Below are 72089 nucleotides of genomic sequence, written 5' to 3' on the forward strand. Positions count from 1 at the left end.
TTTGTAATTTACAACTAACTTTTTATAGACTTACGTGTAATATTGTTATCTTGTCAGACGTATTATGTTGCTAATTATAACATCAATTATGTCATATTGATTTAAAGTTTGATAACAAAATTTGTTTTGCAAAATAGTTACTATATGTCATGTCATGCTGTTTAATAAAACGTTGCTATACGTTTTCTAATTTACAACTAACTTTTTATACACTTACGTGTAATATTGTTATCTTGTCAGACGTATTATGTTGCTAATTATAACATCAATTAATTATGTCGTATTGGTTTAAAGTTTGATAACAAAATTTGTTTTGCAAAATAGTTACCATATCATGTCATGCTGTTTAATAAACGTTTTCTATATTTTACACACACACACCACTATTTACATCTAGGGAATAAGAAAATAAATTTGTATTGAACTCGACTCGTCATTTATGAGATTCGAACATAAATCTTTTCACTTATTAATAAAAAAGAATGCTATTAAGCCTTAATTCTAAGTGACTTTTCTCGCCGATGTTCGAAAAATGTATCCAATTTATAAATGGCCGTGGATCGCTTGTGGTTGAGTGGTGGTTATGGTTGGAAGATTTTTTAGTCATTTTTCATGGTGGCCATAGAGTTTGTAAGTGTCATAACCCCACCCTTTGAAACCCCACATATATAAGCACAGATTTTTCTGTCGGATGCTGTCTGATTTCATAAGACGTCCATGACATGTCATGTTGAAATTATGGACCATTCTAGCTAATATATATATACTGACGTACATCATACAGTTTTTCTACTTAACGCCAACCCAATTTAGGGTTTAGTTTTAGGTTACAATAAGCAATCACCATGATCTTCTTACCTAGGCTTGATTAGGTTACGCTTGATCAGATAAAATTGTGTTTGCCTGTGTATATACTTCGTATATTTTAATATGAGAGTGTGCTCATGGAAATATATGAATTGTTATTGTTGGTTTCAGATTCGCGGAATCCACAACATGCCTCAACAGAAACAGAACCTGGAGTTGTTACTTCAGAATGCACTCCAGATGCCTAAAAGGACTCGTTGATAAATACATGATCTGATGAAAAACATTCAATTGTATAAACTTTATGATTAAAATTTATTATGTTCCTTATCACTCGAATTACGTTCTGCTGTCAGTCATTCGTAAGATTCTTTTTGGGTTGAAATCTGTAACATTAGGTGACTACTGCTTCAAGATTTCTTGTGCTCAGCACAGATATTACAAGAAAGAGATGATCAACTAATCATTCACATTTTACTATCAACTATTTGCATTTACTTTGTTCATTTCAAGTGTACTGTTTCTCTAATAAATATATGAGGCAGCTCGGCAACCACAAGTTAGTGATTCTCCACTCTTCTTGTTGGTCATTCTCTACTCCTCTTGTGTAAAAAGATAAAATAAAATTTAATGAGAAGAGTACTAAAGCTCATTGGAGGATGTCAATAACAACTCCCAAAAAGTAAATAACAATATACAAAATGCATAACAATAAGCAAGACCTCGAATAAATATAGTGATGACAACAAACAAAGAAGGACCTACTATGAGCCTACAAAGGAAAATCAGGTTGGAACTAGTTAGAACTCTCAAGTTTAGTGTCTCCCAAATTATTTACTAGTTAGAACTCTCTCAAGTTCAATGAGATCAAAATCAAATAACCCTCATGTTGGAAAAAGTTATGAAAAATTGCTATATATTTTATTATAAATTATTAAATAATACACAATAAAATCAAATGCAAGAAGAACAAGGAATAGAAGAACCTTAAGAGATCGAGGCTAGAATTTGATTCTATAGCCTTAAGACAAGATTGCCCCTCAGTGGTGCCTTAAGGTTTGCGTTGGCAAATGTCTCCCAAGATACAACGATCTTTCTCTTTGCGGAAGTAGCACTTCAATCCACAAAGAACAGCGAACCAAAAGTTTTTAAAGCTCTCTCTTTGTTGAACACTAAACTACTCTAATTTCTATATGATTTCTGAATGCAAAGTATATAAAATGTTTGACTTGGTGGTCTATTTATAGGCTTTGACATGCCTTCTTCCAAAGAAGGCGTCTGTTTTCAAAAGGACAAAAGATGCATCCCTTTGTTCAAACAGTGATAGCCCAACTGTATGAAATGGCTGGGGAAAACCATTCGTGTATTCAAGTGGTTCAAACCAAAAGGGACCGAATGATACATCACATGTATCAGACTTTTAGTCTAACTGGTGTGTCATTTCAGATATACTGTTATACTCTTATTTTAAATTCAAACAAGAGTAGTCAGTCTAATCCATCCCATAGCAACTTTCATGACAACACAAAATCAAATCGAACAGTTGCCTAGGCTACCCTACGTAGCAATTAAGACTTGCTCAGTTTTTCCACTTTAATTTTCATACATTTAAAATATTTAATATTTAAATATTAATAATAACTAATATTCTAATATTAAATTTTTTTAACAATCCCCACATGAATGAAAATTAATAAAATTTAATGCAAATGCAGATGCAGACAATTAGAGAGAGTTTAATTGGACAAATACCGTATGGGGAGAGGTAGCTTTTGGCTTTGAACCTTCCTTAGTGAAATATTATCGGATTTACTAGCTAATTAGTGAACGCGATGTCTTGAACTGTTCAACCGTTGATATAAACCAAGACAATAATATTCACACAGTATTCCTCCAAACACATATCGTTCTACGGTTGTGTTCATTTTGGCCCTGAACAATTCCCGGTAATCCTAAGTGCTTTAGAGAATTCAGCCTTATAATTCTCATAGAAATGGCCACTTTTCACACTCATGTAGGTGATATCCCATTAAGAGTATCCTGCACAATACCCCACTTGTTATTTCCAAGTATAGGAATCATTAAAAGCAAAGTTTATCCTAAACACGCTGCAGATAGCACTGTTTCATCATAGGACATGGGTAGGAGATTATCTTCGCAGTGCTCCCACTGAATCATCCACAATTCGGTTGTCCCTTTGAACCTAGATCTTGGGATCTCCAGTCAGCTAGGTTGGGTTGCCATTATGGCGATTCTTAGGATATAGGCTTTAAACCCATTCCCCTCGATGATTTATAAACTTGCTCTCCAGTCAAACCTTTAGTAAACAGATCTGCTATATTTTTTTTTGACCTTATGTTATCAATGGTAATTATACCACTTGAGAGAAGTTGCCTAACGGTATTATGTCTACGACGTATGTGTCGAGACTTACCGTTGTACATATGATTTTATGCCCTTCCAATCGCTGTTTGGCTATCACAATGTATACATATGGCGGGCACCGGCTTCAGCCAATTGGGAATATCCTCTAAGAAATTACGAAGCCATTCAGTTTCTTCCCCTACTTTGTCTAAAGCAATGAACTCAGATTCCATAGTGGATCTAGCTATACACCTTTGTTTAGAGGATTTCCATGAGATGGCTCCGCCACCTAGAGTAAACACATATCCACTCGTGGACTTCGAGTCTTGTGTATCAGATATCCAGTTAGCATCACAATAGCCTTCAAGTACTGCTGGATATCTTGTGAAGTGCAATCCATAGTTCTGCATAAATTTCAAATAACCAAGAACCCTTGCAATTGCCTTCCAATGATCCTTTCCAGGATTACTCGTATATCTACTCAATCTGTTAACTGAATATGCAATGTCTGGACTTGTACAATTTGTAATGTACATCAGACTACCAATTATTTGTGCATATTTACTTTGAGATATACATTGACCAACATTCTTTGATAAATGCAAATTGACATCATATGGTGTTTTTGCAGGACTACTTACATAATTACTAAATTTTGTAAGTATTTTCTCAATATAATGTGATTGAGATAAAATTAGTCCTTCAGGCGTTCTAGAAATCTTGATTTCTAGTATAACATCTGCAACTCCCATATCTTTCATATCAAACTTACTAGCCAACATTCTTTTGGTAGATTTAATAATCTCATAATTACTACCAATAATTAGCATATCATCGACATATAGACACACAATGACATATCCCTCTTGTGTGCTTTTAGTGTAAACACATTTGTCACACTCATTTATTTTAAATCCATTTGACAACATTGCAGTGTCAAACTTATGGTGCCATTGCTTAGGTGCTTGTTTTAAACCATAAAGTGATTTAACAAGTCTACATACCTTTCTCTCTTGGCCATGCACTATGAAACCTTTAGGTTGTTCCATATAAATTTCCTTGTCCAAGTCACCATTTAGAAAAGTAGTCTTGACATCCATTTGATGAATCTCAAGATTATGAATTGCTGCAATAGCAATCAACATACGGATGGATGTTATCCTTGTGACTGGCGAATATGTATCAAAATAGTCTAAGCCTTCTCTTTGCTTATAACCTTTGGCAACAAGTCTTGCCTTGTACTTGTCAATAGATCCATCTGCTTTCATCTTCATTTTGAAAATCCATTTATAACCTAAAGGTTTATTTCTAGGAGGAAGATCCACCAATTCCCATGTATGATTTTGCATGATGGATTCAATTTCAGCATTAATAGCCTCTTTCCAAAATGGAGTTTCTGGAGAGGTTATAGCTTCCTTATACGTTTGAGGCTCGTTTTCTAATAAGTAAGTAAGAAAATCAGGTCCAAAAGACGTTGATATCTTAGCCCTCTTACTACGTCTTGGTTCAATATCTTGTACATGTTCTCAGTCTATAGAATTATCATTACTTTCTTTATGACTGCTATTAAAGTCATCATAAATTCTTTTCAAAGAACTTTGTTCTTGTGCAATTTTCCATGGAAATACGTTTTCAAAGAATGTAGCATTCCTTGATTCAAATATTGTATTAACATGTACTTCGGGATTATCCGATTTATGTACAAGAAATAGATATGCACCACTATTTATGGTATAACCAATGAAAACACAATCAATGATTTTAGGTCCTATTTTAATCTTTTTAGGATCAGGGACCATTGCCTTAGCAAGACACCCCCAAACTTTGAGAAATTTATAAGAAGGCTTTCTGCCTTTCCATAATTCATAAGGTGTTTTATCTAACTTCTTGTGAAGTAATTTGTTGAGAATGTGGTTTGCAGAAAGAAATGCTTCTCCCCACAAATTCTGAGCTGCCCCAGAACTTATCAACATAGTATTCATCATTTCTTTCAATGTACGATTTTTGCGTTCAGTAACTCCATTTTGTTAAGGTGAATAAGGAGCAGTAGTTTGGTGAATAATCTCATGCTGAATACAAAATTCAGAAAATGGTGCAACATATTCACCTCCCTTATCGCTTCTTATAACCTTTATCTTTTTGCTAAGTTGATTCTCAACTTCATTCTTATAATTTGTGAACGCTTCTAAGGCTTCATCTTTGCTTCTTAGCAAATACACATAGCAGTAACTTGTGCAATCATCTATGAAAGTAATAAAATATTTCTTGCCTCCTCTAGTTTGCACAAACTTTAGATCACATATATTACTATGAATTAATTCTAGAGGTTCCGTACTCCTTTCAACGGAGTGAAATGGTGCTTTAGTTGATTTTGCTTCCACACAAGTTTCACATTTATGACTTATATCAATATGAAGCTTAGGTAATAGGTCCATGTTAATTAGCCTACGTATAGTATCATAATTCACATGCCCTAACCTCCCATGCCATATATTGGTGATTCCACAATATAAGCATAAGAATTAACTTTATTGATAATTTTGGGTACAACAGTCATTACATTCAATTTGAAAAGACCATCACTGAGATATCCTTTCCCAACATACATTCCACTCTTTGTTAATACAAACTTATCAGACTCAAAAACCAAACGGAAACCATTTTTGCTTAACAATGGTCCGGAGACTAAGTTCTTTCTGATATCAGGCACATGAAGCACATCGTTAAGAGTAAGTTCCTTTCCAGAAGTCATCTTTAGAATTATCTTTCCTAGGCCTTGAACCTTGGATGTAGAAGAATTCCCCATGAACATTTGCTCTCCATGAGTAACTTATTGATAGGTGGTAAACATTTTTCTATCAGAGCAAATGTGGCGAGTAGCCCTAGTGTCAACCCACCATTCCTTAGTGTTTCCCACCATGTTGACTTCAGATATTTCTTGGGACAACCTCTCTTCCTCGGTTATGTGTACCTCATTATTCTTCCTTTCCGAATTGTCTTGTCCTTTGCGGTTTTGACATTCGTTAGCACGGTGTCCTATCTTGTTGCAAACAAAACACTTGCCCTTGAACTTCTTAGAATTCCCTTGGCTTGAACTTTCACCAGAATGCTTCCTCTTTTTGTTATTCTTTGACCTACCCTTCACAATGTGTGCCTTGGCATGCATAAGTTGACTGTTAGACTTCTTTTCAGAGCAACAATTATCCTCCTCAATCCTTAATCTTATGATTAAATCTTCAAGTCCCATCTCTTTGCGCTTATGCTTGAGATAATTTTTGAAATCTTTCCAAGCAGGAGGTAAATTTTCAATTACTGCAGCAACTTAAAAGGTCTCACTTAGCAACATCCCTTCAGCATGTATTTCATGAAGAATAAGTTGTAGCTCTTGGACTTGATTGATAACCTTCTTAGAGTCTATTATCTTGTAGTCAAGAAATCGACCGACCACGAATTTCTTCATGCCAGCATCTTCAGTTTTATATTTCTTGTCAAGAGAGTTCCATAAGGCTTTTGCATTTTTAATTGGAATATATACATTGTATAGTGCATTATCTAATGCATTGAGGATGTAATTCTTGCAAAGAAAATCAAAATGGTTCCATGCATCTACTGCAGCCACTTCTTCTACAGTAGTTCTAGACACGGACGCATCTTCAGTCAGAAACTTTGCCAAGTTCAGAGTAGTGAGGTAAAATAACATTTTCTGTTGCCACCTCTTGAAGTCTGTCCCATTGAACTTCTCAGGCTTCTCACCATGATTGGTGGAAGTTGGGATCACCATGGGCACAACACTCGTAATTGATGTGCTGCCCAATTTACTAGAAAAATTACTAGTATCATCCATTTTCCCTTAAGAGAGAAAGATCACACCAAATTAATATATTGTAATTAAAGCAACAAAGTATTATGAAACAAACAGACTTTAGTTTCTTAACACCGTAACCCACAAGATTATTTAATTATACTTGGCTAATAAAATATAACAATTTAACAAAACCGGAAGATATTGTTTGAAAAATTAAGGTTTATTTGCTATATCTAAAATTGGTTTGTCAAGTAATTAATTTAAGAGCATGCATCGAAATTACTATCATAATCATGAATCATGCTTCATATATAAAATGTAAATACCAATCAGTACTATAATGCCAATGACGCAAGAAAGAACATACAAAATTCAATCTTGTTTTAAGTTGTAGGAAAAAGTTATGAAAAATTGCTATATATTTTATTATAAATTATTAAATAATACACAATAAAATCAAAGGCAAGAAGAACAAGGAATAGAAGAACCTTAAGAGATCGAGGCTAGAATTTGATTCTATAGCCTTAAGACAAGATTGCCCCTCAGTGGTGCCTCAAGGTTTGCGTTGGCAAATGTCTCCCAAGATATAACGATCTTTCTCTTTGCGGAAGTAGCACTCCAATCCACAAAGAACAGCGAACCAAAAGTTTTTAAAACTCTCTCTTTGTTGAACACTAAACTACTCTAATTTCTATATGATTTCTGAATGCAAAGTATATAAAATGCTTGACTTGGTGGTCTATTTATAGGCTTTGACATGCCTTCTTCCAAAGAAGGCGTCTGTTTTCAAAAGGACAAAAGATGCATCCCTTTGTTCAAACAATCATAGCCCAATCGTATGAAATAGCTGGGGAAAACCATTCGTGTATTCAAGTGGTTCAAACCAAAAGGGACCGAATGATACATCACATGTATCAGACTTTTAGTCTAACTGGTGTGTCATTTCAGATATACTGTTATACTCTTATTTTAAATTCAAACAAGAGTAGTTGGTCTAATCCATCCCATAGCAACTTTCATGACAACACAAAATCAAATCGAACAGTTGCCTAGGCTACCCTACGTAGCAATTATGACTTGCTCAGTTTTTCCACTTTAATTTTCATACATTTAAAATATTTAATATTTAAATATTAATAATAACTAATATTCTAATATTAAATTTTTTTAACACCTCATGATCAAATGAATTCATCTTCGAGTATACTTTTGGAAGTAAGTAGTCATCTCTCTAAATTACTTTAGCCCTTATGTTTAATAAATAATTCATTAATTGTAATTATTCTTTTATTTGAATAATAAATTGTTATGATTCTCTTATTTTAGATGGACATTGTTGGTGAATCAACTCTGCCTCAAAACTCAATGGTGGCACCTCGACAAACTCCTAGTTCTCTTGGTTGATCTGGAAATCCCTCCGATGCAACTCCAATAGAAGGTGACTCAAGTGACCAAGTAAGTAAAGAAGAAGCTTTCTTGGAATCATTAAAAAGTCATGAAAGGTCTACGGTTTGGGAGCACTTTGAAAGAAAAATTGAGGGTGGTAGAGTTAAGAGGTTGTCCAAGTATTGCACCCAATCATATATGGCCGACCCGGATAAATATGGTACAACTAATTTAAGAAATCATTTAGCAAGATGTAGAAGCTACAGTCCTACTAAGGAAATATTTGCCACAAATAGGCAAAAGATCTTAACTTTGGCCGCCAAGAAAGATAAGTTGGAAGCTATAGGCTTTTCTTAAGAGGAACTAAGGCTAGTGTTGAGATGATAATTATAGACAAGTTGCTTTTTACTTTTGTCGAGGGAGAAGGTTTTTGCCATTTTTGCATGCAAGCATGTCCTATGTGGAGAGTGGCTAGTCGTAAGACAATTGCTAAGGATGTACTTAGCTTGTTTTATTCGAAAAAAGGATAAATTGAAAAGTCAATTGAAGTCATTTAGGGTGTGTCTAACAATATATACAAGGACTTCTATTCAACAAACAAATTACATGGTTCTTACCACACATGTTATTGATGATGATTGGATGTTACATAAAAAGATTTTGAACTTTTGTGTCATTCCAAATCATAAAGGAGAATCCATTGCTCAACTTTTGAAGGAATGTTTGGTTGAGTGAGGTATAGAAAAGGTGTTAACTATTATGGTTGCCAATGTTTTCGCAAATGATTTCGGTTTAAGGGACTTGGTGCACCGAATAAGTGGGTGGGGGCTTCCTAATGCACTTTTGCATGATGGAAAATATTTGCACATGAGGTGTGTTGCTCACATCCTCAATTTGGTTGTGAGTGATTGGATAAAGTTGTTGAATAAGGCCATACAAAACATTCGTAATGCTGTTAGGTATGTAAGATCTTCCCCTCACTGGTTGGAGAGTTTTAAAAGGTGCGTTGAGAAAGTGAGAATAGATAGCAAGGAGCTTGTGAATTTGGATGTCCCTACTAGGTGGAATTCCACATTTTTAATGTTGGAATTTGCTTTAAAGTTCAAGATGACTTATGATAGATTGAAAGTAGATGATGGTCACTACCTTCCGTACTTGTTATAGACAATCATGGTAATATGAGGGAGGGGCCACCTTCGATGGATGATTAGAGTGAGGCGGGGGTATTTGCAATCTTTTTGAGACCTTTTTATGAAGTGACTTTAAAAGTATGTTGTTCTAATACTCCAACAATCCATACTATTTTTGGTGATTTGTTTAAGATCAAAAGTCTCTTGCATGAAAACAAAGATAATGATTTTTTGTCTATAATCTCCAAGTTGATGCAGAAAAACATGACAAGTATTGGGGTTCAATTGAGGATATGAATCAATATATTTGTGTTGCACTTGTGCTTGATCCCCGCCATAAATTTGAGAAAGTTATTGATTATTTTTGTTGATGCACAAAATCAGTGGGGACTTTGGTACAACAGAAAATGTTAAGTTTGTGACATTCGCTAGATTGCTCTGGTCACTAGTGTGGATAAGTATGTAAATGGATAGAGACATGGAAGCAAACACAAGATATACGTGGTTCACCCAGATTGGCTATGTCCACGGAGTAGAAGAGTTCACATTAATTGTGAAGGGTTTACACAAGTACATAGGTTCAAGCTCTCCTTTAGTGAGTACAAGTGAATGATTTAGTACAAATGACATTAGGAAATATTGTGAGAGAATTATCTCTATTTATAGAAGAGAGTTTCTAGTTTCATTCTGACATTGACACGTGTCGTGTTGTGATTGGCTTTTGATGTTGACACGTGTCGTGCTATGATTGGCTTCTGATGTCGACATGTGTCGCGCTGTGATTTGCCTCATGGTTGGAGGGAAACTCTTATGGGTCCTTGATGATATAATGTTGACTGGTGCTCAGTAGTTTTAGGATTGGTCAAGTATGGTACAAACAGTGCTCCCCTAAGTTCCCGAGTGAGGGAAGCTCCTCAGTTGGGGACTTGCAAGATCCAAGCCATTGAGTAATCACGAAACTTCTAAGTACCGAAGTGTGGTATCATTTTCACTTGCCTTATTTATCTCATATGTAGATGTGGCATCTTCTCTAGAAGTACTTTTCCTCCATCCAGGGGTGGTATCTTTAACCAATGAAGATACACAAGATAATGTATCAATTTCACTTGAAGCTTACTTGTAGTTTCGGGCTTGGTCAAGTACGATACAAACCCTATAGTAGGAGTCCCCCAAGTCACCGAGCTAGGAGATTTGCCGAAGGAGGTAATAGACAAGGTAAGCAATCAGACTTCCAAGCTAGCAACCTAGATCGGAGGTTCGACTTCGGCTTCCAGTTGATTGTTCTCCTTCTCCTTGTGTCGTAAATAGCAACAAGGATAAGGAGAAATAAATGGAGAAGAGATGATATGAGATACTTTTACTTTTGAAGAAGTAACTTTCCGCTTATTCTTGAACTGGGCTGGAGGGTTTTCTAGTTTCCTCCAGAGTATAAGGCTGACTCAAGAATTTGAGGGTTAAAACAAGTCCATCAAATCTAGAGTACGTTCGACCCTAATGATATAGGATACTTTTGCTATTGACAAAGTAGTGGATGTATCGGCATGTGTTCTGTTATGCTTAACTCCACATGCTTCCTTATATCCTTCTCACTTGCCCTATCTGTTCCTCAGGCAGATGTGGTATCTTCTTTGGAAGTATAAGATGTTGAAGATGAGTACTCGAGAGCAATGCCAGGTAAGTAATCAGGCAAGGGGTTCTAGGTAGTTAGTTCCTGACTGGAAGTTTGATTCCAAGTGCTGACTGATTGCTCTATTTCTCCTTGTCTTTCAGGTAAGAACAAGGCCAAAGGAAAAGACAGGGAAAAAGCATGATATGGGATACTCTTGCTTTTAACCCTGATGATATTAGATACTCTTGCTCTGGTGTGGCTTGTTTGCAGAGGTATTATAGGAAGGAAAATAAGTTGAGTATTTCGAGAGACTCTGCTGAGAGTGCCCTCTCGGATGTGAAGAAAAGTTGAGCATTTTTTTTATATTTACAGGTCTGCCTGGCTGTGGAGGATGAAGGTCAACATATATAAGAGTTTCACTAATAACAAGCAGTAGTGCTATTCTTTTACCCTTCTTGGTCATAGCAATGTAGTGGAAGCTGCAAGCTTCACATGTTTTAACTTTGTCAGAGCACTTTGAAAAAATGGTCTGTGGTATCTAGAAAGCTGATGTTGCGTGTGAAGATTGCAGACAAGCTTTATCCAAGGAAATCTGGCTCTCGAAGTTCAGAGAGTGGTGCCTCTTTGATTTTCGAACAAGCAATCTTGTTAGGGATCTGGCTCTCGAGATTCAGAGAATGGTGCCTCTTTGATTTTTGAGAAAGCAATCTTGTTGGGAGTCTGACTCTTGAGATTCAGAGAGCAGTGTCTCTTCGATTTTTGAGAAAGTAATCCTGTTGGGAGTTTGGCTTTCGAGATTCGGAGAGCGGTGCCTCTTCGATTTTTGAGCACGTAATCCTGTTGGAAGTCTGGCTTTCGAGATTCAAAGAGCGGTGCCTCTTGGATTTTTGAGAAAGCAATCCTGTTGGGAGTCTGACTCTTGAGATTTCGAAAACAGTGTCTTTTAGATTTTTGAGAAAGTAATCTTGTTGGGAGTCTGGCTTTTGAGATTCGGAGAGCAGTGCCTCTTCGATTTTTGAGCAAGCAATCTTGTTGGGAGTGTTTTCTCGAATGTGAGTAAAGGTTGGGCATTTTTGCCAGTTTGCCTTGCCACAGAGCACGAAGGTTGACACATATTGGGACTTTCTAGTTATGAAGCAGTGATGCTGTTCCTTTACCATTGTGGGTAATAGTAGGGTAGCTGGACCTTTAAAATTTATGTGTTTAAACTTTGTCAGAGATCTTTGGAAAAGTTATCCGTGGTACTCGAGGAGCTGATGTTGCGTGTGGAAAGTGGTGCCTCTTCGGAATCCGGAGAGTGGTGCCTCTTCGATTTTTGAACCAACGGCCCTGTTGCCCTTTCTTTTATAAGGGAGCCAATTGTGTGCAAGAAGTACATTCAGAGAGTTATTGCTTGTAGGAATTTCCCCCTTACTTTAGAGATTTATTGCACCTCATTTCTCCTTCATCATTTCTGAGAATGTCTGGCCCATCTGACCGTCGTTTTGACTTGAACTTTGGTGAAGAGGCAGCCATGCCTTCTCAAGACAACATATGACGTCTATCCTTTTTATCCCCTACTGGTCCTCTTACTGTTGGGGACTATGTGATGAAGAATGATATGACCGCTGCGGTGGTGGCCAGGAACCTTCTTACTCTTAAAGATAACAGACTACTTTCCAAACGGTTTGATGAGTTGGCTGTTAAGGATTCTTTGGCTCTTGTGTTCAGTGTGCAGGTTCTGTGTCTAATATGGCCCAACGCCTATTTGCTCGAACCCGCTAAGTTGAATCATTGGCGGCTGAAGTGATAAGTCTCAAACAAGAGATCAGATGGATCAAGTATGAGAATAAATAGTTGCACAGGCTCGTAAATGACTATGCTACAAACATGAAGAGGAAACTCGACTAGCTGCAAGAATCTGATGGTTAGATTTTACTTGATCATCAGAGGTTTGTGGGTTTGTTCTAAAGGCATTTATTGCCTTCGTCTTCTAGGGCTGTACAGCGTAATGAAGCTCCAAATGATCAACCTTCGATGCCTCCTTCTTCTGGGTTCTGCCTAGTATTGAGGCTCCGAATAATCACCCTCTGGTGCCTCCTCTTTCTGGGGCTCTACCGACTGCTGAGACTTCTCCTGAGTAACCTTTGTGAAGGCTCCCTCTTGTTTGTTTATTTTGATTCATGTATATGTACATATTTGTAACTTATCGGAGATATTAATAAACAAGCTTTGCTTCATTTCAACGTATTGTGTTAAATACGCCAAGGCCTTCTTTACTAAGTTCTTTGAATTTTTCATTTTGTTGAATCTTGTATGTTGAAGCTTTGTGAGTGAAGCATGTAGGTTGAGATAGTGCTCCCTTAATTTCCCGAGTGAGGAAAACTTCTCGGTTGGAGACTTGAAAAAATCCAAATCACTGAGTAGTCATGAGACTTCTGAGTATCAAGGTGCAGTAGCATATGGTAGGAGTCCCCCAAATCTCTGGTCAAGGGAGTTGACGAAGGAGGTGTCTTGCTAGTAGCCAAGTTTCCAAAGTAACAAAACTTCACCATTTTCCTTTCTAAGTGGTAGTCCAAAACTCCTCCTTCATATATGTTTGGTATAAAAGTTGTTAGGCCCAAAGAAGAGGAGGCTAGGCAATTTTTTTTTTTGAATTTTCAAATTTTGGAATTTTCAAATTTCAGAATATATATATATATATATATATATATATATATATATATATATATATTCTAAGCTTTATAGGTGAAGCTTTGGTGTTGAAGCTTTGTAGGTGAAGCTTTGAGGTTGAAGCTTTGTTGGGTACTATGAATTGATTTTGCTTCACACTATCTTGATCAAGAGTGTGTGAAGCTTTTGTGTTGAAGCTTTGTAGGTGAAGCTTTTGTGGGTGAAGCTTTTGTGGGTCAAGTTTTTATGGGTCAAGCTTTTGTGGGTGAAGTTTTTGTAGGTGCAACTTTTGTGGGTCAAGCTTTTGTAGGTGAAGCTTTTGTGGGTAAAGCTTTTGGGTTAAGCTTTTATGGGTGAAGCTTTTGTGAGTAATGCTTTTGTGTTGAAGCTTTGTAGGTGAAGCTTTGAAGTTGAAGCTTTGTAGGTGAAGCTTTGGAGTTGAAGCTTTGTAAGTGAAGCTTTGGAGTTGAAGCTTTGTAGGTGAAGCTTTGGAGTTGAAGCTTTTGTTGGATACCATGAATTGATTTTGCTTCACATTATCTTGATCAAGATAGTGTGAAGCTTTTGAGAATTTGTAGTTTTCCTCCATTGATGAAGCTTTTGTTGGTGAAGCTTTTGTGGTGAACCTTTGTTGGGTATCATGAATTGATTTTGCTTCACACTATCTTGATTAAGATAGTGTGAAGCTTTTGAGAATTTGTAGTTGTCCTCCATTAATGAAGCTTTTGTGTTGAAGCTTTGTAGGTGAAGCTTTGAAGTTGAAGCTTTGTAGGTGAATCTTTGGAGTTGAAGCTTTGTAGGTGAAGCTTTGAAGTTGAAGCTTTGTAGGTGAAGCTTTGGAGTTGAAGCTTTTGTGGTGAAGCTTTGTTGGGTACCATGAATTGATTTTGCTTCACACTATCTTGATCAAGATAGTGTGAAGCTTTTGAGAATTTGTAGTTGTCCTACATTGATAAAGCTTTGTAGAATTTCCCAATTTTTTGTTTTTTTTTTTTTGGGAAACTAGAAATTTGAAAATGTGGGAGAGACAACATATACAAATTTTGCTTCCATACTGTTGAGCAAGAGATTGTGATGCAAGCCACACCTTGTAGTAGTCGAAGGTTTGGATGAACCATATAAATTGAATTTGCTTCGAACAGTCTTGATTAAGAGTGTGTGAAGCTTTTTACGAGTTGTAGTTGCCCTTCATTGATGAAGTCTTTGTTGGCACCATAAATTGGTTTTGCTTCACACTGTCTTGATCAAGAGCGTGTGAAGCTTTTGAGAATTGTGGTTGCCCTTCATTGATGAAGCTCTTGTTGGCACCATAAATTGGTTTTGCTTCACACTGTCTTGATCAAGAGTGTGTGAAGCTTTTGAGAATTGTGGTTGCCTTCCATTGATGAAACTCTTGTTGGCACCATAAATTGGTTTTACTTCACACTGTCTTGATCAAGAGTGTGTGAAGCTTTCTACGAGTTGTAATGTTTGCATTGTTACAAAGGAGAACTATCTGAAGCAAATGCAAGAGGGCTGAATAGCTTGATCTTCGTATGCCATGCACTGAAGTTGTTGTTGGCTTGCAATAAGACTTTGTTGGTGACTATAACTCTTGTTGGGCATAAGTGCTCCCCTAGTTGATTTGTAAAACTTGAGGGTTTTTGATTGTTTGTGAATGCTAGGAGTTCACATGTACAAGTTGTACCACTCTTTTTCTGGTTGGTGGAATGAATGGTGAGTTGCTTTCATCACTTAGTTGGTGGTACGAATGTGAGTTCCTTCATCATCTTTCATCATATTTCATCACCTAGTTGGTGGCACGAAGATGAGTTCCTTTTTCACCTAGTTGGTGGCATGAGTGGTAAGTTGCCGAATGATATTAGAGTACGGGTTGTACATTTCATCACCTGGTTGGTGGCACGAAGATGAGTTCATTCTTCACCTGGTTGGTGGCATGAGTAGTAAGTTGCCAAATGATATTAGAGTACGGGTTGTACATTTCATCATCTGGTTGGTGGCATGAAGGAAAGTACGAGTTGTACATTTCATCACCTGGTTGGTGGCATGAAGATGAGTTCCTTCTTCACCTGGTTGGTGGCATGAGTGGCAAGTTGCCAAATGATATTAGAGTACGGGTTGTACATTTCATCACCTGGTTGGTGGCATGAAGGAGAGTACAGGTTGTACATTTCATCACCTAGTTAGTGGCATAAAGATGAGTTCCTTCTTCACATTTCATCACCTGGTTGGTGAGAATAAGGGCAAGGTGTCGAGGCACATTATAGCAAGTGTCGAAGACACAAAGTATGTTGAACCCTTTCGAAGCACAGTTGGCTTATGTATGGATGTGTTGGAATGTATGATGTTTATGTATGAATGTGTTGGAATGTATGATGTTTATGTTGATTGGTATGAGTGATGCTTATGAATGTTTTGCTATGCATGAAGGGATCCATGCTTTTGATATATGAACCATGTTGGTTGTAACACTTAGTATCACATACTTTGTGTCAAAGTAGGCATGTTGAAGCTCTGAGTTGGAGTATAAGGATAGGTCAGCATAGACCAAGTGTTCCAGTGCTAGGAACGCAAAAGACTTAGAAGAAGTTGTCTGAATTCCCTCTTCTTTAAATATTTGTCGAATGGCTTGTGTGACAAAAGATCTCAACCGGTTGAGAGTCAAAACATTTGTAATGTGTATGCCTTCTTATAATAACATTTTCTTCAGTACCTAGTCCTCCACTTTGAAAGAGTGAGGCTTGGCCCCATAGTTATAATAGTCGAAGGTACGTTCACCCCTTGTTGTCTTGATACGAACTTTTATCCCTCTTGTTGTAATAGGCTTGCTGAGAGTAAAAATTCTTCCTCTTACCAAGAGACAGATACATTTGGTGACTTAGCGAGTAACTAAATGAGGCAGGAGATGATGCAATGGGTGTTTGAATGGCCAATATCTCCTCACTTAGTAGAACTTGACTTCCACTTCCCACTTGTTGATAGGGGTTAACCATATGGGGGTTCCTTTGGTATGTCCTTGCTTCGGCGGAGGCGTGGTTGTAAGCCTGTGCCATCACCTCAGAGTAAGTCTTCCAAGTGTTGGCATTGATCATGTACTTGAAGAAATAATCACGTAGGCCTTCCGTGAAGGCCTTGAAGGTGATCTTGTCATCTGCCTCAGTGCAGCGAAAGTACTCATGGCTGAAGTGATCGGCATACTCTTGTAGTGACTCGTCCCGCTTCTGGCGAATAATGTACAAGTCATCTGTAGAATGCAAGTGATCGGTCTGGAAGATGTGTTGAGAGACAAACAGTTTCCTCAGTTCCTTAAATGAGTCTACTGTTGGAAATGTGCCCTAAAGCCAATCATGTGATGATACTTTACGGACATTTCACATGTTAAACTAATCTAGTTTTACATATAAAGGGCATACATTATTGTTTGAGCCGTCTCATATAAATGTTATATGCTTAAACAATAAAGTCCAAGGAATTTGTGATTGGGAGAATGTAATCTAATGAAGTTAGATTCTTGGTCTAATGAAGTTAGATTCTTGAGACCATTCTTTCGTAGACACATCCTAAACGTTCCTGATCATAGGATTGCCAATTGGGCATTGACAGTCCGTCAAGATCGGTACGTACTATGTCTTCTCTCAGGGAGAGTGATTAGTCTCGAATCATTGGTGTGTGTGACATCAAGACAAGTGCGGTAGGTGCTCAATAGAGAATGAGTTCACTGAACGCGATCAACGAAGAGTTCTCATATTCCATGTCACATGAGAACTCATGGTTGGGATAATGCAAAGTAGTCCTTTGACCTGAGGCATCATAGTTGTCTTGTGGTTAAGACCTTGATCTTTGATTATGTCAAAGTCATCCCACCAGAAGGGTGTCCACGGCATCGTTGGGGTCAAGCCGCTTAGCTATGGAGACAAGTGAATGCGCAACAAGGGATCTCTAACCTTCAAACTGTTTGAGGGAGAATACTCTCTGATATGATTTGAATCTCTGGCCAGAGTATGAATGAGATTTGGGAATGTGTTCCTAATCACATTCAAGGTAATCATATAAGCACAAGACACACATTGGATAGTAGACATGAGAAAATAAACTATCAAACCAAACAATGTGGTCAAGAGTATTAGATTAGAGAAAGACCGTATTGCATTTGTAATCCCAGACTGAATAGGTTCTCCACCTCTTCTGATTAGCTTGGGTAACCATGACATACGGCTAGGTGTCACTCATGGTTTGTGGAAGCCCTAAACGTGTGTAATCACTAAAGGGAGAATTGAAAATAGTTTCAATTCACAATCGATGTAAAATGGTTTTAATCGCCCACTACCTCGCTAAAAGGAACCTAATGGATCGTACACCGTGTAAGGTAGAGATGGACGAAATAAATGAAATGAGTAAGATTAATTGAATGGTTTAATTATTTATGGCAAGGATTAATTAATATGTTAATTAATCAAACAAATAAGTTCGTTAAAGACCACGGGATAGTTTTGGACCTTAAGGCCCAATGGGCTTCGAACGTCAAGCCCATTAACTTAAGTTGTATGACAATTTAATGAATAAAGATTCATTAAAGCCCAAAAGCCCAAAAATCCCTAAATGGCCGGCCATAAGGAATGAATTAGGGTTTTGGTTATTTAGGTCACTTAAAGAAGTGACTATATAAATGACTTTATAGCCAAATATTCATTAAGTGAAATAAGGGTTTATTTTTGGGGAAAATGGGTGAGAATTGTCTCTCCATTTTCTCTCTAAAGAGGCCAACACCTTGGAGGTGATTAGCTAGTCATCTAATCCTCCAAGGTCACTCATTCATCATCCAATCTCTCCTTGGTGTAGAGACTTAGAGGTTCTCAATTTTGGGAACTTGGAGAACCTATTCTTCCATCCAAATCCATGGATCTAAGAAGCAAGGAATGAAGGCCCTATCTCTTTGGGTGATTAGCCTTTGCTTATGCAAAGAGGAATCTACAAAGGTATTAATTTCAACTCACTTATTTTTGAGTTGATTATTGGTTCACCAATCTACTAGGCTTTGAATTTCATGGTCATGTTTTGTTTTTGAGTACATACAAGCATGATTCCGCCTTTTAATTGTTAATTGCATGCTATATGATGTTGCTCAAATGAACATGTTTTTCAAAATAATTCCTTCAAGTGGTATCAGAGCCTAGGTCTAGTAGTTGGTGAATCCTTTTGGGTTTTGTAGTTCATAGTATGTGATCTAAAAGTTGTAATTGTTACAAGCTTTATTCTTGCTTCTTTGAAAGTAAATTTTGTTGGAAAATTTGCTATCTCAAATGTTGTAGATGTTGTTCATATGAGCATGAATATTGGAGCTAAAATTTGGTGCCATGCTTTTGGGAAAATTCGGCCAAAATCAAAGGGTGAATTTTTGGGTTCTTGTTTGACTTGTTAAAAGTGTTTTAATGTGTTCTTTGGAACCCCTAAGTACCCTAGTTTGGTTAGATGTTATTTCCCTTAAGTAAGAATGGTTTTGGAATGTTTTTGGGTGGAAAAAGTTCATGGAAAAATTTGGGTTTTTCATGGATGTTCTTCATTGTTCTTGATGTTCTTGTCAAGAACAAAAAGGTTTGGTGTTTTGATTCAAAGTTTTGAATTATTTCATAAAGTATATGTGATATGTTTTTAAATGATTTATTATGTATTTAAAGTGTTAAATATTTGTATAAATGATGATTGAAATAATTGTGTTTGAATTATTTCAAAAACATATCTTATCTTACATACACTTGCATGTTTTTGACAAAACTCACAAATCAACACACACACCAACCTTATCCCTCCCTAAAACCAGCCACTCCCTCAAAGGGAGTACTTTTGGGGCTTTTATGCAATTACATAAAGTTTTGATACTTTTGTGTATTTGCACTTTGGCCCAAAAGTTTACGTTTTTACGTTTAGGTCCAAAAACGCTAAAGGACAAATTGTTTTGTTCCTTTAATGATGTTTTTGCATTATTAAAAGTTTGGGTTCTAGTTGTATTTACATGAAGTTGTGACTTTTGTGTATTATACAAAGTGACCCCAAAAGTTTTTGTATTTGCAATATGGCCCAAAAGTTGAGGTTAATTGCAAGATGGCCCAAATAGGATGAGAACAAAATTGTTTTGTCTCTTTAAATGAGAATTGGATTTTCATTTTGTTTAGCTCCATTTAAATCAATTTTATGGATACAAAAACCAAATGAAAATGTTGCATTCAATTAATTAGTTAAAGTGTTAATTAATTAAAGGGTGATTATGAACCTAAGCCTAATATAATTGAGCTATGTGAAAGGCGTTTCAAATTTGTTTGAACCATGGGAATGTGTAGATTAAATTTTGGTTGTAATTTGATTTGATCAAATGTTGTAAAAGGGCTTAAGCTCTTCTTTACTTTAAAGTAATTTGTTATATGCAAATGTTGTAATGAGCATAAGCTCACCTTTACTTTGAAGTACTTCTTTCTTGCTTTATACGATATGCATGAAAATGAAGTAGTTGGGTCCAACGCCCATAAGACAACACGCCTTAATGTGATTAAACGCGTAACTAAAATCAATCTTCATTCCTAGACTGAGGTTCAACACAAGGCTCGTGTTGAATCTAAACAAAGGTTCATAATCATCCTTAGGCCCTAAGGCAACTATGTAGTCCATCAAATGAATGCAAAGTTTATGTTAGTAGTATCATATACTCTTGCTTTAAAAATCGTTTTAAAAGCATAGTGGGAGTATTATGTACAACTAAAACAATGAGATGGACCAATAGTTGTTATAGGACCAAAATAGTTTTAATAGAGATTAAAATGTATGTTTATATGTGATGAGACCTAAAACCCTCAACCAAACCAATATTAAGTTGATAAGCGAGAGATGTTTAGAATATCTCTTCGTGGCCTTCCACCGTGGTGGGATCCAATCGTTTATGACTTGTACACCGGCTTCACCCTATCATGGGGGAGTACACAGTGCATGCTTATACTCAGGAGGAATCCATATACATATGATGAGGTGAGTGTAGGCAACGAGGATAGCTATATATCGTATCATCGTGAGGCTATTCTTGAACCCCTTCACACACTAAGCATGGTGGGAAGAACTTAACTAAGTGCAATGGAACCAATATCATATCATTGTGAGGTTACATTCTCTAGAGGCCAAATAAGATGGGTACTTGCATGAGTTGCAAATGAGTAAGCGTACTCTCTCATTATTATTGTTGCTAGCCATATATCGTATCATCGTGAGGTGGGCTTGGTAATAGTGAGCCTCCCATAACCTACTAGGAGTTTCATCCAAAACTCTCGAATTCCTATGAGGGATATGGAATTTGCCAAAAATAGTGGGTGGTGCTATTTTGATTTAAAGACCCGAATCAAATGGCTTAAAATCAATCAATTTATATTCGTTATGTATTTGTTTACCAATATATTTGCAAACGCTATCCAACACTTGACAAAACCGAATGTTTTAGTTTCCGGACTTAGGTACCACAATCCCAAAGAATGTCTTAAAAGGATTGCATATGTATCTAAGTAGTCTCATCCTCACAATCTTCCTATTGATAATGTATCATTAGAAGAATATGTTAGAAAATGTCTATCATAAAGAGGACAACACTTTTAATGTCATAATTCTTCAATTACAATTTGTTGTATGAAGAAATAGGAGTTGCTTTGAACAACTCTTAGTCAATGCAAACACTTAGTGCTTGTTTCTTTGTTAAATGAACAAAGAACTTGAGAAGAAAGCACAAAGGCATGAACACTTAAATGTGCCATGATTCTTCATTTACAAATTGTTGTATGAAGAAATGAGAGTTGCCTTGTACAACTCTTGAAGGTTTGTAATTATGTTTAGAACATAATGGTTGGTTGACAAAAATAGTCCATTAACATGGACTTATGATGATTTTGAATCATTGAATGTTGAAGTGATAAACCACTTAAACGAGACGGAAACTAGGCAAGGACTTCACCTTTGTTTCCCTATCCTAATCGTTCACTAAGTTTATTGTAAACTATATAGTGAACAATAACCACATACTCTCCAAAATGTTTGATGTGTATAACACAATTGAAAAAGGTTTCAAGAGAGATAGTGGGAGTTTAGGGACCATGACTAATGTAGTCAAAGGTGAAAGTCAAATAAAGAAGATAAATAACTCCAAGGGAACAAACTTTCTTTATGAAAGGATGGATATTGGAAGGGGTATTTGCAAGAAATGTCTTGCAAGTGTCAAGGACACACCTTTCGAAGGTGTTGTAAATTGTTCTTGAATAGTTCAAAACAGTTGGTTCTTCTACTTGAATGCATGATTCTGTATTAGTGACTATGTTTTACAATCGTTGTAAAAGTGTGGCTAATAAGAAGTAGAAGATAAATGAGAGAAGAGAAAGTACTTCACATTCGAAACGTGAATCAAATGTAGATCTCTGCGAAAGCAGATGGTACTTACTTCCTCATATGAACTACCAAAGAAATTGGAAAAACATAGATTGTCTTTGTATTCCAATTTTAAGGAACTAAATTCAGTCACTATGTGAAATGGATAAATGTTTTGTTTGACAAAACAATGTTCTTTATTAATCAATGATTGGATTATGGTAATCTAATTAATTATCTCTATAGTAGAGATAATATGGTGGTGTTAACTGTTTAGAAAATAATGATGCTTAAAACCCAAAAGGTTGCAAGGTAGTGACTAATCCCAACTAAAGTTGTGATACCTCTAAAAACATAAGTTATGAGTTGGTGAAAGATGGATGCTTTGGATCGTTAGATCCGGATCCAATACCTTCTTGTTAAAATTGTATAGAGGCAAAATGTTTGAATCTTTATTCTTTTGGAAAGAAGAAAGAATCACAAAGTTGTTGAGATTAATTCACTTAAATGTTAGTGGCACTTGTCCACAAACATAATATTACTCATGTTGAATTACATTCACCGAAGATCACTCTCGGTTGGACTATAGTTTATTTTGAATAAACACAAGTCCGAATACTTTGCAAAATGTTTCAAAGAATTCAAGTAATGTAAGTTGATGAGTAAGACGTCTAAAGTATTTACCTCCTTAGATTTGATCCAAGGAAAGGTAACACTTTAGATGAGTTTCCTTGAAAGATATCAAGGAAAATAGCATCATAAGATAATGTATTTCTCCATTAGGAGAAGAACGAACTTGAATAAGATTTAGTTCGTTAGATGTTATCTATTACCCATATATAGGATATATACTTCTAAAAACAATATGATTGTCAATGAGAAGATCTTCCAATATTTTCATGACTCCATAAGATGTAGTTGGAAAAGAAAGACAAATCTTAAGCATGTTAAAGATTTGGGGTTGTGTGCTAACAAGCAATATTTGTTTGATAATAATCTTGTAGGATATCCTTAAAATAACTTTTGGATATCGCTTCTATAAACCAACTAACAAATGTTGTTTTGTTGGATAGTTCATTGTAATTCTACAATGTGATTTGCCTAAAAGCAAATGAACGAGAGATAGAACTCAAAGAATGGGTTCTTTGAGAGACAAGAAAGTAATCAACAAATATAACAACCTAGTTCCTATACCACAAGCTCCAAGGTAGTCGATAAGGATTTAAAAACCGTCTCAGTTGAATGGTTTTGAACTTTATGACTATGTCATAGAGTTGCACCTCTTAATTCGAAAGAAATAAGAATGAAAATCCTTATGACTACATTGAGTGCATATACGATATATACTCAAGGAAATGGTAAAGTACCATTTGACTCGAAATAATGAAACCTTCATAGCTAATTGGTAGCTTAAGGTGACTACAATCAAAGAGAATGGTTAACTTTAAAGGAACCATTTTTGACGTAGTCTTAGTTTCAATTAATTCGAAGATTGTTAGCTACAACTAAATGGTGATTCAATGTTTTGACATAATATGGGTTTCCGAAACCATTATTAAGATAGTCTTGATAATATATGTCTAAAACTATGAATCACAAGACATGAAAGTTGTAGAGATCCATCCATCATGGATCTTAGCAAGTTAGTGGGAGCTATTTGCATTTTATGAGAAAAATGATCAAATCGTTTGATTTCTCATAAAGATGTAAATGAATCTTTTGTTTACTAGTTTTACAAAAGATTAGTGGGAGTTAATCATGTTCCTAAAAATTTAAATATATATGATATATTAATTTTGGAAATGAAAAGAATACTTCTTCGTTAAAGTTATGACTTTAATACATTATATGAAGATAGAATGTATATGGGAGATATAGTCTATATACATGGGATGGAAATCTATAATGATATATTTCATGATATAATTGGATTATATCAATCCCTAATAATAGACAATGGATGCTAGGAAGTTTCTCATATGATGATAAACTTCAATTAGAAGGATGACTCTAGTAAGACTAGCAAGTTGCCCTTCTCAAAGGGAACGTGCCCCTTTGACTCCCAAAGAAATAATGCGTAAATAGAATCCTTTATGCATACGCAGAAATGTGATTTATGTATTTCATATTGTATGAAAAACATTGATATGAGTTGTACCTAGAACGGTACAAGATGATATCAGTGCAAGCCCAGGATCAGAACCATGGCAACTGTCAAGTGAGTCCTTAAGTATTTAAGAAATACTAAAGGATAAATTCCTCAAAGATCGAGGAAGAATCAAAGTAACGTAATGGAAGCGTAAATGTATTAGATTATGAATCTAATCCATCATTGGATGTTTCTTCATTATGAATGAAGAGATAAACAGATATCTCTTCATTATGACTAAAGAGATATTTGGATGGAAACATTAAAGTAATGACTTTAGTGTGTTCCATTATGAATGCAAGATATATTGCCATATAGAAGTTTACAACAATGTTGTTTGGATGGGAAAGTTCATTTATGAACTCTCTATTCGGTTCCAACCAGAAAGTGTATGACACTAATGGGGCGATAGCTCAAGCCTGGGAATCAAGGTCTCATCAAACACAAATGAGAGACTGAACCACATGATTGAGAATCATGTATAATGGTGACGTTGTTATTCTCAAGGTTGCTTCTGTGGATAACACATATAGATATCCACTGCCTAGGCCTACTATTCAGCCATTTATGAAATGACTACAGAAGAGATATCATCATTGATGATCAAGCTGATTGGCTCTAGTGCAAGTGGGAGATTGTTGGAAATGTGCCCTAAAGCCAATCATGTGATGATACTTTACGGACATTTCACATGTTAAACTAATCTAGTTTTACATATAAAGGGCATACATTATTGTTTGAGCCGTCTCATATAAATGTTATATGCTTAAACAATAAAGTCCAAGGAATTTGTGATTGGGAGAATGTAATCTAATGAAGTTAGATTCTTGGTCTAATGAAGTTAGATTCTTGAGACCATTCTTTCGTAGACACATCCTAAACGTTCCTGATCATAGGATTGCCAATTGGGCATTGACAGTCCGTCAAGATCGGTACGTACTATGTCTTCTCTCAGGGAGAGTGATTAGTCTCGAATCATTGGTGTGTGTGACATCAAGACAAGTGCGGTAGGTGCTCAATAGAGAATGAGTTCACTGAACGCGATCAACGAAGAGTTCTCATATTCCATGTCACATGAGAACTCATGGTTGGGATAATGCAAAGTAGTCCTTTGACCTGAGGCATCATAGTTGTCTTGTGGTTAAGACCTTGATCTTTGATTATGTCAAAGTCATCCCACCAGGAGGGTGTCCACGGCATCGTTGGGGTCAAGCCGCTTAGCTATGGAGACAAGTGAATGCGCAACAAGGGATCTCTAACCTTCAAACTGTTTGAGGGAGAATACTCTCTGATATGATTTGAATCTCTGGCCAGAGTATGAATGAGATTTGGGAATGTGTTCCTAATCACATTCAAGGTAATCATATAAGCACAAGACACACATTGGATAGTAGACATGAGAAAATAAACTATCAAACCAAACAATGTGGTCAAGAGTATTAGATTAGAGAAAGACCGTATTGCATTTGTAATCCCAGACTGAATAGGTTCTCCACCTCTTCTGATTAGCTTGGGTAACCATGACATACGGCTAGGTGTCACTCATGGTTTGTGGAAGCCCTAAACGTGTGTAATCACTAAAGGGAGAATTGAAAATAGTTTCAATTCACAATCGATGTAAAATGGTTTTAATCGCCCACTACCTCGCTAAAAGGAACCTAATGGATCGTACACCGTGTAAGGTAGAGATGGACGAAATAAATGAAATGAGTAAGATTAATTGAATGGTTTAATTATTTATGGCAAGGATTAATTAATATGTTAATTAATCAAACGAATAAGTTCGTTAAAGACCACGGGATAGTTTTGGACCTTAAGGCCCAATGGGCTTCGAACGTCAAGCCCATTAACTTAAGTTGTATGACAATTTAATGAATAAAGATTCATTAAAGCCCAAAAGCCCAAAAATCCCTAAATGGCCGGCCATAAGGAATGAATTAGGGTTTTGGTTATTTAGGTCACTTAAAGAAGTGACTATATAAATGACTTTATAGCCAAATATTCATTAAGTGAAATAAGGGTTTATTTTTGGGGAAAATGGGTGAGAATTGTCTCTCCATTTTCTCTCTAAAGAGGCCAACACCTTGGAGGTGATTAGCTAGTCATCTAATCCTCCAAGGTCACTCATTCATCATCCAATCTCTCCTTGGTGTAGAGACTTAGAGGTTCTCAATTTTGGGAACTTGGAGAACCTATTCTTCCATCCAAATCCATGGATCTAAGAAGCAAGGAATGAAGGCCCTATCTCTTTGGGTGATTAGCCTTTGCTTATGCAAAGAGGAATCTACAAAGGTATTAATTTCAACTCACTTATTTTTGAGTTGATTATTGGTTCACCAATCTACTAGGCTTTGAATTTCATGGTCATGTTTTGTTTTTGAGTACATACAAGCATGATTCCGCCTTTTAATTGTTAATTGCATGCTATATGATGTTGCTCAAATGAACATGTTTTTCAAAATAATTCCTTCATCTACTGTTTCAGGTGGAAGATGGCAATACCAGTTTAGAGCTTCGCCAGAGAGGGTGGAGGAGAAAAGAAGACATCGCTCTTCGTCGTTGTGCATCCAATATGCCATGGTGGACTCAAAGAGGTTAAGGTGTTCAATTGGGTCTTCCCTTCCAGTATAGAGTTGTAAACTAAGCTTTTGTTTTGTCTTCGCTTGAAAGGGATGTCGAGGATCTTTCTTATGAGAGGGCCGGGCCTGGTTTGGTTCCAATCCGGTATCTCGGCCTGACGTTCAGCCTTCAACTTGTTTACTTCATCAAGGAGCTGTAGGACAAGAAGGTCCTAAGTGGAGTCATGTACCACTGGAATTTTCTTTCGTAAGTCTCCATCGCCTCTTGGAAGTAGGAAAGTTTGATCAAGGGCGTGTGGTTTTTTCTTGGACTCGCCGTACTGACTTCTAAGGCGAGTTTGTCAGAATACCTCAGAGTCCCCTGTACCTTCATGTTCCTCTGGGACATGTCGTTCCTTCCCCAGATTGGCAGTTGGCTTGGGTCGTGGGAGGAGACCGAGTCTTTCAGAAACCCTTGGGTCATTGATCTTCGAGCATATGTGAAATGGATTCTCTCGACGTTGCTTTAGGAAGTATCGGCAGTCATGATAAACGGCTTTCGATCATTCCAACCCTTCTGCAAGGAGGTGTCTTCCTCTACTTCTTCTGCCTTCTTCTGCTTCGGGTCGAAGCATCTAGGTTGAGAAAAGTCTCATGTTGATCAATGTTTTAATGATTAGCTCACTCCTCATCAGGGATACCCATGTCAAAGGGATGTGACCCTCTGAGTTGGGGGGCACCCAGATGATGGTTGATGTCCACAGAGGCAACGAGCTCGCGTGTTTGAGTACGCTTAGTTTCGTGGAGCGTCTCAAAGAGCTTCTCATACTGCTCCTGGAGGACCCCATTCTTCATTGCTATCTTGTTGTTCTGAGCTTTTAGCTCATCGACTTTAGCTTGAAGAGCAACCCTCTTTCTTTCTTTCTTTCATTGCTTCGCACTAGGTGCAAGAGGGGTGTCATTCTGTGTGCTGTGGCTTTTTTCGCTCCCCATGTTAGAGAGGGATGCCTGGTCAAAATAGAGTGTACGAATGGTGGAAACCAGCTTGGCAAAGCTGAAGAGAGTGGGAATAAGTGTCGTTCCCACAGACGACGCCAAATGTTGATGCATAAAATCAGTAGGGACTTTGGTACAACAGAAAATGTTAAGTTTGTGAACTTCGCTAGATTGCTCTGGTCACTAGCGTTGATAAGTATGTAAATGGATAGAGACAGGGAAGCAAACACAAGATGTATGTGGTTCACCCAGATTGGCTATGTCCATGGAGTAGAGGAGTTCACATTAATTGTGAAGGGTTTACACAAGAACATAGGTTCAAACTCTCCTTTAGTGAGTACAAGTGAATGATTTAGTATAAATGACATTAGGAAATATTGTAAGAGAATGATATCTATTTATAGAAGAGAGTTTCTAGTTTCATTCTGACATTGACATGTGTCGTGTTGTGATTGGCTTCTAATGTTGACACGTGTCGCGCTATGATTGGCTTCTAATGTCGACACATGTCGCGCTGTGATTGGCCTCCTGGTTGGAGGTAAACTCTTTTGGGTCCTTGAAGGTATAACGTTGATCGGTGCTCAGTAATTTCGGGATTGGTCAAGTATGGTACAAACAGTGCTCCCCTAAGTTCCCGAGTGAGGGAAGCTCCTCAGTTGGGGACTTGCAAGATCCAAGCCATTGAGTAATCACGAAACTTCTAAGTACCGAAGTGTGGTATCATTTTCACTTGTCTTATCTATCTCATATGTAGATGTGGCATCTTCTCTGGAAGTACTTTTCCTCCATCCAGGGATGGTATCTTTAACTGATGAAGATGCACAAGGTAATGTATCAATTTCACTTGAAGCTTACTTGTAATTTCAGGCTTGGTCAAGTACGATACAAACCCTATAGTAGGAGTCCCCCAAGTCACCGAGCTAGGAGATTTGCCGAAGGAGGTAACAGACAAGGTAAGCAATCAGACTTCCAAGCAAGCAACCTAGATCGGAGGTTCGACTTCGGCTTCCAGTTGATTGTTCTCCTTCTCCTTGTGTCGTAAATGGCAACAAGGATAAGGAGAAATAAATGGAGAAAAAATGATATGAGATACTTTTACTTTTGAAGAAGTAACTTTCCGCTCATTCTTGAACTGGGCTGGAGGGTTTTCTGGTTTCCTCCAAAGTATAAGACGACTCAAGAATTTGAGGGTTAAAACAAGTCCATCAAATCTAGAGTACGTTCGACCGTAATGATATAAGATACTTTTGCTGTTGACAAAGTAGTGGATGTATCGGCACATGTTCTGTTATGCTTAACTCCACATACTTCCTTATATCATTCTCACTTACCCTATCTGTTTCTCAGGCAGATGTGGTATCTTCTTTGGAAGCATAAGATGTTGAAAATGAGTACTCGAGAGCAATGCCAAGTAAGTAATCAGGCAAGGGGTTCTAGGTAGTTAGTTCCTGACTGGAAGTTTGATTCCAAGTGCTGACTGATTGCTCTTTTTCTCCTTGTCTTGCAGGTAAGAACAAGGCCAAAGGAAAAGACAGGGAAAAAGCATGATATGGGATACTCTTGCTTTTAACCCTGATGATATTAGATACTCTTGCTCTGGTGTGGCTTATTTGCAGAGGTATTATAGGAAGGAAAAGAAGCTGAGTATTTCGAGAGACTCTGCTGAGAGTGCCTTCTCGGATGTGAAGAAAAGTTGAGCATTTTTTTTATATTTACAGGTCTGCCTGGCTATGGAGGATGAAGGTCAACATATATAGAAGTCTCCCTAATAAGAAGTAGTAGTGCTATTCCTTTACCTTTCTTGGTCATAGCAATGTAGTGGGAGCTGCAAGCTTCACATGTTTTAACTTTGTCAGAGCACTTTGAAAAAATGGTCTGTGGTATTTAGAAAGCTGATGTTGCGTGTGAAGATTACAGACAAGCTTTATCCGTGGAAATCTGGCTCTAGAAATTCAGAGAGTGGTGCCTCTTCGATTTTCGAACAAGCAATCCTGTTAGGGATTTGGCTCTCGAGATTCAGAGAACGGTGTCTCTTTGATTTTTGAGAAAGCAATCCTGTTGGGAGTCTGACTCTTGAGATTCAGATAGCAGTGTTTCTTCGATTTTTGAGAAAGTAATCTTGTTGGGAGTCTGGCTTTCGAGATTTGGAGAGCGGTGCCTCTTCGATTTTTAAGCACGTAATCCTGTTGGTCGGCGGTGGGTTTGATGCGGGTATATCGGATAGTCAGTGATGCAGGCTTACAGGACTTCAAGTGGAGACGAACTCGATTCGAGTGGTTCTCGGATCTGGGCTTCATTAGGGACGAATACGGACGGCGTGATGATGCAGAAGGTCGGTGAGGCGGGGAGAGTGTAGTGGGCAGCGACTCGATCGTGGTTTGAAGCAGGGGATTTCTGGGTTTCCAGAAACAAACTTCAACGATGATGGTGTGACTTGTGGTTCCGATGCAGATCCAGCATAGTAGGCTAGCTAGCGGTGAGACTCCAGTTTTTCTTTTACCGACTTTTTTTTTTTTTTTTTTTTTCAAACTACCCACGAATAAATAGTCTAAACCCTAATCAAGACAAAATCCCAGAACGAAACCAAAATATTTTTCACAAACCTAAACGAGACAGACAACCAGTGATATCAAACAAGACTACACACTAATAAAGAATATTATTAAACAAACGAGAATGTCGAAACGGCTACAAAACCGCAAGAGGTTACATCTTGATTAATTTAGGAGATGTATTCAATTGAGAATTTGAGAGACTTTAATGAATTTATAAATCCATGAATTTTTATGGAGTTGAATTGATTTGTAGAGATTCCATATAAAATTTTGATTCAATTCCCTTAAAATTTCATGGGGAGAAGTGAGATTTGTGAATGCTTAAAATACACAACGAAATCTCTCAAATTCCCTTTATTCCTCAACTTTCTAAAATTCTTTAAAATCAATTTCTAATTGAATACACATAAAACGTTATAAACTTCTTTAAAATCTTAATTAAATACATCCAGATTTTTAAGGTTTTTAATAAACTATTTTAAAATTCTAATTGAATACTCCTTGAATTTCAGAGAATCATTTAAAATCCTGATTGAATACCCCTAGATTCATTAAAAGAATTAAAATCCCTCCAATTCCCCATTGAATACACCCCCTTTAACTTTATATTAAACTATAAGCTATATTTATAGAGAGCAAAACCTAAAAACCCTAATTCGGATGGGTTAGATCGATAAACTAAACTAACAAGCAAACCCAAATAATCATAAAATACTAAGATTTTCCAGGGAAATTGGGAAAAATAATCAAAATTTAGATCTTGTATAGAATAATAGCCACCCTTTAAATTTATGATAATTATAACAAAAATTTGATATAAAATTACTAATATACCCTTAATAACTAAAAACTAGCATCTTCTCTCCTTGTCTCTCTCTCACTATGCCAACCTCTCTTTCTAAAACCAGAACCACTTTCTCGCTGATTAGAAATTTTCTTCTGGTTCTTGGTTTACAGATTCTCTTGGCTTCTGTTTGGTTGGTGGGAAAGGTAAGGAAATGAAAAAGATAATGAATTATCGATGGTTTTAATTGAAATTTGAATGCTTGTGTTTGCAAGCTAGGACTGAAAAAATTATGCTGAATATGATGTTGGTAGTTTTGTGGCGTACAATTTGATCTTGTTATTGTAATTCTGCTGAGTTAAAATTGGTTGTTGAATTGTTTTCTGAAAAATACTTGCATGATCAAACCTGGGTTTGAACAAATGATTGGTTTCACTTGACAGGACATCATCGTGGACAAATGATTGATCTATCATAATCTCCTGAAAATCTGATTGCTTTCATACCAATATATGGGACTTTTATCTAATTGATCTATCATGTTTACATTATGTTGACAGCATCTTGGGCAATTTCAGCTCGCAATTCCAGTGAGTTAGTGGACATTCAACTGTCGAATTAAGTTTGCAGATTTTGGAGGATGATCTCTTAGAGGTAAGAGGAGAAGCTCTGGCCTGCAGTTCCTTTATATGAGGAAGTTTTTATTTATTAAGGATATATTAGTAAGTTTATATCAACTTTTGGTTATAATTATCATAAAATTAAAAAAGTGACTATAATTCTATACAAGGTCCAAATTTTGGTTAGTTTTCCAAATTTCTTAATTTTCCAACAGGTCGCAATTAATTAAACTGAAGATAACATGTCAAATATTGGGGGAAAACAAAGGTAGCTAGGATGACAACTCAACTGTATAAGCTAGGTTAACTAAAACTTGCACGTAAGGTAAATGTCTATAGGCTCCTAAATAACTAGAAATTAATGATTCACCCTGCAACTCTCTCTCTCTCTTCTGGTGCGGGTTGACTGTTGGATATGTAATTTGCACATACCGCACGATGATACACATTGCCTTGGATTTTCAACCCTAAGTGGTGCAATTGTTGCTAAATTCAGATGACATGGGCCACAGAATTTAAGGTTATTTCCTTCCTTTCCCCAATGATATACACAGTCCATACAGCACATGGTTATGACCCCCTCAACAATGGTTCCTTTCATTCAACTGCAATATTCTCCAGCCACCCCTCCATACTCCTCTCTCTCTCTCTCTCTCTCTCTCTCTCTCTCTCTCATGATACCATGCATATATTTCATGCTATGGTCTCATTATAAAAACCTTGATCTTTAGTCAATTACATGCAGCGTTCTATTACACTTTTAATAATCACTCTTATAAAGTGGAGCCCTTTGAAATTTCTCCGAGCTCCTCCCCCTTATTTTCTTCAAATCAAAATTTCGAGACCTTCAATCTTTTTCCTAGTGAGACCCCAAATGCTAATCTTGAGCCTCTACCATTGATAAGCTGCCTACTTCGTTCTCCTGACCAAGTGCCTAATTCCCAAGATGAAAACCATAAAGCAATATGCAATGAAGATCATAAAGAGGATGAAGTCACTGTGGCCTTGCACATCGGTCTTCCAGATTATTCGGATGGCTCTATGAGTTATTTGACTGATTGGAAAGATGACGAAGATAATGTGACAGCACAAAAATATTGGATAACAACTCCAGAACGAATACTCATTGGCTTCACACATTTTTCTTGCCATGTCTGCTTCAAAACGTTTAACCGTTACAATAATCTGCAGGTATATAACCATTGTTTTGTTTCAATACATAATTGATCTCGTTCAAAGTTTTGGTACAATCCGACTAGAAATCATCTTTGGTACAAATTTTCTCTTATATGCATACACGGTATAGAACCATTCAAGTGCACATATTCATGCAGACACATTGGTTTTTGCATGTGTCTATACACAGATTTGTAAATATGCTACCAAAAGTTGTTTATTTGTCTAAAAGATGGTTACATTTTCTAACACAATGGCAATCGTTTGTGGAACAAATTGAAGTCCCTTCCCTACTTCTTAAATAGGTTTTGGACTCGAACTTAACAACTTGGACTGGCCAAATTCTCTGATTTCAAAGCCAAAACCCCATTCAGCCATACTCCTTGGTTTCGAAACCTATACTCCTTTTAGCCAATTAAGGGGTGGTTTGGGAGTGAGGTGCTTAAACAAAAAGCACCCATGAAAAAAAGCTGTGAGGGTTTTAGGTGTTTGGTAAACTGAAAAAAAAGGGCTTATTTTGAAAGCTGCTGTGAGAATAAGCTGAAATCAAAGGAAAAAACTGAAGCTGCTATTTGCAGCTTTGGAAAACTGGCTTTTTTCCAAAGCACATGGAGCTACAGTGCTCTTTTAATGAAAAGACCCACTATCAAACTGCTTTTTTTTCAAAAGCACTTTTACAAAAAAGTTTACCAAACACTCTGCTGATTTATTTCACAGCCGCTTATTCTCTCAGCACAACCGCTTATTCTCACAGCATTTTTTTTTCAAAGCACAACAATACCAAACCAGCCCTAAATAAGCTTGAGTTTCCCAACGAAAACTTCGAGACATGCATATCGAAGGGGCTTCAATTTTGTTCACAAAATTCGCATACGAGCTTGTATATAAATATTCTTACGTTGCTACAGATATTTGATTCCAATATGAAGCAATATGTAAATATTACTATGGTAGATGTTGGATGTATGTTAACAATCTATGATAAATTTATATGTGCTAATAAATAAACAGTGTATGATGAATGAACTAATATTAAACATAAATATTAAAGATCGAGGCTTGCGTACCGCAATGTCCTTGAAATAGAAATTTCGCCCCTACTCAGTGCTTGTAGTTCTCCGGGCGTCTGTTTCACTATGATTGAATTATCAAGTTAGAATTACAGCACCGGAAAACTTAACTTCAGGCGAATTTCCTTGTGGTACTCTCAGTAAGAATGCTATGGATTATAGAAGGAGATTTATCTTTTCTTCTTTCTAAATGCCATGCAGACAGATGTATATATAGTGAGATTATGCCTGTTCGCAACATGTATAAGAATGGGATGTGACTGTTGGGAGACATCTCTTCAGATGGGGTGCAGTGCTCTTTGCGTTTTTTATTGACTTCATTAATGCCCAAGAGAATGCTATGGATTATAGAAGGAGATTTATCTTTTGCGTTTTTTATTGACTTCATTAATGCCCAAGAGAATGCTATGGATTATAGAAGGAGATTTATCTTTTCTTCTTTCTAAATGCCATGCAGACAGATGTATATATAGTGAGATTATGCCTGTTCGCAACATGTATAAGAATGGGATGTGACTGTTGGGAGACATCTCTTCAGATGGGGTGCAGTGCTCTTTGCGTTTTTTATTGACTTCATTAATGCCCAAGAGCCCTAAGGCCCGTCTTTTGATAAGTAATTAATTATATATATATATTAATTATAATTAATTATATATTAATTACCAATTAATTAGTGCACCCCAAAGCCCAGCCTTAAGGGTGAATCCAATTTCTTTATATAAAGGACAAAGCCTTATAAAGTGATAAAATCTTTTGGGAATGACCAATGTGGGACAAAAAAATTTCTACTCAAACAACTTAAATTTCCAACAGTAGATGCACATGTGGGGGCATGGATCACAATATCGTAGGGGGCCAGAGTCACTAAAGGGAACACAAACCGCGAGCCATGTTAGGCATCCCATGCTATTGTTGTGCTGAAGGATGCAAGAACAGCATCGACCACCCAAGAGCAAAACCCCTAAAAGATTTCCGGACCCTTCAAACGCACTACAAGAGGAAGCATGGAATGAAGCCTTTTATGTGTCGCAAGTGTGGCAAGTTGTTGGCGGTGAAAGGTGACTGGAGAACACATGAGAAGAATTGTGGCAAGCGCTGGCTTTGTGTTTGCGGTTCGGATTTCAAGCAGAAGAGATCACTCAAAGACCATATCAAGGCATTTGGCTCTGGTCACACTCCTTTTCCACCTAATTCTTTTGACGAACTCAGGGAGCTTGATGAGGACACTAGTCTCCTACCACCTCCTTGTTTAAAGGATTGCCAAGTGATGATGCAGCCTCTTGATGATCAGCTATATGTATATAAGGCTAATTGATGTTTGAGGCACGAAACTTTATGTACTCCCCCCTTAAACTTCATGGCTATGATTTGAACTGAGAATTTCTACAAGTCTGATATCAACCTTTGCTTTTTAGTGCAACACAGATATTAGTCCAAACACAAATTATACTCGTAAGTGCACAATATTAATGGTAGTAGTATGACGCACAAGGTGATCATTGCCACTGATATTGGGATTTTAACTTCAAATTTAACTCTCAACCAGTTTCCCAAAAAAAAAAAAAAAAAACTCTTAACCTAATTTAATTACCTTTCAAACCACTTTTAATTTAGACGAACTAGTACATTAAACACGGAAGTACTGGAAGCACAAAAAGGGATATTATATTTGATGTTTCTAACAAACTAGAAGTGAAAATTGAAAAGGAAGCAATTAAAGGTTGTTCGTCTAACTTATGAATAAATGATGTCATGTCAAAGCATACAATACAAGAACTCATCAAGAAAAGATGAATTAAATCAACCAAGTAGCATTTGTATATTGGTATGCCTACCTAGCTATCTACTCTACTTAACCTTAGTTCCAATATACCTACTAGATCGGTCGCCTTGCGTAGATCCATCTAAATATTTAGATCCAAAATTCTAAGTGTGATTAGTCAATATTAAAATTCAAACATGAATCACTGTTCATAAGTACAGTGGAGTAACGATTTTTCTCCTCATTTTGCTTTCACTCATTCGCTCTTGTTCTTCGTTCTTCGCTCTTCTCTCTGCGATACCTAAAAACTCTCAAACCTCAAACCAACCAAAACCAAACCCTCTCTTCAAACTCTTCCTTCTCCCTTCTCTATAGCTCTTCTCTCCGGGATTGACAAAAAACACAGTGGCGACCAACGACTAGCGACCAGTTTGATGATTCAGGCAACAACATGCCTCTAGGTTGGTCTCAAACAACTACTGATCACCTTAGCTACCTTCTACACCTATTGCATGTAAAGATATGCTCCAAATATGTGATATTCAGTTCAAACCCTAACTGCTCCGTTTTTCGCCTGATTTAAAGAGAACTGGCCAACTCAATTTCGGCTAGATTCCGTCAATGTAGGTGAGTTGGTAATGTCAGTTTCACTAGAAGACAAACCCACATCTACAACAATAGATGTCTGTGATAAATTGCAATCTATCATGGACATTGTGCCCATTAAGAATCTAGACATGATAAAAAGTTACTATGGTCAAAGTGCATTGTCAATTAGACAATAATCACAGGCCTAACCCATGGTAGATTGGAATCGAACACCATGCGCTAAATAAATTTTACTGAAAATATGGTTTTAGCCCTTGAAACTCAAGTTTCTTTACATAAAACCTGACATAGTCTTTTTACTTGAATAAAACCCAATGACTAGGCTCCACATAAGCAAATTCATTAATTCTGTTTGGCTTTACACATTTTGCATTTTTCAGATGCCTAAAATACCCCTAATTACAATTTTAATGTATACATTTAATTCTATGCAAATTTGAAGGGAGGGATTAATGAAAAAAAATGTATTAATGTTTAAATTCATTGTATATTAATATATCATAACAAATTGTATGTTTATGCTTCTGGAAAAAAAAAAATTAACATTAATGTTATACTTTCCTTTAAATAAATAAATAAATAACAATTTTAATTTAATCTTGTCATTTTCTTACCAAATGGAAATTGAAAGAGAACTATGGCGTAATCAGTAATTTACATAAAAACATAGGTAAATTATTTGGACATATGTGTTAGTAATAAAATATTCCTAGTATATGTAATAATACAAGCAAAATAATTTATCTGCAAAATAAATAAAAAAAGTTATTTGATTCAATATTAATTTATCTACATTTGATATAATAAAGTATAATTGCACATATATATTACTCAAATGTGCCCAATATATGTAATAATCCATGTAAAATTATTTACCTACAAAATAAAGGTATGTAAGTTGATTAAAAAAATATATATATATCTACTACTTTTTTTTTTTTATGAATTTTAATTTACCTATTGTGACACACCCCGGCTGAGATTAAGGCATGTTGGCCATCACGTAAGAGTGCCGTAGTCATGTGCATAGTGCGGAAGCAATAGAGATAAGAAATATATGAATAATTAAAAGCCGAATTACTAGAGTGCACTACTAAACAGGAAGTGATAGGAGTTAGTTACAACAGTAAACACTCCTAATCAGAGCATAATAAGTCTAGGTGCAGTCCAGTAGGACAAGTACTAGTTATACAGTACCAGGAATGTCCTACTATTATTTAGGTAGGTCAGAACTGTCGACGCCTTCAAGCCACCAACAACAAGCTTACTTAAAACATGGAGGGGCGCAAAACAGAAAACGTGAGTGGGCAAAAACAAATGTTTTACAAAACCATTTCATTTATCAACATAACTAACCCCTCGCTGTAAAACATGTATAATTTTTCCCAGAATCAAGATATAAGCATATACATAAATATATATGAAATCATATCAATTCAATTCATGTATCACATAATCATAATCATATATATATGCCATGCCAAGATATAATAGAGTAAGCAATTCAGGTAAGGATAATTTCATAGAAATATAGCATGTGAGCTAGAACCCCTATGGTAGTCTGTACGACTGAATTCATAGCTCCAAAAGTCGCTCTAGCCAGAGTCACTACTATGACCTATACAACAATATACTGCACAAGAGTCGGAACCAAACAAAAGGTCTATATGACAATAATGGGTGTAATACAATCATGCTCAATACTACTCTCACATAATAACTGGGCGATAAATTGCTAGTCACCTATGAGTCGGAACCATAAATAAGGTCTGTACGACAAGACTGTGTACTTAAATTGGATCTAATATGAGCATATGGTGCGGGAGGTGACATAATAAACAGACATGTGCCATATCTATGGCTAAATCACAATCACCCTAAGTGCAGTTTTATGAGCTTAACATTAATCAATCACATATTACCTCATCGATGATTCACATAACCAAATACAACTTACCTGAGCTTACCTGAGCGTCCACAACATCACATATATATATATATATAAAGCATAACATACCAATTCATGTATGAATTATAAACTTATATGCATGGTATTATGGCATACTGTCATTTAAACACATTTTTCTGGGAAAATATCAAGTATATAATATATACCGAATACCAAAAGCCCACTCATTGGTATGTCGAAAGGTTGTAGCCCCCGAGTCGCCATTGGATACGCTCGTCCTCGGGATACGTCTCACCTATATGTGAATTGACTATAAAAACATTATTTTAAAGCACATAGGTAAAACTAGCTAATAACTTCTCATACAAAGCTCAATTTTGGTATTTGAATATACCAACGTGACCTACACAACCTCACGAACATCGTGATATTTTTAAAATATTTTTTCTATGGCTCACGCGCCGGGGAGGGCACGACCTCACGTGCATCATCTTCAACATCCAGACGCTGGAACAGTGTCCCCAGCGTCGGATTCTGGGCAGACCTGTAATTGCCTTTTTCTCGCTCATTTTTGCACCATTTTCCATAAAATTTTCACCAAAATGCCACAAATTACAAGAGGAAGAAGGTTATACCTCTTTGGAGCTTCAAATCCCTCGAAAACTTGTTGGGAAAATCCTACCAAAATCGGCCACCTTTGAACCTCGTGATCCCGACGTCAAAACCGAGCCAACGAAGCACTCCAAGCTTAGTGAGAACCTTCTAGAGCTTGCTGTGAGCTTGGATTGTCTTAAAACATAACCATTTCAAAGTTCATGAATAGTGCACAACTTGGAGCTTGAGTTTTCAATGTGATATCGGACGAGTTCTTACTCGAAATGGGTACCTTTGAACTCGTAATGGAACAAGGAACACAATGGTGTGCTTCACACTCTCAATTTTTGAAGATTTAGCTTGGTCCAAGGTTGTCTCTATGAAGGAGAGAGAGGAGTGGGTGAGTCCGAGAGAGAGAGAGAGTACGGGAGAGAAGAAAGAGAAAGGGTATAGATGTGTGAGTGGTTCCAAAATGCACACCAATCAAAACTCTTTAATCTTTTAGTTCTAATTGGGTCAAATTAGTTAGGGATAGAACTAATTGACCTAATTTCTTAACCCAAAATAAAAACACACACCCAACGCTTAAGGGTAAATTCGTCTTTTGACAACCACGATAATTATTTCTCGGGACGGGCTGTGACAATCTACCCACCTTATAAAATTTCATCCTCGAAATTACACATAACAAATACATCCACTAATAATCATAAAACAAGCGTGGGTACATCTCTCTCATCCGATCCTCTGTCTCCCAAGTAGCTTCTTCCACTGAATGATTTCTCCATAATACTTTCACCAAGCGCACGGTCTTATTCCTTATTTCCTTATCCTTCAAATCCAAAAGAGTCACTGGTTCCTCATCATATTTCAAACCCGGATTAATTTCCAAAGGTTGAAGAGGAATCACATGTGAAGGATTTGAAACATAATGATGAAACATCGAAACATGAAATACATCGTGCACCTTGGACAACTCTGGAGGCAACTCAAGTCTGTAAGCAACCTCACTGACTCGCTCGGTGATCATATATGGTCTAATGTACCTAGGACTCAACTTTCATTTCTTCCCAAATCTTACAACACCTTTCCAAGGTGATAGCTTTAGAAATACCCAATCACCTTCATTATACTTTCGATAAGTGGCATACTTGTCTGCTAAGCTTTTTTGTCGATCTAGGGCCATTTTCAGGTTAGACTTAATTACTTGAACATTTTGAGTAGTCACATCCACAATCTCAGGCCCCACTAAAACTCTTTGGCCAACCTTTGACCAACATAAAGGCGTACGACAAGATTTCCCATAAAGTGCCTCAAATGGTGCCATACCAATACTCTAATGATAACTGTTGTTGTAGGCGAACTCCATCAAATCCAAACAATCATGCCAACTATCCCAAAATTGCAGCACTGAAGATCTCAACATATCCTCTAATGTCTGAATAGTCCTTTCAGATTGTCCATCTGTCTGAGGGTGATATGCTGTACTATAAAGTAGTCTCGTACCAAGAGCTTCCTAGAATGCTATCCAGAACTTGGAAGTAAATCTAGGGTACCGATCCGAGATAATATTAATTGGCACACCATGGTACTTCACAATTTGTGATATAAATAACTTAGCTAATCGGCTTAAAGAATATTTCTCCTTCACTGGAATGAAATGTGCTGACTTCGTAAGCCGATCAACTACCACCCAAATGCCATCATATCCATCCTGTGTACGAGGAAGCTTGTACACAAACTCCATAGGAATATTTTCCCATTTCCATTGTGGAACGGGAAGTGGCTGTATCAATCCAAATGCCTTTTTCCTTTCAGCTTTAACCTGCTGGCAAATGGCACACCTATTCACATATTCGGCAATTTCTCTTTTCATACTCGGCCAATAATAAAATGGTCTAATGGTATGATACATCTTAGTGCCACCTGGGTGTATCGCATATGCCGAAATATGTGCTTCATCCAAAATTTCTTTCTTTAACTCTGCATTATTCGGCACATACATTCTGCTTTCCTGCATAAGCATACCATCCGATTCTCGAATCCTGAAATCTCTCTTTTTGCCTTGATTTCTTACTTGAATTATTTCCTGTGTCTCCTCATCATTCATCTGAGCCTCAAGTACACGATCAATTAAAATTGGCCTAACTTGAAAATTAGCAAGCAAGGCTTCTTCTCGATCTTCCACTCCCAACTCCACTCTAGTGGATCTCAAATCTGCTAGAAGAGGAACATGACAATCATAAATGGCATTAAGTCTGGTTGGAGTCTTCCTACTAAGTGTATCCACAACTGCATTTGCATGACCAGGATGATACTCAATTGTGCAATCATAGTCACTAAGTAACTCAAGCCACCTCCGCTGTCAAAGATTAAGATCTTTCTGAGTAAACAGATACTGAAGACTTTTATGATCTGTGAAGATCTTACATTTCTCACCATAAAGATAATGTCTCCAAATCTTTAAAGCAAAGATGATACCTGCCAACTCCAAATCATGCGTAGGGTAATTCTTCTCATGAGGCTTCAATTGTCTCGAAGCATAAGTAATCACCCTACCATGTTGCATCAATACACAACCCAAACCATTCAGAGAAACATCACTATAAACCTCATAATTACCGTTATCATCTGGAAGTGCTAGAACAGGTGCATGAGTGAGATAATACTTCAACTGCTGGAAACTTTGCTCACATTTATTATCCCACTCAAACTTAACATCCTTTCGAGTCAACCTCGTCAATGGCAAAGCAATCATTGAAAAATCCTTAACGAACCGTCTATAATAGCCTGCTAAGCCAAGAAAACTCCGTACATCGGTGACGGTTTGAGGTTGCTCCCAATTCTCCACAGCTGCCACTTTCTGAGAATCTACTTGAATACCTTGAGTAGAAATGACATGTCCCAAAAATGCCACTTGATTCAACCAAAATTCACATTTGCTAAACTTAGCATATAGCTGGTGTTCCCTCAAATTGCTCAACACCAACTTCAGATTTCTAGCATGCTCAGCCTTAGACTTAAAGTATACCAGAATATCGTCAATGAAGATAATAACAAGCCTGTCCAAATATGGCTGGAATACTCGATTCATTAAATCCATAAAAGCTGTTGGTGCATTAGTTAACCCGAATGGCATACAAGAAACTCATAATGACCATATCGAGTCCTGAATGCGGTTTTAGGGACATCTTCATTTTTAATCTTCAACTGGTAGTAACCTGACCTCAAATCAATCTTAAAAAATACACATGCACCTCTGAGTTGATCAAATAAATAATCTATACGAGGCAGTGGATAACGGTTCTTAATGGTTACCCTATTCAATTGCCTGTAATCAATGCACAGCCTCAAAGTTCCATCTTTCTTCCTCACAAACAAAACTGGAGCTCCCTAAGGTGAAGTACTAGGCTAAATAAAACCTTTATCCACTAACTCATGCAACTGAACTTTCAATTCCCTTAATTCAGCAGGAGCCATTCTATAATGAGTCAAGGATATTGGATTCGTACCTGGAAGTAGATCAATAACAAACTCCACCTCTCTATTTGGCAGCAACCCAGGCAAATCCTCAGGGAATACATCCGGAAAATATCTAACCACACAAACATCCTCCACACTACTAGGAGTATCATCATTCAATACCACATGAACCAAATATCCCTGACAACCTTTCGACAACAATCTTTTGGCTTTCATGGCAGAAATAATACCATGTCTCAACCATTACTAGGCTCTCCTACAAATGTAACTTTAGGTAATCCAGGACAATGAAATGTGATTATCTTTCCATAACAGTCTATCTTGGCACGATTATAGTGCAACCGATCAGTGCCCAAAATCACATCAAAATCCATAATATCTAATGACATAAGATTAGCCGGCATAATAACGTCCTTTACTATCACTGAACATCCCGGATATACCTGATCCACAAAACATCTATCCCCTATAGGCATAGAAAATTCTAAATTATATCCTAGAGGTGTAGGATGGGGTTTGTCACTTGAGCAAAAGTATGAGAAATAACAGAATGTGTAGCACCACAATTAATCAATACTCTAGCAAAATGACCAAGAATATTTAACGTACCCATGATTAAATCTAGATTATTCTGGGCATCTTGCAGTGACATGTTGTGGATACACCCCTGATTCTGCTCTCGTCCACTGCGACCTCTGTTGGCATGAACACCACGTCCCTGCCTCTGCTGACCCGACTGCCTCGAAGATCTTGCACTATTAGTAGCAATCTCTCCCTGCTGGGGCTATCCCCCTTGGTACCATTAAGATCATCCGGTTGAATTTGGCTGATAAGACATAGATCATTCCTGATACTGAGGGTACCCACTCTGATACTGAGGATCTTAGGAGTACTGATGCTGTCCTGAGATGTAAGGAGCGGCGTCACCCTGATGATAAGCACCTCCTCGCCCAGTCTGAGTATAACCACCAGGTCATTAAACTTGTTGGGCTGGTGCAGGTTTGGGAATGAAGGCTGTTAGGGTCTTAACTGACTCTGAGGGCATTGAGCAGCCCTATGACCCATCTGACCACAAATAAAACATCCACTGCTGCCTCTCCTACACTCCCCAAAATGCCTAAAATTACACCTGCGGCATAAGGGAGCACTAGATCCACTTGAACCACCAAAATCTCTCTGCCTCTGGAACCTAGGGCCTTCAGTAAATCTACCACCTCTCCTCTGCATATTAGTACTCAATCCTTCACTAGAAAAGCTAGAACTGCCACCACTTCTCTTGAAATTCTTAGTCTTGCGAGGTCCTTGAAATGCTTGCCTTTTGCCCTTATCATCTCGCCTCTGGTTCCCATTCTTTCCTTCCTTATCCTTACTTTCACTAGGCATGTTCTTTGAGTCCTCAATCTGCAGTAAAACCTCATAAAACTCCTGGTAAGTGGCACAGTGAGTCGATGTCGCTATGGAACGCCATTTCTTCTTAAAACCTAATCTGAAGCGACGAAGCATTTCAACCAGATTAGCAGCAACTTCTGGATCATATTGCGACAAATCAGTAAACATCCTGTAATACTCATTAGCTGACATCTTTCCTTGCTTCAAATGAGTGAACTCTTGTTTCTTATGATCAATATACTCATGAGGAATGAACCTTTTTTGAAACAACTCTTTAAATACTCCCCAATCCGTAGTCTCTGCTGGGGTCAACTGGTAAGACTCATGTCTCTATCAGGATGCAGGCTGCAGGCTGCTCTCTCAAAAACCAGGTTGTCATATCTACCCACCTATAAGGAGGAAGATTCCCCTGACTCTGCATCACTAGAAAGGTTTTCTCAATATGATTAAGCCATTTTTCCGCCCCCTCATGACCTTCATTTCCAATGAAGTGATTCAGTTTCAGGTTATACACTATCTCAAGAGGTGTCCTCTAGGGAGGATGGAATGCATACTGAATGGCAGAAACTATAGCTTCCCTTAATTGAGCAATATCAGGGAAACTAGGCTCAGCTGAGTGACGGGGCTCACTACGAGGTGGCATAGTTCTGACATAAGACATCACAAGGATTATAACATTTAAGAATTATACATGACTGCTAAACCTAGGCTCTGATACCAAACTGACACACCCCGACTGAGATCAAGGCATGATGGCCGTCACGTGAGAGTGACGTAGCCATGTGCACAGTGCGGAAGCAATAGAGATAAGAAATATATGAATAATTAAAAACTGAATTACTAGAGTGCACTACTAAACAGGAAGTGATAGAATTTAGTTACAACTATAAACACTCATAATCAGAACATAATAAGTCTAGGTGCAGTCTAGTAGGATAAGTACTAGTTACACAGTACCAGGAATGTCCTACTATTATTTAGGTAGGTCAAAACTGTCGACGCCCTCAAGCCACCAACATCAAGCTTACTTAAAACCTGGAGGGGCACAAAATAGAAAGCGTGAGTGGGCAAAAACAAATGTTTTACAAAACCATTTCATTTATCAACATAACTAACCCCTCGCTGTAAAACATGTATAATTTTTCCCAGAATCAAGATATAAGCATATATATAATATATGAAATCATATCAATTCAATTCATGTATCACATAATCATAATCATATATATATGCCATGCTAAGATATAACAGAGTAAGCAATTTAGGTAAGGATAATTTCATAGAAATATAACATGTGAGCCACCCCTATGATAGTCTGTACGACTGAATTTGTTGATGCACAAAATCAATGAGGTTTTTGGTACAACAGAAAGTGTTAAGTTTGTGACCTTCGCTAGATTGCTTCGGTCACTAGTGTGGATAAGTATGTTAATGGATAGAGATAGGGAAGTAAACACAAGATGTACGTGGTTCACCCAGATTGGCTACGTTCACGGAGTAGAGGAGTTCTCATTAATTTGAAGGGTTTATACAAGTACATAGGTTCAAGCTCTCCTGCAGTGAGTACAAGTGAATGATTTAGTACAAATGATATTAGGAAATATTGTGGGAGAATGATCTCCTTTTATAGAAGAGAGTTTCTAGCTTTGTTTTGACATTGACATGTGTTGTGTTGTGATTGGCTTCTGATGTTGGCACGTGTTGCACTATGATTGGCTTTTGATGTCGACATGTGTCGCGCTATGATTGGCCTCCTGGTTGGAGGAAACTCTTCTGGGTCCTTGATGGTATAACGTTAACCGATGCTCAGTAGTTTCGAGATTGGTTAAGTATGGTACAAATAGTGCTCCCCTAAGTTCCTGAGTGAGGGAATCTCCTCGGTTGGGGACTTGCAAGATCCAAGCTACTCAGTAATCACGAAACTTCTAAGTACCGAAGTGTGGTATCATTTTCACTTGCCTTATCTGTCTCATAGGTAGATGTGGCATCTTCTCTGGAAGTACTTTTCCTCCATCCAAGGGTGGTATCTTTAACCGGTGGAAATGAACAAGGTAATGTATCAATTTTACTTGAAGCTTACTTGTAGTTTTAGGCTTGGTCAAGTGCGATACAAACCATGTAGTAGGAGTCCCCCAAGTTGTTGAGCTAGGAGATCCGCCGAAAGAGGTGACAGACAAGGTAAGAAATCAGAGCTCCCAACAATCAGTGCTAGATCAAAAGTTTGATTTCGAGTTCCGGCTGATTGTTCTCATTCTCCCTATCTTGCAGGCAGCATGAAGGATAAAGAGAAGAAAAATGAGAAGAGATGATATGGGATACTTTTACTTTTGAAGAAGTAACTTTCCACAAGCTTATTCTTGAACTGGGCTGGAGGGTTTTCTGGTTTCCTCCAGAGTTTAAGGCGGACTCAAGAATTTGAGGGTCAAAACAAGTCCATCAAATCTATAGTACGTTCGACCTTGATAATATGGGATACTTTTGCTATTGACAAAGTAGTGGATGTATCGACACGTGTTTTGGTACGCTTATCTCCACATGCTTCCTTGTATCATTCTCACTTGCGCTATCTGTTCCTCAGACAGATGTGGTATCTTCTTTGGAAGCATAAGATGTTGAAAATGAGTACTCGAGATCAATGTCAGGTAAGTAATCAGGCAAGGGGTTCCAGGCAGTCAGTTTCTGACTGGAAGCTTGATTCCAAGTGCTGACTGATTTCTCTCTTTCTTCTTATCTTGCAGGTAAGAACAAGGCCAAAGGAAAAGATAGGGAAAAAACATGATATAGGATACTTTTGATTTTAACCATATTGATATAAGATAATCTTGCTCTAGTGTGGCTTTTTTGCAGAGGTATTATCGGGGGAAAAAGAAGCTGAGTATTTTGAGAGACTTTGCTGAGAGTGCCCTCTCGGATGTGAAGAAAAGTTGAGTATTTTTTTTATTTGCAAGTCTGCCTGGCTATGGAGGATGAAGGTCGACATATATAGGAATTGTCCCAACAGTGAGTGGTAACGCTGTTCTTTTACCTTTCTCGGTCATAGCAATGTAGTGGGAGCTGCAAGATTCACGTGTTTTAACTTTGTCAGAGCACTTTGAAAAAGTGGTCTGTGGTATCTGGAAAGCTGATGTTGCATGTGGAGATTGCAGACAAGCTTTATGCAAGGAAATCTAGCTTTCGAAGTTCGAAGAACGGTGCCTCTTCGATTTTTGAACAAGTAATCCTGTCGGGGATCTAGCTTTCAAGATTCGGAGAACGGTGCCTTTTCAATTTTTGAGAAAGCAATCCTGTTGGGAGTTTGGCTCTTGAGATTCGGAGAGCGATGCCTCTTCGATTTTTGAGCAAGTAATCCTGTTGGGAGTTTGGCTCTCGAGATTCGAAGAGATGTACCTCTTTGATTTTTGAGCAAGTAATCATTTTGGGAGTCTAGCTCTCGAGATTCAGAGGGCGATGCCTATTCGATTTTTAAGCAAGTAATTTTGTTGGGAGTCTGGCTCTCGAGATTCAAAGAGCTATGCCTTTTCGATTTTTGAGCAAGCAATCATGTTAAGAGTGTTTTCTCGAATGTGAGTAAAGGTTGGGCATTTTTCCCAGTCTGCCTTGCCACGGAGCACACAGAGATTGCACTGAAGGGAAATCTGTGAGATTCATGTGGGATTTCTTAATGACTAGCATGCATATACAATTCAAAATCCATATACATGAGCAACGGAAGCATGTTATCATATAATATCAAAGATCTAGTCATGCAAATCCCCTTCAAGGTTCATAGGTTTATATATAATGCATCAAAACATTTTATAGAATCAAGAACAAAGTGAAGGTTAGTCTTATACCTCTTGATCTTGATTTTAGACCAAGCATGGACCACCTCCAAGCTCTTTGCTCCTTGAAATCCTTGATGCTAGCTTCCCTCCTTGCCTCCTCCACTTTGTTAGAATGAGTGCTCCTAGGTTCTCTTCAAGTTTCCAAAGTAGGAAACCTCTAAAGATCCTCACCCACAAATATAGTGAGAAGGATGAAGGAATAACCAAAAGAGTGAAAGATTGTTAGCTAAAACACTCTCTTTGGTGGCCGGCCCTTTGTATAGTTTTTGGAGAGATATTCTTTTCTCTTTTGTTGTTCTAAACACAAAAAAAAATAACTTAAGGAAAATATCAATATAAAGTCCCTTATATATATCAAAGAAAACCTAGCCAACAAATTGACTAAATATCTCACCCAATCCACACCTATATGGCCGGCCTCTTTGTTGTTCTTTTGGGCTTTGGGCTTTTACAATTTCAAGTCATCCAATGCTTGAATAAAAGCCCAATGGGTTTAGGCCCAATGGGCCCAATTAAACCCGAACGTTTCTTTAAGCCCAAAACGATCTTTATCGCTTTTATGATTTCTTTAGACTTTCTAAATTAATCACAACAATTAATTAATCCAATTAATCATTTCCATCATCCATTAGTTACTCACTACAATAGTGTATCGGTGAACAATCTTTTAGGTTCTAATTAGCAAGGCAGTGAGGTGATCGGAACCAATCCAATTAATTCAATCACTTATTGAATTGAAACTTCATTTCAATTCACCATTCTTCTTTGGTGGCTACATTTAATCATCTAGAAGAACTCACAAGCTATGATTGACATCTAACCATATGTCATAGCTACCCAAGCTAATGTAGAAGTTTAATCGAAGAACCTATTCAGTTGGAATTACAATGTAATTCGATCCTTCTCTAATACAATACTCTCAATCACATCATTAGGATATGGATATTATGTCAAACCCCTAATGTGATTATTCCTTCATATATGATTCATTTGAGTCGTATAGGAACGCTTTCCTTTTAATACGCTCGATACTTCGGCCGAAGATTCCCGAATCATATCTTAGAGTATTCTTCCTCTCTTATCGAGGATTAGAGATTCCTTGTTGCGCATACACTTGCCTTCATGACTAAGTGGCTTAACCCCAATCATGCCGTGGACACCCTCGAATGGGGAGACTTTGACATAATCAAAGATTAAGTACTTAACCACAAGACAACGACGATGCCTCAGGTCTAAGGATTACTTACATCATTCCAACCATTAGAGTTACTTGCTTGACATGTGAGTAGACCTCCATGCAAGTACTCTCGTTCGATTGTGTTCAGTGAACTCATTCCCCTAATGAGCACCTACATACTTGTCTTAGTGTCACAACACGAATGGGATGAGACTTTCCATCCTTCCATTTGAAGCAGACATAGTATGTACTGGTCTAAGCATTGTCAGTATCCCTCCGACAATCCAATGACCAGGAACCTTTTGGACATCTGGTTATGTGAAGAAGGTCTCTGTAGTCTAACATCATTAGATTACTTCTTCAATCGATCCATTGTCCATGGATACACTATTAAGGACATATTTCGTTTATTGAGATAGTCCTAATTCGTGTCTTTGCCTTTGATGTATAAGATTCATCCATACATTCATTTATTTGTCCTGAAAGATTTCTTCCAAAGATTGACTTTCAGGGCATATTTCCAACAATCTCCCACTTGCACTAAAGTCAATCACTAGTGTATCTTATACATCTTGTCGAGAGAGTTTATGCTCGTAGGTTAACTTGGTTATGTATTAATCTCTTTTCATTTAAAAGGGATTTACTTATCAAATGTTTCCAAAACATTTGATGATGTCTCTTTATTGTGTTCGAATACTTTGATGAGACCTTGATTCCATGGCTTGAGCTATCGCCCCATTACGTCGTAGTACCCTACTAACGACCTTATGGTTTGGATTCAATCATTGGTTCTAAAAGAACCCCTTCCATTCAAAACACTCTTTTGAAGCAGTTTCTAAAACTATATATCAACATATATTTCGTTTGTATACTTTATACAAACGTTGCTCCAAGCTAGAGACCATTGTAGTACAATACTTACAATTCATTTATATGATTAGTACTTCATCCATTATGAAGTTCCATTTGTTAAAATGGCTTATTTTTCACTTTGGTTAACAACCTAAGTGAATGCACGCTTCCAGAGTCCCACTCTGATGTTTCTTTCTTAAAGGCAATAATACTCTATCAGTTGCTTTGGTTCTGATCCTGGGACATAGTAATATCTTAAAGTGACAACCCATGTGGATCTTCACCTTTGGATATCTACTTCACAAGTCCATACATGTGTCCCTTTTGTGATTTTATGACACATTCATTATAAGGGTTATGAAAGTGATTTCCTATCACATAGGAAAATGCTTTCTTAAATCTACAACATTTGAGATTTATTTCCCATATAACATTATTGAGATAGCCTTGCTATATCAATAAGTCCAATTTCAAGTCTATACTTCAAAATTGACCGTGTCATATATTGTCATTTTTCGAGTAACATCTATGTTTTATTAAGTCTATCAAATAGACTTTATTCACATCTTGTTGCTCAAATTATGACATCACTCCCACTGGCCTTGTTGTAACTTAGCATTCATTCAAAAATAACAATTATATTTTCTTGATTTGAATGCATATTGCTCCCACTAACTTAAATGAATCATACACAAAAGAATTCCTTCTCAAGTAATTCCATGAAATGTGTATGACTTGCTTTATCAAGTCAATCCATTTAAATTATATGGTGTCATACACCATACTTCAAGTTTTAGTCATACTAAGACCTTTAATGTAGTCATATAAGAATTATCCAAGTCTTTAGTGAAGCATGGCTCCTAGAAACTCAACCATTCCTTCTAGGTGGTTGATATAATTCTTTATCAAAACTACATAGAGCAATATCGTTACATGAGATGTTGAATTTGGATTGTCTTATTGTTAAACCATATGTTGTGACTCATTTTGAAATTTATTCCCTTTTGTTTCATCAACTTGTCCATATGCATTGTTTATTAGCTTGTTCTCATAAAAGAGAATGATGGACAACTCCCAACATATAACCATTTTATGTTAGGTTGACGAAACCAACATTCAAAGACTATTCTTTAAATGTCTCACAACATAGAATTTTAACGTTTGAAGAGCTTGAGTCCTTTTAACAATTAAAATTACAAACTCTTAATAATAGTCAAGTACTATTATTCTTTAGACAACTATAAACCAATCCCATTCAAGTTTATATCCATTTTCACACCTCCCACTATTTCTCATGACTTTAATGAGAAATCATTTCATACATCCAAAATGTATAAAAGTGGATTATATTGGAAGAAGACATTGTGTAGTAGCTTTAAAACATTTCAAGCTTATTTGTTTCAATCTTCACTAAGTTAATGTCTTGTTATTTAAGTGACTAAAGTCTTTAAACAATTTATAGATTTAGACACTTCTTTCTTGGTTTAGTCACTAACACAATTGACATTTTAAAACAATTTTAAGAATGCCCAATTAATTGTTCAAAACTACTAATTGAATCAAGAGTGATCTTGATCATTGTGTTTCAAGTGATAACCATATAAGAAACAATTTTCTTATTACTTATATCATTATAATGTGATCTTCCTTTTCTTCAAGAAAGGATTCTCTAGACTTTTGTCAATTCATATAGAACTCATAAGTAGACAAATGGAACCGAATCTAAAGATTCATTGTATCCTTTTATGTCCTACATGTGAGATCTATCCATAATTGATAAATCTAAAGTTTGGTTATCACATTACAATAAGTGATATAACTCTTGTATCTCATCTAGGATACAACAAGACAATTTTCAATTCATAACACTACTTTAAGGAAAAAGGCATATTTCACATTACATTAATATGATAGTTCAAACATTCATAATGTTTAATACAAAAAGTATTAGCTCTATACATTTAGAGACTAATAGAAATACCTTTATACATTTAGACATTAATAGTGGTCATCCATCATATGAAGCCACATAATAAGTTCTTATCATAATAAGAAAGTTTAAAGACAATCTTTAATGCCTAACAAACTTCCTAAGTAGTGAGCAAAAAAACATAGTGGCCGAACACTTCACCACTTTCTTTGCTTGTTCTTCTTCTACTTGGCTTCTCCACCTATATACAATTATACAGGTGATTAGCCCTTTATATCAAATATAAATATTTAGAAGATCTAACATTTAGAATTGAAGTTAAGGACAAAAACCATACCTTGTGGCTTGTCCTTAAGACTTGCAAGGTATAACCTGCAATTCCTCCTCCAATGCCCCTCCTTTCCACAGTGGTGGCAAGTCCCCTTGGGCTCTTTTGCCTTCTTTTTCTTCACTCCTCCTTTCGGCTTAGGAGTGGGTGACTTCTTCTCCTTCCCTTTGCCTTTGCCTTGCGGCATGGCCTTGGAAGAGGATGGCTTGTTGTAGGCTACTGCAAGAGTCCCTACACCGCTCTCTTTCTTCATAGTCTTCTCAGCAGTTACTAACATGTTTAGTAACTCAGAGAGAGTACTATCCATCTTATTCATATTGTAGTTCATTACGAACTGCGCAAATGAATCAGAAAGAGAAGCCAATATGAAGTCCTGGGCCAATTCCCCGTCAAGTGGAGTACCAAGGTTCTCCAATTGTTCAATGAATCCTATCATCTTCAGTACATGTTGGTGTACTGGAGCCCCCTTGACCATCTTGGTCTTTACAAGTTCACAAACAGTGCTAAAGCGACGGTTGCGCGTCCCTTCGCCATATAACTCCGTAAGATGGAGTATTATGGAAAATGCACTATCCATGCCCTCGTGCTGTCTCTGTAGCTCCTCATTCATGGAAGCCAACAGATAGCATTTGGCTTGTAAATCATCCTCAACGTGCTTGTCACACTTAGCACGTTCATCCTCAGTAGCCTCAGGGCCAAGAGGTATGTTAGGTGGAGGCTTATCTAGTACGTAAACAATCTTCTCCAATGTTAGGAGAATCTTGACATTACGATACCATGATGGGAAATTGTGCCCCTCTAGGCAATGTTTGTCGAGTATTTTCGCGAGTGTGCTTCCAACCATATCTATATACATAAACAAATAAAATAATCAGATTGATTGTTGATTAAGTCAAACGATTCGGGTCTTTAAACCGAATGACACCACCCACCATTTTTGGCAAATTCCATATCCCCCATAATGGAATCCGGGAGATTTCAAAGAAAGCTCCTAGCGGGTTATGGGAGACTCATTATTACCAAGCCCACCTCACGATTATACGATGTCGGCTAGCAACAATAATAATGAGAGAGTACGCTTACTCATTTGCAACACCTCTTGCAATTACCCATCTTTTTGGCCTCTAGAAAACAATGCCTCATGATTATACAATGTTGGCATCATTTCTCTTAGTTAAGTTCTTTCCCACCATGCTGGTTTAGATAGGGGTTCAAGCATGACCTCACGATTATACGATGTTGGCCACACTCGTTGCCTACCTTAACCTCATCAAATGTTTTAAATAAGCTCCTCCTGAATATAAGCATGCACTTTGTCACTTCCCCATTATAGGGTGAAGGCGGTGTACAAGTCATAAACGCTTGGAGCCTACCACGGTGGAAGGCCACGAAAAAGTGTTCAAAGCACTCTTACGTTTTCAACTTAATATTGAGTGGTTGAGGGATTTTAAGGTCTCATCAATTTTATTTATTTAATCACAATCAAATAAATAATGTCCTATTTACAACTACTAGTCCAAAGTTAATGAAATTAGTAGCATATGATATCCCCACTATTCGTTTTCATAAAACAAATCAATATCAAAACATTTTTCAAAATATTGGAGATATATGTAACTACTAATTGTATTCATTATAGTTTAGTAGCGTATGATACTCCCACTATTTGTTTTGAGAAAAACAAATCAATATCAAAACATTTTTCAAAATATTGGAAGTAACTACTACTACTAAGGTTTTTGCATTCCTTTGAATTTGGACTTTATAGTTATCTTAGGCTCTTGGATGACCATGGACTTATAAGGTTATTGCAACAACGAGCCATCATTGTTGAATATAAACTCGGGGAGGTTGTGTCAATTTAATTACGTGCTTATCAATCCAATTAAAACTATTTTCATTGAGCCATTAGAAATGAAAGACAATCATTCATTGCTAATTGGGGCATTGGACCCTTTTAATCTTTAATCTCATGTCAAAACCCTCTTTTAGTTATGTCTCCTTACCAATAGTTAAAGAAACTCTAGTCTAACACTAGAGGGAATCAACTAACGAATAGAGATTAAGAAGTAATAAGAATTACAAACCGATTTGTACAAATTCCTATAAATTACATATACTAAAAGGGGAGAGATAGATTAACATCAAACGTGACAAGGTCCAATTAAACAGTAATTAAAACACATTCCCAAGGTTCAAACAATTTGATTTTAGCGCCTTATCTCATAGCTCAATTATCGTTTAAGGCATAAGTCCAAAGTCATCCATTTTACAATTACTTAAACACATTTAAATAATCATAATGGAATGCAACATAAACATTTAGATTTAGTGTATATGGGCATAATATAATTATGAGTTTAAACAACTAACAAAATTAAAATCAAATTTAACTTTCTAGTTAGTAGGGGCCTTTTTGCAAATATGAAAAAGTTAGGGGTCAAACCGTAAATACTCAAAGTATAAAATATCTTTTCCAAATTACAAAATACCCCACAAGTGGGTATACCACTAGGGGAGGCCGGCCCTTGAATTGGGGAGAAGGTAAGTCTTCACTTATCTTCCCTTAAATCATGCAAAGTAGAATAAAATCATAATTTAGTTTGTCACTTGGTTTTGGTTTAAATGATTTTATTTCAAAAGGTGATGGAAATCTCTTAGATAAGTTTATGGTTTTATAAGTTTTTAATATGATTATGGATGGTAAGAACATCATCCAAAACCATAAAACTTTGCAAGAAAACCAAATAAAACACTTTCACCCAAAACCAAACCATGAACACCAAGAACAAAACCATGAACATATTTTCAAGATTTGTGTATTCTTGATGAATTTTCCAACCCAAAAACAAAAGTGACAAGGTTTCTACTTTCTAGCTTTGAAATGATGTGTGAGTGTCTTACAATAAAACACAAACATATGCTCAAAACTTCCCCAAAAACGTGCCAACCACAAAGAACAAAACCCTAAAATTTGTTCATGACTTATTCTTCATTTCATGCATACAAAACAACTTTTACATGCATATCTTTTTCAACTCTTGATTTACATTTTTCAACCATTGAAAAACAAAAGATAAACATATTTTTAAATGAAGAAATCATATGTCAAAACTCATCTTTCATTCATGCATACAAAACAACTTTTGCATACATATCTTTCTCAACTTTTGATTAACATTTTTCAACTTTTGAAAAACAAAAGATAAACATACTTTGAATGAAACAATAATATGTCATACATAAGATTAATACCCATATGCTTAAAATCCAAAAGGACACATTATACATAAACCTTTGGCTCTGATACCAATTGAAGGGAAATCTGTGAGATTCATGTGGGATTTCTTAATGACTAGCATGCATATACAATTCAAAATCCATATACATGAGCAACGGAAGCATGTTATCATATAATATCAAAGATCTAGTCATGCAAATCCCCTTCAAGGTTCATAGGTTTATATATAATGCATCAAAACATTTTATAGAATCAAGAACAAAGTGAAGGTTAGTCTTATACCTCTTGATCTTGATTTTAGACCAAGCATGGACCACCTCCAAGCTCTTTGCTCCTTGAAATCCTTGATGCTAGCTTCCCTCCTTGCCTCCTCCACTTTGTTAGAATGAGTGCTCCTAGGTTCTCTTCAAGTTTCCAAAGTAGGAAACCTCTAAAGATCCTCACCCACAAATATAGTGAGAAGGATGAAGGAATAACCAAAAGAGTGAAAGATTGTTAGCTAAAACACTCTCTTTGGTGGCCGGCCCTTTGTATAGTTTTTGGAGAGATATTCTTTTCTCTTTTGTTGTTCTAAACACAAAAAAAAATAACTTAAGGAAAATATCAATATAAAGTCCCTTATATATATCAAAGAAAACCTAGCCAACAAATTGACTAAATATCTCACCCAATCCACACCTATATGGCCGGCCTCTTTGTTGTTCTTTTGGGCTTTGGGCTTTTACAATTTCAAGTCATCCAATGCTTGAATAAAAGCCCAATGGGTTTAGGCCCAATGGGCCCAATTAAACCCGAACGTTTCTTTAAGCCCAAAACGATCTTTATCGCTTTTATGATTTCTTTAGACTTTCTAAATTAATCACAACAATTAATTAATCCAATTAATCATTTCCATCATCCATTAGTTACTCACTACAATAGTGTATCGGTGAACAATCTTTTAGGTTCTAATTAGCAAGGCAGTGAGGTGATCGGAACCAATCCAATTAATTCAATCACTTATTGAATTGAAACTTCATTTCAATTCACCATTCTTCTTTGGTGGCTACATTTAATCATCTAGAAGAACTCACAAGCTATGATTGACATCTAACCATATGTCATAGCTACCCAAGCTAATGTAGAAGTTTAATCGAAGAACCTATTCAGTTGGAATTACAATGTAATTCGATCCTTCTCTAATACAATACTCTCAATCACATCATTAGGATATGGATATTATGTCAAACCCCTAATGTGATTATTCCTTCATATATGATTCATTTGAGTCGTATAGGAACGCTTTCCTTTTAATACGCTCGATACTTCGGCCGAAGATTCCCGAATCATATCTTAGAGTATTCTTCCTCTCTTATCGAGGATTAGAGATTCCTTGTTGCGCATACACTTGCCTTCATGACTAAGTGGCTTAACCCCAATCATGCCGTGGACACCCTCGAATGGGGAGACTTTGACATAATCAAAGATTAAGTACTTAACCACAAGACAACGACGATGCCTCAGGTCTAAGGATTACTTACATCATTCCAACCATTAGAGTTACTTGCTTGACATGTGAGTAGACCTCCATGCAAGTACTCTCGTTCGATTGTGTTCAGTGAACTCATTCCCCTAATGAGCACCTACATACTTGTCTTAGTGTCACAACACGAATGGGATGAGACTTTCCATCCTTCCATTTGAAGCAGACATAGTATGTACTGGTCTAAGCATTGTCAGTATCCCTCCGACAATCCAATGACCAGGAACCTTTTGGACATCTGGTTATGTGAAGAAGGTCTCTGTAGTCTAACATCATTAGATTACTTCTTCAATCGATCCATTGTCCATGGATACACTATTAAGGACATATTTCGTTTATTGAGATAGTCCTAATTCGTGTCTTTGCCTTTGATGTATAAGATTCATCCATACATTCATTTATTTGTCCTGAAAGATTTCTTCCAAAGATTGACTTTCAGGGCATATTTCCAACATGCACACATAGGGACTTTTCAGTTAGCCAGTAGTGGTGCTGTTCCTTTACCCTTATGGGTAATAGTAGGGTAGCTGGACCTTCAAAATTTATGTGTCTAAACTTTGTCAGAGATCTTTGGCAAAGTTATCTGTGGTACTCGAGAAGCCGATGCTGCGTATAGGGATTGTCGACATATTTTACTCAGGAAAATCTGCTTCTTGAAATCCGGAGAGTCGTGCCTCTTCGATTTTTGAACCAACGGCCCTGTTGCCCTTTCTTATTATATAGGGGAACTGATGCGAAATATATAAGCACACAAATTAAACCCTCTTTTTATCAATTGTAGAAAAGTATGTAAGTAGGGATCGTTCTAGGCTGGGGATTAGGAGGGATTGCTAAATCACTTGAAAACTAACTCAAAAACGTAAAAGCAAAGTTTAAAACACTAAACTAGACTTAAAGAATGCAAAACTAAACTCTAAAACACTAAAACAAACCAAAAGACTCAAAATAGCACAGAAACACTCAAAATTGCCTTAAAAACACAATCTGGGGGCAGTTTTGAACACCAACACAAATTTGGACGAAAATAGGTTATAACTTGACTCAAGACACTTAAAAATACAAACTAAATTGATTTCTAACTAATCTAACACTTCAAAATAAATGGGGATTTGATTTTGACGAAATTTAAAACAAAACAGAAACTTTGTAAACTAAATAGATTTTAAAACGAATTTGATTAAAGTGAATGGATGGAAAGCTAGCTAAAGGGTTCTTCTCCACACATGTCACACTTGCATACGAAACGATTTCCAATTGCTTTTCAATAGATTATGAATTCTCAACGCCCCAGATTAACCGTGAATTGCACTAATTAACCCTCAAATTTTCCTAAAGTTATTGAATTGGATGATTGCATACAACAACCCAAAGCATTCCCCACAAGTTCCCTACATGAATTGCATAATAGAGATACAAGCAAGAATCATTAAGTTCTATGAAAACCATAAGCATTGACAAGGCACTTGTTGCTATGAATTGCATGAAACTTATACCAAGAATTTACTTAACATGATTGTGATCAACAACCTTTACTACTTGCGAATATAAGTTCATAACGAGTAGGTGAAACTCCCTTGTATCCTAGCATTAGATTTATGCATGAAAATTAAGCGTGCACACTCAACCAACACACACAAATCAGTTTTAATTCATGTAGATAAGCAAATTGAATTCACAACTGATGAAACGCAATTATAAGTAATCAAATCATATAGCAAGCATAAAACATGGTTTCGAATCCCCCCTAGCCAAAGGGGGTTTAGTTCCTCATACGCACAAAGCAAAGATAAATAAATTTAAACATTGAAATCCAAAGAAAGAAAACACCTAGACGCTCCAACGATCCAATCTTGAACAGCAAGCACGTCCAAAGTTCTCCTTCTTCTTCCTTGCTGCGGCACAAGAATTGGGGACAGGTTTTTGGTGGTATTTGTATGGAGGAATGGATATGGAATGGTGTGGTAGTGGTTAGGATTGATGGTTGGTGCGGCAAGGGTGTTTAAGGGTAGGAATTATGTAGTATGGTGGTGGAAAGCTGCAATAAAGAGTACGGGATGATTTCTGGCGTGAATTGATGTATATGAGAGGTGGTAATTCGGCCAAGGGGTTAACATGAGTATATATAGGCACTTAAAACCCTAGGGAAATCAGATATGGACTTGAATAACCTAAATCCACAAGGAAAAAGGCTTAGAAATCAGAATTAAAAGGGAAAAAAGGCCAATAGGTGCGGCATGTTTGGATAGGGTAAGATAAGGCTTCTAGAAAGCCTTGCAAGGCAAGGAAAAGGGTTCTAGAAAGGGATAGGTGCGGAAGGATTAGGGGAAAAAGGATAGGGCTTCTAGAAGCCCAAAACAAAGATGAAATAGGACCTAACCCACGGCAAGGATAAGGAAATGTTCTATAACCTTTCTTTGTGTCTTCCAACGCTTAGAAACCTTCTAATGTTGCTGAAACTTAAGGTCATTTAGGTTTAGGAAAGATCAACCCTAAATGAAACTTTTTGGTTTAACTTTCCTACTTCAAGTAGGAAACCTTGTTTGAGTAGGAATCTTCATTCTTCTAGGAATCCATCTTCAACTAGGAATCCCTCGTTGATTAGGAATCCTTCTTCAATTAGGACTCCTTCTTGGACTAGGAATCCTCCTTGGACTAGGAATCCTCAAATCTTCAAATCTTCAATTTCGTCCAAACCTTTTGTTCCAAGCATGTGCTATTCAATCCAAGCTCACTTTTGCTCCAAAAAGCTCCAATTTGCATTGTTTTGCATACTTTGCCCTTAAAACCTGAAAACACATGAAAATAGCTTAAAAGACTACCTTAACTAAGAAAACATAACGAAAATGCATAAGAACTAGCTCACTAAGTCGCATAAATATGCTCCTATCAAATTCCCCCATACTTAGCTTTTGCTAGTCCTCGAGCAAAACAAAGAAACAAAGAAAAATAAACGAAACAAAACAAACAAACAAAACCTAAACCTTCCAACGTTTGCCTCAGGGATTTCCAATGCACATGACATATTAAAAATCACCATTCCCATAGATTTTAGTCATCTTCACACTTAAGCACATACTTAATCATAGTCACTACTTACTAGTTCACATTTAACCAATTAAACCGATGTTTTGAATGTAGTAACATGCCGTAGAGAATTTGCTCAATTCCTTACAAGATATGCACTCAATTTTCACTCAGATCTTCTAACTACACACCCTATACTAGTTATATGTGAGAAGATTGATGTAAACATGAAAACGAACGCTCACATATATGTATAACAAAGAAAGAATTTTTGGAGTTAATAAGCATTTAGATATGATCTCATGAATGGAATGCTACTACTTAGATGCGAGAACCAGTGACACCATATGCTCATACCAATTTCAAACTCCACAATTTGAAACACATAACACTCAAAATAGAAGTCAAGGGTTGTAACAGGGCTTGGGGTATTGGCTAACAAAGAAAGGATAGAGATAACAAATGTTCTTAAAGCAATAGCAAGCAAAGCAATGAAATTGAAACTTAGAATTCACTTTAGAATGCAGAAATCAACTTCTAAACATAAGGGGAAGATTCATGCAATACTTAGGGTCAAATTTAAGCGTTTTGGACCCTTTATTCAACAACCATACTTTAGAGCTTGTTTTCCCATCTTTTTCACTCTTTTCCCTACTTTTCACAACTTTTTTTTTCTTTTTTCTATTTTCCACTATTTTTTTTTTCTTTTCTTTTGTAGCCGTGCCACATTAAAGACTTTGGCACACACATACATCCCTTCCCCCACACTTGTTTTCTGCAATACATTGATCAAAAGGAATTCATCTTGAGTCATGCTTTACTATGCTTCAAGAACAAAGGTATGGATGGTCCTAATCTAAGCTAGGTGAGGATAATGTGGGTTAACAAACAAGGCTCAATGGGGTTAAAACCTACAAAACAAACGAACATGGGGGAAACGGCAATTTGGCTTAAATGGTGGTCACTACACAACTTCATCTTGAATATGTGTTATGCAAATCAATAGCATGCTTTGAATGAAATGGGCATGAGTTCTAGTGTTTGGAACTAAATGATGAAACGCCTTCTAAGTAGCAACCAAGCAAAGAATAATGAGATCATGCAACGACTTAAGAAAACAACAATGCATAGATTATTAACTCTCCAAATAAACGTTTTGGCTCAAGTCTCTCAAGGTTGTAGCGTTAGTTTGAGTTCCTTCCTTCAAGCATGTTACAAAAACTAATTTTTCCTTTATGATTACATGTGAATTCATAAGTTATAACCACAACCAAGCATAAACCAAAGAGTAAATCAAACTTCCATCCATGTTTATAACTCTCTTTAACAGTCATGCAATTAAAAACCGAATCCTCATCATTATGTTGGAAGGTACCCTAAGACACAAACAAACACACAAAACAACTTTAAAACGACTCCTTTTGGGTTTTTCAAAACATTTCTTTCAAATTTTTATGGGATTTTCGAATATTTATGTCAAAACATACTAAAACACACCAAAACAGCCTAAAAACACCTAAAAACAGCAAAGAACAACATTGGAAGTTATGGGTGATAAAACCCTACGAATTTGCATTAAAACACTTTGGTTACCCCCCCCCCCCACACTTAAATCAAACATTGTCCTCAATGTTTCAAGCATAAACTCACAAAAAAAAAAAAAACATAAACAAACAAACAGCAGCTAAACAAATCAATATGGCAGAAACGAAACAATCAACAAAGAGAAGGGTTTAGGAACGCAAATCTGGAATTGGAGTGCTTTCTTGGTCTTCCTTTGTTGATTACATGGGTTGTCTCCCAAGAAGCGCTTGCTTTAACGTCGTGCAGCCGGACGAAGAACTCATTCACTCCTCATTGGAGCCCACGGCATGCAAGGGGATGTCATCCACGGCATGCTCCACCAAGTTGTCATAGTAGGGCTTCAATCGATACCCATTCATCTTGAATACATGTCCCGTTTTCAAGCTTTGGATTTGGACTGCACCATGAACAAAAACATTAGTAATAACAAATGGTCCAATCCACTTAGAACGTAACTTACCGGAAAACAACCGTAAACGGGAATTGAACAATAACACTTTCTGCCCTATGGAGAATGTTTTGCCTCGAATCATCTTATCATGGAAAACTTTGGTATTCTCCTTGTAAATGCTAGCATTCTCATATGCCTCATGCCTGATCTCATCAAGTTCATTTAATTGGAACTTCCTATGACTTCCCGTTGCATTTAGGTCTATATTGAACTTCTTGACGGCCCAATGAACTTTGTGCTCCAATTCAACGGGGAGATGGCACGACTTGCCATAGATGAGCCTAAATGGGGACATTCCAATGGGTGTCTTGTACGCCGTACGATACGCCCAAAGTGCATCATCTAACTGTAAGCTCTAATCCTTCCTTGTAGGCCCAATGGTCTTCTCTAGAATTTGTTTGATCTCACGGTTGAAAACCTCGGCTTGGCCATTCGTTTGAGGATGGTAAGGTGTAGAAACCCTATGGTTGACATTGTATTTCCTCAATAATGCCTCAATGGTCTGGTTGCAAAAGTGAGACCCTCCATCACTTATGATTACACGTGGCATGCCAAACCTTGCAAATATGTTAGTTCTAATAAAATCTGCAACCACTTTAGAATCATTAGTCCGGGTGGCTTTCTTTTCCAGCCACTTCGACACATAATCCACCGCAAGCAAAATATACATAAAACCATACGAGGAAGGGAAGGGACCCATAAAATCAATACCCCAAACATCAAAAATTTCAACATTAAGACTAGAAACTTGCGGAATTTGATCCCTAGCACCTATGTTACCCATTCTTTGGCATTTATCACATGTTAAGCAAAAAGTTCTAGCATCCTTAAATATACTAGGCCAATAGAATCCACATTGTAATACCTTGAGGGCTGTTCTTTATGTGCCAAAGTACCCACCACATGCATATGTATGACAAAAGCTTAGAATAGAATGAAATTTAGAATTATGCACACATCGACGTACAATCTGATCCGGGCAAAATTTCCATAAATATGGATCATCCCACACATAAAACCGTGCATCATGCTTTAACTTATCACGTTGGTGCCTAGTGAAAGTGCTAGGAATTCGTTTTGACACCAAAAAATTGACCAAATCGGCATACCAAGGCTCACTTACCTTGATGGACAACAATTGTTCATCGGGGAATGTCTCGGCAATGGGTAGGGACTCCTCATTATGCACCATTCGGCTTAGGTGGTCAGCCACCACGTTTTCACTTCCCTTCTTGTCACGAATCTCAATATCGAACTCTTTAAGTAACAACATCCAACGAATTAGCTGTGGCTTGGCTTCCTTTTTAGTGAGCAAGTACTTCAAAGCTGCATGGTCAGTGAAAACAATTACTTTAATACCAATTATATATGATCTAAACTTATCTAAAGTAAAAACAACGGCAAAAAGTTCTTTTTCCGTAGTGGAATAGTTCAATTGGGCATCATTCAACGTCCGTGAGGCGTAGTAGATGACATGCGGCCTCTTGTCTTTCCTTTGGCCCAAAACAGCTCATAAAGCGTAATCAGACGCATCACACATAAGCTCGAAAGGTAGGCTCCAATCCGGTGGGACAATGATTGGTGCCGTGGTCAACAACTCCTTGAGTTGCTTGAATGATGCCGTGCATTCCTCATTGAAGTCAAACGCCACATCTTTTTGTAGGAGTCGGCAAAGAGGTTGGGCAACCTTTGAGAAGTCTTTGATGAACCTACGATAGAAACTTGCATGGCCAAGAAAAGAACGAACCTCTCTAACCAAAGTAGGAGAGGGTAAGTGACGCACAAGATCTATCTTTGACTTATCAACCTCAATACCATTTTCAGAGATAATATGACCTAAAACTATGCCTTGTTTGACCATGAAATGACATTTTTCCTAATTAAGAACAAGGTTAGTTTCAACACAACGTTTTAAGATCAAGCTAAGATTATGCAAACAACCATCAAAAGAATCACCAAAAACGCTAAAATCATCCATAAAAACCTCAATTATTTTCTCAACATAATCAGAAAATATGCTCATCATGCATATTTGAAACATGGCAGGTGCATTACATAAACCAAAAGGCATGCGACGATAAGCAAATATGCCAAAAGGGCTTGTAAAAGTTGTTTTTTCTTGGTCCTCAGGTGCTATGACAATTTGATTATAACCAGAATAACCATCAAGAAAAAAATAGAAAACATAACCTGCTAACCTCTCAAGCATTTGATTAATGAACGGCAATGGGAAGTGATCCTTCCTTGTAGTGGAGTTTAGCTTTCTATAGTCGATACACACCCTCTAACCAGTTTGAATACGAGTAGGCACAAGTTCATTCTCGGCATTTGCAACCACCGTCACTCCGGATTTCTTTGGAACACATTGAACGGGCGAAACCCACCTACTATCCGAGATTGGATAGATAACTCCACAATCTAAAAGCTTGATGATTTCTTTCTTCACAACTTCCATCATAGGAGGGTTAAGTCGGCGTTGAGCCTCTCGAGATGTTTTAGACCCCTCCTCCAAAAGTATGCGATGCATGCACGTAGTAGGGCTAATTCCCTTGATATCGGCCAACGTCCACCCAATTGCTGTTTTGTACTCCTTTAACACCCTCACTAACTTACCTTCTTCTTGTGCCATGAGTGAAGTGGAGATAATGACGGGCAACGTCTCCTCCTCTCCCAAGAAAATGTACTGCAAGTGATTAGGTAATGGCTTAAGTTCAATTGTAGGTGGCTGCATGATCGGATCATATTTATATATATTTTTACTTCAAATTCACTCGTCTTTTCTTAGTTAGTTCCTTATATTTTTGAGCTATTTACGTTATTTTTGTGTTTATAGGATTTGTTATGCAAAGAAAATAAAAATAGAACAAGTGAAATTTTATGTAATAAATTCGTCAAAACTGTCTGTGTAGATCAGCTTTTAAATTAAATTAAAAAAAAAAATATAATAATGATAAGTCATGATGATGTTTGAAACATCATCATGATGGTTTTGTTTTGTAGAAGAAAAGAAAGGAACGGATGGAGAAGAAGAAAAGAAAGGAATAAAAAAAGAAAAGAAGGAATAAAAAAAATTAAAAGAAGAATAAGAGGAGGACACGGGCAGACTGGTGGAAGGAGGAAATAGAATAAGAAAATAAAGAAAAAGAGAAGAGTGCGGGATAAGAAGCAGTGGAGGGTGGTTTGAAAAGAAAATAAAAAAAATAGAAATAAAGGGGACAAGTGGGAGAAACACTGACAGATAAAAAGAATAAAAGAGGAGGAACGCGGAAAGGAATTAGGGGGAGAAAGGGAGCTGCCTTTGGGCAGCTCGCAGAGACGCAGGAAGGGAGATCGCTGCCCTTTGGCAGCGAGGTCAGAGAGACAGAGGCGGGAGAAGAGACGCTGCCTTGGCAGCGTGACTGAAGAAAGAGGTTAAGAAACAAAGCTGCCATTTGGCAGCTTGAGCATGAGTTGACGTCCAGTTGGCGGCGTGAAATGCTGTCTTGGCAGCTGGAGAGGAGAGCACAGCAAGAGTTGGTCAGAGCACAGAAAGCAGAATCCTCCTCTTTCGGTTAAATCTTTCCAAACTTCTATTTTATTTTTGTTTTAATAATGTGTAATTAAATTTATTTTGGCTAGAGGTTAATTCAAAGCCATGAATATATTTGTAATATGAATTGATTACCTTCGGTTGTGATTTCATAAGTTGTGATTTCAATTTACTTATCCGTTCGTATAAAAACTGATTTGTGTATGTTGGTTGAGAGTGCACGCTTAATTTACATGCATGAATTTGATGCTAGAATATAAGTGAATTTCACCTAATCGTTATGAACTTATTTTCACAAGTAGTAAAGGTTGCTAGTCACAATCACGTTAAGTAAATTCTTGGCAAGAGTATCATGCTTTTCATAGTTACAAATGTCTCGTCAATGCTTATAGTTTTCATAAAGTTTAATGATCTTTGATTGTATCTCTATTGTGCTTTTCACGTAGGGGACTTTTGAAGAATGTTTTGAATTGTTGTATGCGTTTTCCCGTCCAATTCAATAACTTAAGGAAAACTTGAAGATTAAAAAAGTGCTGTTCACGGTTAATCTGGAGTATTGAAATTCACAATTTATTGAAAGAACAACTGAAAATCAATTTAGGTTGCATATGTGTCATGTGTGGAGAAGAACCCTCTAGCTAGTCCGTCATTTATCATTTTACCTTAATTTTATGTTTTTATCAATTCTGTAATTTAATTAAGTTTAATTTACTTTTCATCAAAACCAAACACCCATCCATTATTAAATTATATTATTTAGTTAGTTTTCTTTATTGTTAGTCTTTTAATTTAATTTCCGTCCATTTCAGTTCCTAGTGTTTAATTTAATTGTTTCCATTATTTTGAGTCATTTTAAGTGTGTTTCGAGTTATTAGAGTTTTTAGCCTAATTTTGTGTCCTTGAGTCTTATTTAATATTTTTAAATTAATTTAGAATAGATTAGCAATCCCTCCTAATCCCCGGCCTAGAACGATACCCTACTTACATCTATACTACAATTGTCAAAAAGAGGGTTTAATTTGTGTGTTTAGTTATTTTACGCATCAAATTTTGGCGCCGTTGCCGGGGATTAGCAACTTTGCTAATCCCTTTATTTTTGTTTTTGTTTATGTTTATATTGGTGTTTGTGTATTTTATTTTTGATTTTTGATTTATTTTTCTTTCTTTGATTTTAGGTTCAAATGGAGCCGAGGGAAATTTAAAGGAAAGATGCGTCCGGCTAAAGACGTTAAATCAAGCGCTTCTTGGGAGGCAACCCAAGCATTCAACGAAGGGAGACTTTGGAATCGCTAACCCAATCAGCTTTGCATTCTTCCACCCTTATCTTTACTGCTTTCATTTTGTTTTGTTTAGTTAGTTGTGTTATTTGGTTGATTTCTGTGAGTTTGTGTTTGTGTTATTTAGTTTAAGTGTGGGGGAAGGTTAACCAAAGTCTCTTTACATTAATTTACATATAAAAAAAAAAAAAAGATAAAATTTAAAATTAATGAAAAAAAAAATACATAAAAAAAAAAAAAAAAAAGTAATTAAATTAAAAAATAAAAATAAAAATAAATAAAAATAAAAAATAAAAAAAAAGTACAAATATTTTACAATAATGTAAACTAATAGTATTCATTGGTCGGGTGGTGCTTCAGTAGTAGGCGGGGCTTCAGCAGTCGGCGGGGCCACAGAAGGAGGAGGCGGCAGAGGTTGATCAGTTGGAGCTTCACTACGCGGTGCCGCTCCAGAAGACGAAGGCAGATGCGGTTGGAACAAACCCACAAACCTCCGATGATCAAGTAAAATTTGACCATCGGTGTCCTGCATCTGGTCAATCTTCCTCTTCATGGTTGTGGCATAGTTGTGTGCAAGCTTGTGCAATTGTTTATTTTCATGCTTGAGTCCTCTAATCTCCTCTTTGAGACTCTGTATTTCAGCCACCAACGATTCAACGTGACGGGTTCGAGCAAATAGGCGTTGGGCCATGTTGGATACGGAACCGGCGCACTGCACGCTAAGAGCCAGAGACTCCTTAACCGCCAATTCATCAGACCGCCTAGCGAGCAGTCTGTTATCTCTGGGGGTGACAAGGTTCCGGGCCACCACCGCGGCAGTCATGTCATTTTTCATCACCGAATCCCCCACGGTAAGAGGACCGGTAGGGGATATGAAGGATGGGCGCCATATATTGTCTGGTGAAGGCGGAGCTGCCTCTTCACCAATGTTCAAGTCAAAACGACGATCGGAAGGGCCAGACATTTTTCAGAGGTGGTGAAGAAAGAAGAGAGTCGGAATGATCAAGATTAAACAAGTGCAAGAAGGGAGTGTTTACAGGAGGGTGCTCAAGTGTGTTGTGGAACAAGCTTAACGCCTCTATAAAAAGAAGAAATCAAAGAGGCGCTCCTCAGAGAAGCGTCCTCTCGCAAATCGAAGAGTCGGGGCTCCTTTCTCAAAAGCCGGATTCTTTTCTCAAAAGAGGCGTTTCATTTCTTAAAGGCTGGGCTTGCTCAGAAACCACGAGCCGAACCCCGGATTTCAAAAGATCAATTTGTCCAGACGTGTCGTCACTTGTCACACGCAAATTGCTTTGCGAAATTCTCGGGTAGTTTGTCGAAGCACCAATTCAGAAATCAAAGAGGGAAATTCAACAGTCAATGACACGCTAGCTTTCTCAAAAGCTGGGCTTCAACCCACGGGCAAATCTTCTTTTCCAGATTTATCCGCACGTGTCACATGCTACCTCTACAATCGACGATGCTCAGAGCTCGAAGCGCCGATTCCAGATATCAATGAGGAATCTGCTTTGCGGAAATTACGGGCAGCTTTGTCAGAAAGCGCGTAATTTGTACTATTCATCCATCTACCGGCTGCCGACACTAAGTGAGAGAACAATTCCGGTTGTGAAGACAAGTCCTATAAGTTTCTACCTTCGCATTCCACAGCAAAAGCACACTCTCTCAGCACACCCTCTCAACACTTCTTCATCTCCGAAAATGCATTCCCAAAGAATCCTCCTAAGTTACTCTGTGTTCCTCATTCCTTGGGATACTCCTGCGAACAACCCATTCAAAGCAAAAGTATTTCATATCATGAAGGTTGAAAGCAAGAGTATCTCATATCATGCTTTCTCCCTGTCCTTTCTCCAGCCAGCACCTGCTCTCGAGTACTCATCATCTTATGTTTCCGCTTCGTCTCTCACGTATAAGGGAAGTGAAGATGATACCTCGAAGCATGTGGAGACAACGTGCTGATTCATCCTCAACTAAGGACAAGGAGAAAGAGAGCAAGAGGTGGGCACTTGGAAAGATTGAAGAAAGAAACAGACCAATACCTCTACCTCGTGCCTGCCCGCCATGCAGAGGAAACAAGCAGAGAAGAATGCAGCTTGCACAATCATCCCAGCAGAAGGAGTCTGAGATGAAGAACTAGAGAAGCTGCCACATCTGCTTGGAGAACAAATAAGGAACTGCAAAATCACCAAAGAGCAAAGCCTTGCAGTACAATAGCATAAAATCATCACTTGCAAGTAAAAAGCTAAGTGTCACCCTGTTCAAGAGGAAAGCTGTGGAAAGTCAACAAGCACGACCAATGATTACTTATTAGTTTTATTCATTATCTTTTATCGTAATTTTCAATTTTTCGTTTGCAATTTTTTTTTAATTAATTTTCTTGCGTACTTAACTGAATTTTTCCTTTTCTTTGCAGGAACTTTTGGTTATTTCCACCCTTGAAGTTGATTGCAGAATTTTAGCTTGGGGGTCATCGCTTGATTTTACTGCAAATTAGGGAAGTTTTCAGTCCAATTGTTTTATTTTGTTTCTTATTATTTATTTATTTTATTTTATTTTTTATTTGCATTATAGTGTTTTCTGACATTGGGGACAATGTCAAGTTTAAGTGTGGGGGTAGAAATCTCTAGAATTTCTATTGTTTCTATGTTTTTGCTTTTTGTTTTCTTAAAAAAAAAAAAAAAAAAAAAAAAAAAATCGGAAAATTTAAAAATCCAAAAAAATTGTCTTGTTTCCCTTATTGTTTTGAATTAGATTTTTTGTTAGTTTCCCGACCCAATGATATAATTGGATAAAATTTGAACCATGATCATCAAGAACTTAGTTAACATGTGTTTTGTGAAATTCCTTATTCTCTTGTTAGTTTTGTACATGTTTGACCATCTTTGAAAAACCAAATGCACATAGCCTTGTTAATGTGAAACTAAAGTATGAATTAAAGCTTCATATGTGAATTTAGTGACCATATATATCCTATGTGAGTTTTTGAGCCTATTGAAAGTGTGTGCATTTTTCATACACTCCTATTCTTTCATGTGTGATGAACTTATGTGAGATACATCTCTAGAACTTGCGTAACGATCTTTCGAAATGTTTGTCATTGATTGCTTGAACTTGGAAATGATAGAGGCATTAGGTTTACCACTATGGCCCAAATAACCATGTTTCCCAAAGAAAAATGATATCATTAGTTTGCCAATTTGAGCCGTGTTTGTTGAGCCTTTTATTTCTTATCACCAGATATGTCTACCCTTATACCTGAAACATTTTTCCTTACCCTTTCCAAGCGAGCAATGCTAGATTGTCTTATGAGAAACGTTTGTGAAATACTGTGAAGATGTTTGGCAAAAGAATAAGTGTGGGGGTATTTCATGTTTGTGAATTAAAAAAAAAAAGAAAAAAAAAGAGAAAAAAAAAGAAAGATTGTATAAAAAGAAAATAAAATGTTTTTAAAGTTTCAGTTTAAGGGTGTGGTTGGAGGTGTTAGAAGAATTGTTGGAGAGCTTGAGTTCTTATAAATCTAGAGAAAAGAATTGCTTGCAATGTAGCTTGGAACTTGTGTTTTCCTATTCTTTCGTTTCAATAACCCTCTCCCTAAACCTCATTACATCCAATAAAAGTCCTCTTAATTTAAGTTTTGCAATTATGACTATGGAGAAGTGATCTTTATGCAAGCTTATGGTAGAAATTTCACATTTGATTCTTTGAGCGAAACACATTAAAACTAAACACATGTGTGATTGAGTGCATATCCAGTGAGAAGGTCGCTAGTTTGCATATGATGATTTTAAAAATAAAAACTTGAAAGTGCATTAGCATGGCTATCTCACACACTACACTTCAAGGATGATTTAAAGATTACTGCTAATATTTGAATAAGGAAGATGAACTTGGATTAGTTCATTGATGCTAGCGATGGTTCTTGATGATTTGTTTTCTTAAATGAAATTCTATGAGGGTCACATAGGGGGAAGCTAATGTTTTTCTTGTTACTTCTTGTTCTTGTTTTCTTTGTTTTGCTCGAGGACTAGCAAAAGCTAAGTATGGGGGTATTTGATCGGATCATATTTATATATATTTTTACTTCAAATTCACTCGTCTTTTCTTAGTTAGTTCCTTATATTTTTGAGCTATTTACGTTATTTTTGTGTTTATAGGATTTGTTATGCAAAGAAAATAAAAATAGAACAAGTGAAATTTTATGTAATAAATTCGTCAAAACTGTCTGTGTAGATCAGCTTTTAAATTAAATTAAAAAAAAAAATATAATAATGATAAGTCATGATGATGTTTGAAACATCATCATGATGGTTTTGTTTTGTAGAAGAAAAGAAAGGAACGGATGGAGAAGAAGAAAAGAAAGGAATAAAAAAAGAAAAGAAGGAATAAAAAAAATTAAAAGAAGAATAAGAGGAGGACACGGGCAGACTGGTGGAAGGAGGAAATAGAATAAGAAAATAAAGAAAAAGAGAAGAGTGCGGGATAAGAAGCAGTGGAGGGTGGTTTGAAAAGAAAATAAAAAAAATAGAAATAAAGGGGACAAGTGGGAGAAACACTGACAGATAAAAAGAATAAAAGAGGAGGAACGCGGAAAGGAATTAGGGGGAGAAAGGGAGCTGCCTTTGGGCAGCTCGCAGAGACGCAGGAAGGGAGATCGCTGCCCTTTGGCAGCGAGGTCAGAGAGACAGAGGCGGGAGAAGAGACGCTGCCTTGGCAGCGTGACTGAAGAAAGAGGTTAAGAAACAAAGCTGCCATTTGGCAGCTTGAGCATGAGTTGACGTCCAGTTGGCGGCGTGAAATGCTGTCTTGGCAGCTGGAGAGGAGAGCACAGCAAGAGTTGGTCAGAGCACAGAAAGCAGAATCCTCCTCTTTCGGTTAAATCTTTCCAAACTTCTATTTTATTTTTGTTTTAATAATGTGTAATTAAATTTATTTTGGCTAGAGGTTAATTCAAAGCCATGAATATATTTGTAATATGAATTGATTACCTTCGGTTGTGATTTCATAAGTTGTGATTTCAATTTACTTATCCGTTCGTATAAAAACTGATTTGTGTATGTTGGTTGAGAGTGCACGCTTAATTTACATGCATGAATTTGATGCTAGAATATAAGTGAATTTCACCTAATCGTTATGAACTTATTTTCACAAGTAGTAAAGGTTGCTAGTCACAATCACGTTAAGTAAATTCTTGGCAAGAGTATCATGCTTTTCATAGTTACAAATGTCTCGTCAATGCTTATAGTTTTCATAAAGTTTAATGATCTTTGATTGTATCTCTATTGTGCTTTTCACGTAGGGGACTTTTGAAGAATGTTTTGAATTGTTGTATGCGTTTTCCCGTCCAATTCAATAACTTAAGGAAAACTTGAAGATTAAAAAAGTGATGTTCACGGTTAATCTGGAGTATTGAAATTCACAATTTATTGAAAGAACAACTGAAAATCAATTTAGGTTGCATATGTGTCATGTGTGGAGAAGAACCCTCTAGCTAGTCCGTCATTTATCATTTTACCTTAATTTTATGTTTTTATCAATTCTGTAATTTAATTAAGTTTAAT

At 36.9% G+C, this 72089-nt stretch overlaps 1 protein-coding gene and 1 pseudogene across 1 annotated transcript in view; both read left to right on the top strand.

Moving 5' to 3' along the window:
• The window catches only part of LOC126631184 (uncharacterized), a 5461-nt gene extending 4170 nt beyond the window's left edge, over positions 1-1291 (top strand). The window contains exon 7 of the mRNA XM_050301352.1: positions 979-1291. Coding sequence (XP_050157309.1) covers positions 979-1055 — 77 coding nt within the window. The 3' untranslated portion in view covers positions 1056-1291. The remainder of the gene's footprint in view (positions 1-978) is intronic.
• A 28783-nt stretch (positions 1292-30074) lies between these two features.
• LOC126631442 (protein TRANSPARENT TESTA 1-like) lies at positions 30075-35445 on the top strand (annotated as a pseudogene).
• Positions 35446-72089: the final 36644 nt, after the last annotated feature.

Source organism: Malus sylvestris, chromosome 8, assembly GCF_916048215.2.
Source record: "Malus sylvestris chromosome 8, drMalSylv7.2, whole genome shotgun sequence".
NCBI classification, from domain to species: domain Eukaryota; kingdom Viridiplantae; phylum Streptophyta; class Magnoliopsida; order Rosales; family Rosaceae; genus Malus; species Malus sylvestris.